The sequence below is a fragment of the Diospyros lotus genome, chromosome 11, assembly GCF_014633365.1.
Source record: "Diospyros lotus cultivar Yz01 chromosome 11, ASM1463336v1, whole genome shotgun sequence".
In the NCBI taxonomy this organism is placed as follows: Eukaryota; Viridiplantae; Streptophyta; class Magnoliopsida; order Ericales; family Ebenaceae; genus Diospyros; species Diospyros lotus.
In genome coordinates, this window is record NC_068348.1 from 27,293,769 (window position 1) to 27,365,857 (window position 72,089).

Genomic DNA, 72,089 nt, shown 5'->3' on the forward strand with positions numbered 1-72,089 from the left:
CCAGATTGGAGTCATCTCTTTTGTAACCCATACTCAAATAATAGATCTATACTCCTCATTCGTCCGTGGATGTAAACAACATTGTGGAATCCCATTAAATCTATATATGTGTCTAAATTAAATCAATATTTGTATTTATTTGTTCTCTTGGTATTAGAGCTACCTAACAAGTCTGCAAAATGCACCTATCTAGGACAGTAATTAAAAAAAACAAAAAACAAAAATGAGAATATGTACATAACATTTCATGCATAAAACACTCACATGCTTATACACGTACAGAACTGCATTACACATTCATATATGTGACATAATTACTTTATTAGTTCCTACAGTAGTTTTTAAATATAACCCGGAATGTGTTTATATCAGTTTGAGCCATTAAGCTTTGACAGAAGATAAAGGCAACCAGAGCAAAGAAGAACTGAAGCTGAGAAGCAAAGCAAATCCACAGGAGTGTTTATAGCTGCCTTCTTGCTCTTGTCAAACAACCCAATAAGCAGCAGCATCACTATTACATGGCCAAGTTTGGTTTTGAGCTCATTAACAGTTTTTATCTCTAACCATTTTGGTCGTTCCTGGAAATTTGGCAAGACAGGCGAAAATAGTAAGTAAAAAAATCAGAAAACTGAGTTAGAATGAAGGCACTTGAAGCCTTTTTTGGTATTTCCAGTCTGAAAATGACAAACATATTAAGCCTTAATACCGTTATGTGGGATCGGTTACATAAATTTGAACTTACCAATTATTTCTATTTATGGTCTTATTCTCTATAAGGCCCTTATAATGCATATCATATCTAAAGTCTAATTCATTTAGATTTTTTAAGAAATTAAAATTCAACTAACAATGAAAAGGAGTCGATGAATACTGGATTCATCAAGGGTACAAATGTCGAAAGATAAGAGAAGAAACGATACCTTCAAACCCTACAAGCTTCAAAATAAAGTCAACAAAAAATTCTGTTTCAGAAGGTTTCTGATTAGCCTTTCTAAAGAATTAACGCTTAAAATGTTTTAGAATGAGAGACTTGGTGATTCTATAGAACTACTGAACTAGAGAATTAAAGTTATCCGTGTTAGCCTGATGACAGTAGCTGTCAAAAAGGATAGGCAAATTTGAAAACTGTCATACCCTTAAAGTGAATAAGCCAAAAAGATTTGATCTGTACGGAAAATTCTCCTCTAACTGCAACTTAGCAATGTCGAGAGTGCTGATGAAGAGCTCATAGAGACCCATGCCAAACACCAACATCACAGTTCCCAGAAGGTAGACATCTGGAAGCAAAACACAATGATAGATTACCAATTCCAGCAAAGATTGAAGTTACCTTAAAGTTACAGAAGGAAACGAAACACAATGATATATTACTAGAGTTCTCTACCTCCTGTGTCAAATGGTTGTAATTAGCATATCCAGTGCCAAAATAAATGAAAAGTCTTGCATCTAGAAGAACATCCGATGAAGTAACAAGACAAGCAGGGGAAAAAATATAGTTCCAGCAAAGTTGCATGTTGCAAGGCACTTGGTCTTGGATCTCAAGATAAGTAATGTTATGCTATCCATGAACCCTGATTTATCTCTTTAAGTATAGAACTAAAGTTTTTAAACTCCTCTGTATCACTGTTTAATTTGATAATAAGCACACTTGATCTCCTGAAATTTCATTCAACAGTCCATCTTTAGGTATCACAAACCCTCCTACTTATGGCTGGCCCCCAGCTGTGGATGTTCTGGCACGTTCTCAGTCCTTATTTTGAAGCCTTTCTGATAGCCACTCAGCTAGTAGGTACACATCAATTGATTTAAGAACCAAAAAGTCAGAGACTGAGACAGTCTGCCTTTTATGGAACCTAGATAGAGCACAGCCATATTTTATCTAGACTGCATCTAACATCCATTTCTCCCTGTTCATTAAAGTTTTCTGAATCTTGCATTCATTTTATGTTTACTCTTTACTTTGCATGTTCTATGTATTATCACAATCAGATAATTTGACTTGTTTTTTATTTCTCCCTGTTCATTAAAATTTTCTGAATCTTTCATTCATTTTATGTTTACTCTTTACCTTGCATGTTCTATGTATTATCACAATCAGATAATTTGACTAGTTTTTTATTTCTTTCTAGTCCAAAACAGGAGTGTTGAACCACAGACACGATGGGTAGTTTGTATGGACTATTTTGTGTCCTCTTCATCTTTCCCCTTTGATCCATTCTTAAGCAGACCTACTTTCTGAGTAACTATATCATACAGACCTATCGCTTTTTGGCACATCTAACCTTAAGACTTCTATTCTTGATTTATTAGCCCATAAATGGATTTGTAACAGTACCATCAGTTCTACAACAAGAATAACAACAACAACAATCACAAGTATTAACAAGTGGTATCGGCTATATTAATTCTAAACCTCCAAACATCTCTATCTATGGTCATGTCATTTCTAAAGCCATCATTTCCTATGTCATGTTTAAAAGTTTTCCATCATGGTCTTCCTCCCCCTCTTCAGCTACAGACTTCCTAGTTCCTCCATTTCATTTGCTCACCTCACAAATGTGTCCATTGGTCTTCTTCTTGCATATCTAAACCATTTTAATCATGATTCCCACCTCTCATTGTGAGAATCCCACATCGCCTCAGTAAATGAAACCTGGGCTATATATAAGGAGGAAGATCCCTCCACTTGCTAAACTGGTTTTTCATGTTGGAGTTCTACCTCTAACTTCTCACATGGTATCAGAGCTAACCCTTGGCTGGGAGACTACCCTCGGTCGTGGTCATGGACCAATACTCTGCCCGATCACCTAGGCATGTATCAGTTACTGGAGAAGCTTTGACATTGGGGGGGGGGAGGATGTGTGAGAAAATCCCACATTGCCTCAGCAAGGGAGACCTGGGCTATATATAAGGAGGAGGATCCCTCCACCTGTTAAGCTGGCTTTTCAGGTTGGAGTTCTACCTCTGACTTCTCACATGGTTTCAAAGTCAACCCTTGGTTGGGGGATACCTTTGGTCGTGGTCATGGACTAGTATCCTGCCCAGTCACTTGGGCATGTATCAGTTACTAGAGAAGTTTCGATTTTTTTTTTTTTTTTTTTGGGGGGGGGGGGACACATCGCCTCAACAAGGAAGACCTGGGCTATATATAAAGAGAAGGATCCCTCCACCTGTTAAACTAGCATTTCAAGTTGGAGTTCTACCTCTGACTTCTCACACTCATCATAATAAGCTGCCATAATTTCTCAATGTCCAATCCTCTTTGAACTAGCTTAGCTCCATCATTTCCTTTAAGTGTCTCGTGTTTATTTCCTCAATCTTCCATCTATATCAGCACTTAAATATGGTACTTTCAAGTAAATGTCAAATCTCTAGGATTTCCACCTCTAATAGAACCACCTTGAGTTTGAGATTGTAGCTCTGATATTTGCTAAGAAGGGCATTTGTAGTTCTGTAAATTGTTGTAAAAGTATCTTGCTGACCGTGTGTCCATCCATTCATTAATGCCATACGTCTATGCAATGCATTCCTAGCATGTCAGTGATAGGCATCTACACGTGCTTCTGGTGTTCTTTAGAACTGAGCAAACCTTCGAAGCACATCAGACACATGCCTATTACTTGGACAAAGGCGAAACACTTCAAAAGTTGCAGTGCAAGCTAGAGGCTAAAACACATACTAAAAATTAGAATAGAAAGGGAAAAAAAAAGGCATGGGTTTATATAAATTAAGCCCTCCCCTTTAGGCTTTTCAATACTTAAATTTTGAAACACTAGGTCTTTACAACTTCTGATTTCCTTTATTTGTACAGATACCAAAGGCGAAAACATTATAAGTTCACTCAGACAAATGAAAATAGTCCCCCAATACCACCTTCACTTTTAAGTGTGCATAGGCACCTATACACTTTAATGCTTAGCCATCTTCAGTCATAAAATCTGTCTAAACAATTTAATTTCTTGAATATGCTCATTTTCAGTAGCTTAAGTTTGCTAGAGGTAAAGGTGGAAAATAGTATATGAAAAGAGAAAAAGTCGTGAACAGAGTGATCTGAGATATGAAACCCCCCAATCAATAGTATATTGCTAGTGAAGCCTTTATAAATCACCTATCCTTTACTTCTTGGTCAAGAATGATAAAACCAATAAATGTGTCTCCTCATTGGAGATTTTCTTTTGATAAGGATATAGGCATATGATTACATTGTCACTTGATAGGCACAAAACGTAGAACTGGTTCAGGTATTATCCAAACAAGCTGTGCGAATACTCGGGTGGCCAACAACCCTCCCTCCAGTTAGCATTTCCTAGGTTGTGGTTTTATAGGTACTGTCCCCATCGCCATTTTATTTAGCACCTCTCTCTTGATAGATTCTACTTTTACTCTTTCATGGGTAAAAGTAAATCTGGTAGTTTAGGGGCAAGCAATTTTGTTGTTGGTCGCTTGCTTCACAACATGAAAGGAAACGCAACAATATATCAAGATCACTTTGATTTTCTCCATGAATGCAACTAAAAAATTAAAGCAATTAGAACTCAAATTCTTAAAGAAAAATAAAAACTCAAAGAAACCAGCAAAAAACCCACCGATGGCCTCAACCAGCAAGAAAATCACCTTCCCCCGGGTCAGAAAGTATTGTCTGAAAGACTCCAGAACATAAGTGCAACCCTGCATGCCACAAAGAATACTTCTAATCAATCTTGTACATGCTATAGATTCTTCAACAATCAAGGGATTCCCTCCCATCAATCCATGGGAAATTTTCCATGGTTTCTTGAAATCTATATTTGCAAAAAATCTCGTAGTTAGGACTTAAGTCCTTGTCATCTAGAGTTATGATCTAGTACTTTGTGGCTCTTAAGGATACTTATTTCCCCTTTTTTTTCTTTCTTGAGGGGGCTATAAGTAGCATTTCTAAATGATGAAAAATATCAGAAGAGCTATGTTAATGAATCATGATGCTCGCCTATGCATTTAACCATTTATCAAGCCTGAATCATTACTCCTGAATTTCTTCAAATGTTGGCAATATAACAGACCAAAGGAGCAAATAAGTAGAGAATACTCAGCTTTGTCAAATGTAATTGGTCTCCAAGAATTTCTACTTTCAAGCGTGTCTTTGTTGCAATGTGCCAAGGCACTCAATCTTGCAGTCTGCATAGGAGTTCCTGTGTGTGTTCCTTATCTGTTTTTTTTTTTAATCCTTGCCCTTGTGTTTAGGACATTTCCGTTGTCAGTAGGAACTAGGAAGAATACAAGATGAAATGATGACAGTAAAGAAAGAAAGAATGCTCTGCTTTGTCAAATGTAATTGCTCTCCAAGAATTTCTACTTTCAACCGTGCCTTTGTTGCACTGTGCTAAGGCACTTGACCTTGCCAATTTGCATAAGAGTTCCTATGCCTATGTGCATATTAGAGTTTGTTGTATTGTTGTATTTCTGTATTTTTTTTTGTTATATTGATATTTTGTATGCTTTGTATTGTTGCTGTATTGTTTAGTTTGTTATATTGATAAACCAATGGCATTCTTGTAATTAGACTATGTATTAGTTCTAGGTATTTAAAGGGTCGAGATCTATGAATGAAAGATTGATGAGGCATTCTTTACGTCTTCCTTGTCTCCGTTGTAATGTGTTATGAACAAAGAAGTAAAACTCTAGAAAAAAACAAAACAAGTTCAATCGCAGAGAACATACTTTATAGCCGGAAGCATACACAAACACACACAGAAAAATATAAATCGTAAACTGAAAAGAATAAAAGAGATGTCAAGATTTTACCGTTGTTCACTCCAAAATAGAGTTACGTCCACGTTGAGCTCTGGTGAGCAGAACTCACCGCACTATGAATGAAGAACAGAGATTACACCCTCAGAGACTCACAAACACTCTCTGTACATCAATGGTTCTCTATCAAAATGCCCCAATAATCACAAATACAGATTAGAGGCTAATCCTATAGAACTAGAGAACGAGAAGAAAAACTATACAAAGCATTTACAGAGCAAACGAAGAAACCCAAAAAACAGTAGCCCGACGACAACAACCTCTCATTTTCTCCCTCTTTCTTCTTTTCACTCGTCTTACGCTCCATATCCCGAGGAGAGAGCTAAATAGCAATTCTTGACGGTTGGGATGGAGCCTCATAAAGCTTGGATGAGTGGTTAAGATCAAATTGTGTAACACGATTACTTATTCCAACACGATTATTTATTCCAACAGAAAGGTAATCAGGCGCCTCATGGACAGAGTGGATGGTTGCTGTGTGTGACCATCCTGCAGGTGCCGCATGGCAGCCTGCGGTTGCTGCAGGTGGTTGTCCTATCCGCTAGACCACACGACACCGTTTGGTGCTTCAATTAAAATTACATCAATTTCCACCTTGAAGCATCAAACCACAAGTGAACTCACATTCTCATAAAAATGCAATATGCTTCAATTTTCACCTTCACAACTCTTGTTAGTTGTTTAATCAACCAACTCCTACATGCAGCAAGTCCAAGCAATGCTTGAACTTGGTTGCAGTTAACACCTTTGTACCCATATCTGCTAGGTTATCCACTATGGTCATCCAAATTTTAAACTTTTCTAAAGTCTGATCTTTAGTTTTTAATAGAAATACCTAGACCTTCCTAGCAAAATCATCTACAATAGATAGAAAATACATGTTACCACCGTGAGTAGGAACCTAAGAAGGCCCCCACAGGTCTGCATGTAGGTATTCTAGGCATGCCTTCGCCATGTGAGTTCCTTTATGGAAGCTTAGAATGTGTTGCTTACCCAAAACACATGGCTCACAAAAATCAAGGAACCCAACAGACACTGATCCAAGGTAGCCTTGGTTTGACAGTGCCTGAAGACCTTTCAGGCTCATATGACCGAGCCTCAAGTGTCATAGTTCCATCTTGTCAATATTAGCAATGCAGGCATAACGCATGTTAACAGAGAGAAAATAACAACCATTCAAAACATATAAACCATTTTTCTTAGAACCGGTTAGGATTAAATCATTTCCTATAAACACATGCATAGAACCATTTTCTGCTCTATAAGAAAATCCTAGCTCATCTAAGGTACCAAGTGATATCAAGTTTCTTTTTAAACCAGGTACATATCTTACATCAGTGAGGGTTCTTGTTTTGTTAAGTGATATGTTACCTATGCCTTTAACACTACAAGAATGGTTGTTGCCCATGTAAACAGTTCGAGTTTCTTTGTTGTTAAAATTTTGAAACCAATTAATGTTAGGACACATATGAAATGTGCAACCAGAGTCCATAATCCATTCATTATCAACAGAGAAATCAGATACAGTAAGCACTTCAGCCAAACAATTTGAGTTATTAGCAGTTGTGGTCACATTTACCCCTTGTTTTTGTTTTCTGATAAAATCATAGCAATACTTTTAATATGTCCCTCCTTTCCACAGCGATAACATTTCCATTTTTGTTTTCCCTTCTTTTCTTTCTTTTTACCCTTTTGCCCTAACCCACTAGATTGATTTGTGTTTCCTATAGTATGTCTTTTCTCATTTTTATCCTTTACAAATAGATTATTTTATGATTTCTTAGATGTGCTTAATTCCAATTCCTTAGCCTTAATGCTAGAAATTACGAGATCCAAACTAGGTACAATACCAATATATCTTAAAGCATGCTTAACAACATCATAGTCATCAAGTAAGGAATTCAATAGAATCATAGTTTCACTAGTGTCACCTAATGCTTGATCAATACCTCTTAATAACAATGCAAGCCTAGTAAATTCATCTATGTTTTCATCCATACACTTAGAGGTATTCATCTTAAAATTAAACAGCATGCCTTTCAAATAAACTAAATTAAGTGCAGTCATAACAGAAAACAGAGAATCAAGTTTATTCCAAAGGTCAAGAGGATTAGTTATACTGTCTACCTTTCAGATTACACTGTCACCCAAATGGAGGAATATCAAATTAAAAGCCTCCTCTCTGATCTTATTGGTTCTCGCAAGTTGATATGCGGACCATTTTCAATCGTCCGGTTCAAATGCTATCAGCACTTTATGATGAGAGAGAAACACTCATTTTCTTTTTCCAGCTTCCGAAATCACCTTTGCCATCAAATGTTCCAATTTCAAATCGGGTAGATGCCATATTCGCCTTGCACGAAGGAAACCTAAGGGGCTCTAGACATTGACTAAGACCCACACATCAAACACCCACTGACAAGGACTCTCAAAAAAAACCCTAGACCTCACAGACAAACAAAACCCTAGATTTGAATAAAATTTCATATTGAACTTCGCAACCCTAAGAGACGATCTTAACAACCGTGCTCTGATACCACTGTTACGAATAGACAAGTAAAACTCTAGGGAAAAACAGAACAAGTTCAATCACAGAGAACATACCTTCATGGCCAGAAGCATACACAAACATACACACAGAAAAATATAAATCGTAAACTAAAAAGAATAAAGGAGAGGCTAAGGTTTTACCATGGTTCACCCCAAAATAGGACTACGTCCATGTTGAGCTCTGGTGAGCAGAGCTCAGTGCACTATGAATGAAGAATGGAGACTACACCCTCAGAGACTCAAACACTCTTTGTACATCAATAGTTCTCTATCAAAATGCCCCAATAATCACAAATACAGATTAGAGGCTAATCCTATGGAACCAGAGAACAAGAAGAAAAACTATACAGAGCATTTACAAAGCAAACGAAGGAACCCCAAAAAACCCTAGCCCAAAGACCTTTTCTCCCTCTTTCTTCTTTTCACTCGTCTAACGCTCCATATCCCGAGGAGAGAGCTAAATAGCAATTCTTAACGGCTGGGATGGAGCCTCATAAAGCTTGGATGAGTGGCTAAGATCAGATCGTGCAACATAATCACTTATTCCAACAGAAAGGTGATCGGGCGCCTCATGGACAAAGCGGATGGTTGCCACGTGTGACCATCCAGCAGGTGCCACATGGCAGCCTGCAGTTGCCGCACATAGCCATCCTATTCGCTAGACCACACAACACCGTTTGGTGGTTTAATTAAAATTACATCAATATGGTATCGGAGCAAAATTAGGGCTTCCATTTTTCCCCTTCCTTTGGGTCGATTACTCTCGTCATCGATTCTCTGGCGATTTGTGTTCAGCGGTTTGTGTCTTGTCTTCAACCTCTTCTTCGACAATTCCATTTTAGTCTCGTCATGGTATTTGGTTCTCTCGTTCTTGTCGTTTTTCCTGTTGATCTTCTGTTGTCTATTCAAAATACCTCTTCCTTTATGGCGTCTGTCATGCCCGATACATCTCCCTCGTCGAAGAGCAATTCCACCATCGACGACGATTCTAATTCTTTCTTCATCCATCATTTGAATAGTCCCAGTCTTATTCTTGTTCTCAACCGTTGACTAGAGAGAACTATGCCTCTTGGAGCCGTTGATGACAATTGCCTAGTCTATGAAGAACAAAATATAGAAATAAAACAAACTCTAATAGTGCATTCATTATTCTATCTTTCTGATCCTTGCCCCCATGTTTCAACCATGTCCTTTGCTGGAAGGAAGAAGTTAAGATGAAGTGATGGGCACCCTACAAAAGTGTTGATTTTGTCTTTATGTTTTGTATTGTATTTACACATTGATGTTGTTGTTTGTTAGTTTCTTATCATTTGTATTTTTGTTGCTGTAAGGGCATTTTTGTAATTTGCATGTATTAGTTCTAAGTTATATTTAAGGCCGAGATCTCAATGAGTAAGGAAGATCGATGAGGCTTTTCTATCCCCTTCATGTATTTCCTCTTTGTTATGGTATTAGAGTAAACCCTCAAACCTCAAACTCGATTCTCGTTCTCTGTCGATCTCCAATGTCGTGAGTTCTAGGTATGCTTCCTTCCTTCTTGGATTGACACCGTGTGTTATTTTTTTTTCCAGTGTCGTTGTGAATCTCCATTGTTTGGAGTTCTGCAAATCGATATTACCGTTGGTATTACCATCTTCCTTCTTCTTCACTTTTAGAGATCGTGAATCTTGTGATCTTATTCCATTATTGTTTTCCTTTCCTTTGAATCTAATCAATCGCTCATACTTGTTCTATGGTGACTTCATTTATGGAAATTTGTTCTCTGTCAATAAGCACCTCTGCTATTGATGATGCCTCAAGTCCTTATTTCCTACATCATTCTGATAGTCCTGGCTTGCTGCTAGTTTCTCAACCACTGCCCGAAGACAACTATGCGTCATGGAGCTGCACAATGCTAATTGCTCTCTCGGTAACGAACAAATTAGGTTTTGTTAATGGCTTAATTTCTCAGTCACCAGGTGATGATCCTCTTTTCAATTCTTGGATCATAAACAACAAAAATTACAACTCTATTAAAGGGCATCCCTGTTACTACAAGCTGCCCCCACCCCCCAAACACCCCGGCAAAGGTTGGGGGAGACTTGTTTTCGTACCCAGCCTTCCAAATTCCCTGGAAGGGCGCTTTCAACTCTTTACATTGTTCTAGATAAACAAAATCAAGAACAAGCCCCTTCCAGCACAAATTATTTTACTTCCATTCTTCCCAAAAAAAAAAGTAGCATATCATTATAGTTTTAGTAAGAATACTACCTTGATGAAGCATAGGAGAGAGCCCACCAAAGATCCCCAAACTGCAAAAATTGCCAAGAATCTGCACCTGTAAATATACTGCACAAGCAACATAAGTTCCCTCTCAGAAAAAAGCATCACATCTGCCATCTTGAAATTCTGAAATAATATTACCTTCCCAACCCAGGCTTGGCCTTGTGTAAGAGGCGACAGTAGCCTCCTCTGCTGTTTAGGGTTTCGAACCTCTCTAAGGCGAGCTCACACAAATTTCTATAAACCTAACTGTGCATGTAATTTGTGGACTATTATAACATGTATTCAGTGAGTTCACCCGTGCATACCTAAATGATAGTGGCTATCGGTTCTCGTCGATATAATATATATATACATATAGTGATATAGATAGATAGATAGATAGATAGATTACCTTCTCTATTTCCTCCTCAAAATCCTGTAACTTCCCTGGTAAACCCCGGCCTGGCCCCGACCCAGTGTTCGATGCAACGGCCGGCGACAAAGAGTGCACGGAAGAAGACGTGTCCATCCTCGATCTAGTCGACATGGCGACCGGAAATCTGGCACCGGATGGCCGGAAATCACGAACCCTTTTCACATTTGGAGCCAATTCTGGAGTGGCAGTGAAGATTGTGTTGGTTGCCCTTGTAGTCAAGGCATTGGGGGGCTTCATGGCTCTGAAAAATGCGGTGAAGGAATATTCCGGCTGAATATTTCAAATAGCTGTGTGGAGAGAGGGCTGGCGGAAGAGCGCGCTGCAAGTAGCAGTTGTTTTTGTCTGAAAGATAACAGCCACACACGTATATGTGTTCTGTACGTGTGGGGCGGGGGCCTGATTCATTGAACCCGAGTGGGATGCAGTTTTTCTTCTTTCTAAATTCTACCACCTGTTCCGGACGGAAACTTGACCTGAGTTGATTGGAGTATGAATGATAATAGACCGGTAGGTGGATTGGAGGTATCTTCTCTTATGTTTGTATCCGGATTCTCGCTTCTTTTTTTTTTTTCTTTTTTTAATAATTTATCATGCTCAAATTTTGACCGATTAATCTTAAAAAACAGGTGACTTTCCTCCCAATGCATCCCTAAGTAAATGCAGGTGACTTTTCTCCCGATGAAGCCCGGAGTAAATGTGGATGTAATCACTGTCTATACACACTTAAAACTGAACATTTGGTACAGTTCATATAAAATTTATCTTCCAACCTTACAGTTGCCTTTTAATAATAATTTTGTCTTTTAAATCACCATACTAATTCGAATCTCGATATTTCATGTGAGATTTTAAGTACTCTACCATTATATTATGTCGGCGGGGGCTTCTATTTGAATTCTCTTATTAGTATTTTTTTTAAATACATTTATTAATATTAAGTCATTTTTATGTCAATCTTAAGTTCTAACTTTTTCACTAATTAAGTTTCAACTTTATCACTAATGACATTTTAATAAAGTGAGTTAAGGGAAAAAGAGTTTGAATAAAGAGAATAGAACTTATAAGAATTATAATGATTAATTACGTTTTACACTTAAATTTGTGAAGAGAATTATTTTTTAGTTTTAGATATATTGGAGGATATTTTTGGAATAACCAAAGTGTCATAGAGCTTCAATCTTAGTAACATCAAATGGCTGATTTGCTTATATAAAATTAAGGGTGTGATCCTTGCGATCCATGTGTATGAAAATGAGTTTGAATGTAGTTATATAATTGATTTCATATTATATATGAAAAAGTTTGTTTTAAATAAAATATTCAAATGATGCCATTGGAATTCAGAAAATTTGACACCAAAATGCACTTAAATAATAAAATAGATATTGAAAGAATGAAATTTCAAATAAAGATTTATTTGATGGTGATTGAAATTTGCAAGTTATTTAGTTTTATAAGCAAAATTTAAATAAAGATAAGATTTATTATAATGGTAAAATTTTCTTAAACAATAAAATAGATAGGCATTGAATGAGTAACATTTTAACTAAAATTTATTTTATTGTGATTGGAAGTTGCAAGTTATTTAGTTTTTGTAGGCATACTTTAAATAAAAATCAAATTAGTATGGTGATAAATAAGTTTATTTTAAATTGGAAGACGTAACACCCTAAAATGTTTTAAAATATTTTGAGATTTAAGCAAATAAATTTGTCTTTAATTTGGAGAAATGTTTAGTCGGTGGAGTATGTAAGACCCCCAAATTATTTTAAAATATTTGGAGCTTTGAGAAAAATAAATTCATATTTAATTTTGAGAAACATTTATTTAGGCACGTGAGTGGGTAAAATAGTTTAAATATATATGTGCGATATGTGTATGTATATATACATATATATAAAGTTTTGATTTTTTAAATAATGTTATTTAGTTTATACTAAACAATACTCATATGATAATTCAAATATAATAATTATGTAAGGTTCATCCATTTAATTCTTTCAATACAACAACTTAATAAGGTGAACCCTGCATCATTATATTTGAATTACGATGTTAATATTGTTTAGGAGATCAATACTATATATATATATATGTATGCAAGTATAAGAAGGGAACCCAGTGGGCTGGCAATTGAGCCAGCATCTGAGGCACTTCGATTGGCAGCTAGCAATGCCCGCTACTTGCAACAAGGAGTTGTTACCGTCCACTTGCCTACTCCTTGTGCGGGGCTACCTTGGGCAACTCCCTGCACCAAGGGGTTGCCTTAGGGAGTCCTCTTCCATCATTAAGGATGATTTGCAAGTCATTCTTATTGACTCTTTTTCTCTTTCTCTATTGTCACATGTATTTGTAAGAATATTTTTCAAAAAGACAAAATTTCAAAAACAAAAATAAAACAAAAAATCTCTTTTATTAATTTGCTTCTTGATATAGAAGATAAGAGGCTCTATAAATTGATATAGAAGATAAGAGGCTCTATAAATTGGGGAAGGACCTCTCATTTGAGAGGTTTGAAGTAAGTGTAAGAGAAAAAAAAAATAGAGAAAATGAGAATAAGTTTGCCATCAAGGTGAAAATAAGTAAAGGGAAAAAGAAACTTGCATCAAGGTGATCAAGGAGAAGTCAAGAGGATAGGAAAAAAACGAGAGAGACCCCAAGGTAAGGTTCTCTACTCACAAACTCTTATTTTGTAGTTTTTTTGTATTGCATGAAAAACAATCAATTTTGGAAATGTACTTTTTTTTTACTTATCATTTACGTCTATGATCGTGTATGGTTATGTTATTTTGCTCTATATTGCTTAAACCTGAGGTGACATGATTGGAAATCTTCCAAGAAATGCTTTTATCACAAGGTGAAAAAGCTCTTATAAATAAGCTAACATAGTCATAAGTGGCACCACAAAGGGGAAACTTGCATTTTTCTTACTACTTATGCCCAAGGTGATGTGGTTAGAGACCTTCCAATAGGAGTTTCTGGCACTAGTTAAGAAAACTCTTGTAAGGAGGCTGACGCGATTACAAATATTGTTGCAAAGTAGAAACTTGTGTTCTCTTTCATGCACACTTTTTATAAAAATGCTTTATTTTTGGGAGTTTCTCATTTAGAAAGTTTATCTTCTAACTTGAGTTCATCCTTTAAAATATACAAATGTTCCAATAAAGGGAAATAAATAGTTCAAACATAGATTTTTGGAATCTTAATTAATTTTGTGGCATGTAATGATATTTAGATGCTATACGTGTTTTTTTATGAGATGCACTATAAGCATGTATAGACTATTGTTTGGTAATATTAAGTGTATTAAACATGTTAAATTGGTTGTATGAACTTGGTTTTTGTCTAAAATCTATTGTTTTATTTGTGTGGAAATAAACAATTTTTATGTTCATATCTTGAGTTATAGTGATTTAAAAATTTACAATAAGGATTTCTAAAGATTTTTTTCCTGAGACACTTGAAAAATCTTTCTTTCTCTTTCAAACTCATTATTTTAGAATGATTTGAAATTTGAATTTTTTAATACAAGTTATGACTTAATCTATGTTCGATTTGTTAAAATGAGAGCACTCACAAAAATATCACCTTTGTCATAACTTAGCCTTCGACACAATTCTCATAAAAAAGTCTCAGAGGAAAACTCTGAAAGAGGTAATCATTCCTAGAAAGATGTTTCTCCTAAAAGATGTCTTTAAGGCCAGCTCTTAGAACTTGTCCTGCATATGTCAACCTAGTCAAGCAATTCTTTTGGGTAAACCTTCAAGGAGACCCATCTCTCACACTGTTTACCCCATATTGTCCTACACAACATGGCCTGCCTCTCTTTGGGTCTTCTTTCTTTGGGAGATCATTCCTCTATAGGGGTTTTTCAACAGGATCCTTCCGAGCTTAAATTTGGGACAATTGCATGTGGTCGGGAAAGTTGTGTGACCCAAAATTTGATGAGTCACACTTTTCCCGCATGTGTCATGTGTCCCAGTCACTATATAATGCCTATAAATACTTTTCGATCCCTTATGGTTGAGACCTCTAAGGCCAATCCCCTACTTCTAATCCAAATCTAGACTTCCCACCCTTAATTTCGATTCTCAACTTGTAACCAGAATCTGCTTAGCTCTTCAAGTAACTCAGATTAGTCTTCCATGTAATTATTCGGGATAGACTTCACATAATTGGACCACAACAACATACACATTATATCTGCACACTTTTTCTACCTTAATAGTGTCTAACTTAAGTATTGGAGAGCTCATGCAGGAGAAATCTTTGTGTGTCTTCTAATTACTTTCTACCTTGCAAACCATTACTTTTTGAAACAATCTCTTTGGGCAACCTCTTCGGGGACATTCATATGCTCTCTCGGACAGCTAATCGAGCACCCCCTTTAACTGTATTGGTCTCTCATTTTGTACCTGCACCTGACTCTACCGATTATTTGTTGAATTTTTTCAAAATAAATGTTAATTGTTATAGTCCAACAACAAAAATATTAATGAATTAAACTGAATACCAAAGTTTTGACAAAAAATGCAAGCCACTAGAGATAAACCTCCTTAAATATTGCTTAAGAGAATAATGTCTAATGAATTTGGGAAAAAATAAATGATGAAAAGTTAATCAAATGAAGGTTTTGAAAAAGATAAGATGTAATTATAAGAGTTGGCGAAGATCCTTCATGGTAAATGTTTTTAAAGAAAATCTCAAATTATGACATGAAAAATACTCTAAAGAGATGGATGTTTCAGAGGGCATGGATTTGAAATTTGTTGATACATTTATTTTTAATTTTTAAAAGTAGTGAATCGTAAATTTGAAATTATCAAAGTTTGACCAAGCTTCAAAAATGATAACACCAAATGTGGTGTTTACTTGTATAATCGAATAGATGTTAAATAAATGAAATTTTAAAGGAATATTTATCCGTTGGGATTGTATGTAGCAAATTACTTAATTTTGTAAATAAAATTTAAATAAATATAAGATTTAGCGTAGTGGTAAAATAAGTTTATCTTAAATTGAAGGTGATGGGTTTGAAACATTTTGAAAGAATTATTTTCGGTTTTTAGAATTATTGAAGGGTATTTAATAATAGAATAAAAGATATTGAATGAATAAGATGTCAAAAGAAAATCTATTTGACTGTTATTGGAAATTACAAGTCATTTAATTTTGTAGGTAAAATTTAAAGAAAAATTAGATTTAATGTACGATAAAATAAGGTTAATTCAAATTGGAGGGAAAGGGTTTAAAACATGTTGATATGGTTATTTTTTATTTCTAGAATTATCAAAGAGTATTTTTTAATTACCAAATAGTAGCACGTGTTTACTTGCATAATAGAATCGATAGATATATTTCTTTATATTTGTTGAATATCTATACTCCATCAATTTAAATTTAAATTATTTATTTATTTAATTCTTATTTCGATACCAAATACTAATGGACCGTCCAAGCCCAATCTCAGCCCTTTCCTTAAGCTTGACCTCGGCTTAATCTGATCTCCTTTTTGGACCCAGCTTTGATTTTGGTTTCCAATTAAAAAGTAACATATTTGACAACTTTGTGTTCTTTCAACTTTCTCCTTAGGGTATAGGCATAAATTTTGTACTTTATGAAAAAAGTCTTGTGATATTTGAAAATTTTAAAACGTCCTATCAAACACTTGTATTTTAGAAAAATGAAACTATTAAGCACCTCAACAATGAAAGTGAGAACATGTGCTAGTGAATGTGTAAAACATGACTATTGTTTCAAGAGAATGGAGATATATATAACTGCAACAAGAGAAATAGATTGCATGAGAGAGAAACAAATCGAAGGTCGATGCCTCCAATAGGGATGCAAAATGTTGGGTTTATATATATGTAAACCTAAAATCAATCGATCGGAGCAACAGTTGATTTATATATATATATATATATATATATAAATATACAATTGATTCGACCAACAATACATATATACTTGTAATCGATCAGAGTAACAATACCTATATATATATGTACTTATATACATAAAGATATATAAACTCAGTGTTATAGTGGGTTTATATATACATAAATCTACTACAACAGTAATATATATATAAACTTGCAATCAATTCGATGCTCTAGTACAAGAACCACAACGGGCTCAACAATGTCGGGAACGACGATGGGTTTGACAATGGGTTAGATGGTCTGCAAAGTACAAGAAAATAATAGAAAAAAGATAAAAAAAAAAACCCTAAAACCTTGGTGTGTGAATTTCACTTTCACCCTTCATCCTATTTATTATTTTTTGAGCTGTTTAATAATTTTATTTTTTTAAATACATGTATCTAATGAGACGTTGTACAAATTTGAGGTGGCACAATACTTTTTTATGCCTCAAATCTTCTCCTCAATTGCCCACAACTTCCTCCATAGTTGTTGACTAGGAGCCAAGACTCTTGAAACCTTCAATTGGGTCAAACTCTCAAATTTGGGAGTTTTGCCAATTTTCTCTTTTATCAAGACTTGCTAGTGAACAATGACACTTTACAACAATATCAAATCAAGTAAAAATATTATCCCCAGATAGGTGTTGGTAAAGATTAATTTGGATTTTATATAAAATTGAATAATTAATTATTATAGATTCCAAATTTATTTATTCAAACCCAACTCAACTTAATTATAAAGCAAAATCAAACCTCACTAATATTAATGAAAAAATACTTTTGTAAGGTTATTATATTTTATGGTCCCATCAAACACTAATCGACCATTATATTTTATTTGTAATAGCGCTAACAAATTCTTTTCTTGCAGCACCCCTACCCTTAAACAGTTGAAGGAAGGGACCAACATTCTCTTTGGACGCTAAACATAAAGTAAAAATCATATGAATTGAACATTTTGAAAATAATATACTTTGAATACCATCCTCTAAGTGGAAGGCTAGCCCTTAGCACTAAGAATTCATGGTATTTCACATTTTTCCCACCTAAACTCACAACACCCTTGTTGTGCATGACATCTTAGTTGTTGTTGCCCTTTGCCTAAGCCCCCACCAAGTCAATTTTGGGCGACCTTTGCCTACTCCATCTCAAAGCACCTTGGTACAAAGTATCTCTAATTTATTCCATCTTCTCTTATGCAATCTTTGAAGAAATATATCTTAGTGCTTGTGATTGCCCCGGCAACCACCCAATGTGCACCCTTGCGTCGTCATTGAGCTAGTTTTGATATCATTTGTCATGATATCAATAGAATTTTTTGTATGACAATTCTTATCTTTATCACTTTTATTAATAAGCTATTTCATGATATGATGGATTTATTCTCGTCACTTTATCTTTTTTATTTTATCTATAATTGTTTTTCTCTATTTACACTACTTTTTTATAAATTGACAACGTGGAACTCCATTTGGGTTGAACCATTCTTTACTTGTTTTCTTAATTTTTAATTTTAATATATATAATTTTATATTATATAGTTTAAAAAAAAAATGAGAAAGGAAGAGAAAGACAGAAAGAGAGTTAGAGAACGGGGATATAGTAAAATAATAAATTTATTATATTTTTTAATAATTGGAATGATTTTCATTAATTTTAATAAATGAGAAGTATTATATTAGATTTTTATATTTAAATAATTTTATTGTCTAATAAAATATTTTAAATTAATAAAAATAAAATATATTAAATGTATAACGAGATTTTTCTTTAAAGTAGTATTTGTCAACTAAGATATAAATATAAAAAAGTAAGATATGAAAAATATTTTAGATAAAAGTATTTTTCATTATATTTGTTAAATTAATATAACGATTTTTAAAAAATAAGTCACGTAACTTTTTATATATATTTTTTAAGATAAATTTATCTCTTATCTTTAAATAAATTTATTTTATTTTTTATAAATAAAAAAAATAATACATGTGTTATCTAATATATTTTAAAAAATTAAAAAATAATTTAATAAAAATTTTAAAATATTATTTAATTTTATCTTAATTATTCATATCAAATATTTAAATTTTACTTTAATATAAACTTATCATATTTATTTTATCAAACGTTAAATAATTCTCGTCTCCTTTTTAAGTCCATTAAATGCGTCCCAAATTACAAAAGAGCCCACCGCCGTTCGTACCCTCAAGAAGCGCCCTTTTCTTTCACGCATTCGCGTACAGTCCCAGGAAGAAGATGTATGCGAACTGCAGCGAAATGTCAGTATCTCTCTCTCTCTCTCTGTGTGTGTGTGTGTGTATATGTAAATTAATGTATGTATGTGTGAAGGCGGAGTTGTATATTTCTTGATTTTTGGTATTTTGTTTCAGAGCTTAGTTTTGAGTTTCACTTCTCGATCAGCAATAACGGGTTTTCGCAATTTCTGATTCTGTGTAGCTAACTACGCTAGCTCCATATAACGCAAGATTGTGAAGTTTGTGATAGTGTATAAATGTATAACTTTGCTTAGGGTTTCAACTCTCATCTCCCTCAAAATGGAGGCGCTGGTTGAAAACCCTAGAGCTAGACTCTCTGTGGTTCCCCTCAAGCAGGGCGTCCCTTCATCATCACAAACTCCAGGACAAGAATCTCAACAACCACAGCAGTTACCTACACATCTTGAGAACCAAGATGTGTCTCCACCTGCCAAAATTCTCTATGAAATCCTGATCAAGGCCTCACCTCAGGAGGTTGAGGCCGCCCTAACAGCCACCAGAATCAAACCCATACCTGAAATTGTTGGAGAGGTGCTCAAGCTCTTGCATGAATCGCCCCAGGCTGCTATCAAGTTCTTCCGGTGGGCTGGGATTGCTCAGAAGCACGCAGCCCATTCATGGAACCTGATGGTGGATATGCTTGGCAAGAACAGGATGTTTGAACCAATGTGGGATGCAATCAGGTCGATGAAGCAAGAAGGTGTGCTGTCGGTGGCAACATTTGTGTTGGTGTTTGGGAGCTATTGTGCTGCAGGTAGGTTCAATGAAGCTGTCATGACCTTTGACGTGATGGAGAAATATGGAGTTCAACCTGATATTGTGGCCGTGAACTCCCTCTTGAGTGCAATTTGTCGTGAGGATAAGCAAACCTCAAGAGCGCTTGAGTTCTTTGAGCGGATTAAGACTAAAATTGCCCCAGATGCAGATTCTTTCACCATTTTATTGGAAGGATGGCAGAAGGAAGGGAATGTGGCAAAGGCAAAGACCACTTTTGGGGAGATGGTGATTCGGGTCGGTTGGAGCCCACAATACAGGGATGCTTATGATGCATTCTTGACCACTCTTGTCAATGGTTCACAGGTGGACGAGACAACCAAGTTTCTTCAAGTTATGAAGGGGAAAAACTGTTTGCCAGGTTTGAAATTCTTCTCTAGTGCTATTGATATTCTTGTTAAAAAGAAGGATTCAGCTCACGCTGCCCTTCTGTGGGATATAATGGTTGGAAGCGGATTGGCACCCAATTTGATAATGTACAATGCGATGATTGGATTGCTTTGCAACAACAATGACATTGATAATGCCTTCCGTTTCCTTGATGAGATGGTCTTCTATGGTGCCTTCCCAGATAGTTTGTCTTATAACATGATTTTCCAATGCTTGATTAAGAACAAAAGGGTCCGAGAAGCAGGCAGGTTTTTCTTCGAGATGATCAAGAATGAATGGCCTCCAACTCATACAAATTGTGCTGCTGCTATCTCGATGTTCTATGACCGTGATGATCCTGAGATGGCTATTGAAGTCTGGGAGTACATGATTAAGAATTGCATTCAGCCTCTTGAAGAGAGTGCAAATGAGTTGCTTATTGGGCTCTCAAAAATGGACAGGTTGACAGAGACAAAAAGGATCATGGAAACTATACTTGATATGAGAATCAATATCCATGAATCAACTATGGAGAAGCTGAAAACTGCTTTCTATAGGAAGGGTAAAAGTGCACATGACACTTATGATAGTCTTGAAAGGAAGTGGAAATCTTCCTAGATCCCGTGATTGGGATTTCTTCCAGTGGCATTTACATATTTTTTTTCATCTTTTTTTGTTTGTTTGCTTTATTTTGATAATGAATGAGACTTCTTATGACAGTTATAAGTGGAAACTCTATGAAGCAAGTTGGTTGTACCATTTTTGGGTAATGAACTGCTTCTCTCTCCTGTATATTTGCATTGAGATATGCTATCTTGCTAGCTACCTTGTTTGCTGAGCATGTGCTTCTTGATCTGTTGACTTGATTAATTTCTACTTTGATACCCATTTTTACATGCCCATTTCAGGATGTAAGATGTGGCTTACTTTTCGGGGGTGTGTCAGTGCTTTTCTCTGCTTTATAGAGAACGGCAATATCTATGTGTGTTGCTTTGTTAGCAAATCTCTTTATCTCATGGTTATGATGGGGAATGGACGCATCATTCCTCTATTTTTTTGTCATTGTGTGTTTGCACATGTGCTCTCGTATGTCATTTCTCTTTAGCTTTTATGTTTCAACTCTTTCTCTCTCTTTTTTTCCCCCTATTATTCTCTGATTTTTGGATCTTTATAGAAAGTTATGCTACATGACTGTTTATCATTAACTTCCTACCATGGCATATTGGTGACTTAATTTTGGAATACTTTGTTTCCTGTTTTGCTGGTATTTTGTTTCACATTCATATTTGTAACACCAACAGCATTCATATTTGTAACACCAACAGAATATTTTGTGAGAGAACTGAAGAATAGCATTAACTAGGATTAGATTCTATTTTCTTTATTCTATATAGTTTATGCTTTTGCTAACTGGGCTCCATATTTGTCTCTTATTGTGAGCAAAATGTTCACTACTATTTCTAAATTTAACAAGGCAGTCTCAAGTTGGCCAAACTGCTTATTACTCTCAGGTTTATGAACCTGACTTAGGGTTTCTGAAGAAATTAGGAAGAAATTGGGAGAGAGAGAATCAAGTAAGAGAGAGAGAGATCAGAAAGAACAGAGAGAGAGAGAGAGAAGATAGAGAGAATTTGAGAGAATGAATTCTGTCATTTCACATCATAATCTCCCCTCCTCTAAGTAGTAACCTATTTATAGACCTTCTACCTTTCAGTTGTAACTGTTAACTAAAAGATGCAAGTTGCTTTTAGGCAGTTACAACTATTAACTGAAAGGTACAATTTTAGCAGCAGCCACAAAGTACAATACAGTAATTGCAACAAGCTGCAATTACTGTTACAGCCCTAGGGTCTTGACAACCCCCCTCCTTAAAAGATTTCTTGTCTCCAAGAAATCACAGTAACTGGCCAATATTTCTTCCTTCTTAGACCTTTCCTTCGCCTTCTCTTTTTCCTTTGTCTTTTTCTTTTTCCTCTCTTTCTTTCTCCTTCTTGTCTTTTTCTTCTTCTCTCTTATGTTCCTTTTTTTTGCTTTTCCTGCAATTGCAAGATGTGGTTCTCAAATATCTCCTTGTCAAAGCTTTCTTTTCCAATTTATCTGTATTCTGAAACAGAAGTTTTAGTGATTTCCTTGACCTTCATGCAGTAATCACTCCAGTGAGTCTTAGCGATAAGTATTCTGGCAGCAACATGCTCTTCCATCATCTTCCAAAGCGCATCACGGTTCTTCTGTTCAGCCCCTTTCAATTGTTCCTTCTGCATCCTCCTCTACGCCTCTTGAGCTTTTTCCTTCTCCTTTTTCTGAAGATCCACCAAGTAGCTTTTGAACAAATCTTCATGCTCTACAGGTCGCTCTATCGCCTTGAACTGTTCATCTTCCTTAAACATAATGGTAGCTTTACTCCATCTTGTGGATGAAGTGAGTTCCTTACACTCTTCCAACATTTTTGTGAATTCCTTACAAGCTTTTTTCATTCTCATTCGCCTTTCCTCAGCCTCCAGCTTCTTCCTTTGGCCCAAGTACTTGTTGAATGCCTGTTTATGCTCACCAGGAGCTCTTAAAGCCCCATATCTCTTGTCATCGATGATTACTCGCATTGCCTGCTCTGGGGTCCAGTTGGATTCAACATTTACATACTCCGACAGTGCTTTAAAGCATCTTTTACTTCCTTGCTAGTGTACACCAAAGGTTCATCTTCAGCTGATTTCTCCTCTAATGTTGTCACATTGACTTTTTTGGTAACTGCCATTCCTTGCTTGGCATCCTGAATTGCTTGATCCAATACAGGTAATTCATCAGCTTCTTGCAAACCGGAGGTATAAGGTAGTATTTCAGCTCCTGCTAGAATCGGTTCTGCAGTGGATCTTGGAGGAAAATCCACTAGTAGGCTGGCCTAAGTCACCTTTGAAAACATTTTCAGGAATCCATCCAGCCTTTGGCTGAGACTAGAGAATTCTTCCTTAACTCCTTTCTCCAATTTCTGTACAATTTCTCTTGTTACAGCATTTTCTGCTCGGCAGTGACTCACCTCCTCTTGAGTCTGTCATAAGCCTAGTTCCATTGTATCCAATCTCACTTCCAATTGCCTCATGCGAGTGTCTTCTGCTATCTCTACAGTTCAATTCTTTGGAATTTCGCCTCTGACACAGCCTCCAAGAATCGCTGCTCTGATGCCAAGTGTCAGGTTTCTGAACCTGACTTAGGGTTTCTGAAGTAATTAGGAATAAATGGGAGAGAGAATTGAGAGAGAGAGAGAGAGAGAGAGAGATCAGAAAGAACGGAGAGAAAGAGCCGAGAAAGAGAGAAAAGACACAGAGAATTAGAGAGAATGAATTCTGTTATTTCACATCATAATCTCCCCACTCTATGTAGTAACCTATTTATATACCTTCTAGGGTTCAGTTATAACTGTTAACTGAAAGATGCAAGTTGCCTTCAGGCAGTTACAACTGTTAACTGAAAGGTACAATTTTAGCAGCAGCCACAAAGTACAATACTGTAATTGCAACAACCTGCAATTACTGTTACAGCCCCAGGGTCTTGACATACTCTTGGGGAGATTTTTCCAATATTGAAGTCCTTGAATGGTGACAGAGCATATCACCTATACAATAGGGCTTCAACTTCCCTCTCTCATCGTTGGGGTATGAATGATTAAGAATGGCATTATGGGTCTTCTAGGCCAGTTAATGAAACATTTTAGATGCTACTTGTGGCTATAATTCTTAGGAAGGGGAAACCATTAATTTGGTGATGTTTTTGTCTAAAGTTTACCAAATGTATTGATCAACTAGTTTCAATGTCTCAAAATGCTTTCACATATAGATAGCAGATCTTGATTTAGTCTAAAGGTGCTCTAGGGTTATTCAAGCTAGATGTCAAGATAGATTATGATCATGGCATTTGAGATTTTCTTATGTACTTAGCAGGGAATGGGAAACGTGGATTTTATGTGTTGCCTGACAAGATTCCAAGCAAGTTTGATGGGGTTGGAGATTGGGAGATGTAGTGGCTCATCCTCTATTTACATTGGTTATAGAGGTAGATGATTTGGAGTTAAAAAACAGAGGATTTATATTAGGTTTGTGGTGGGCCAATAGATACAAAATTAATGCCTTCTTATTGAGAGTTACCAAACAAGACTTTTGGAAATATTATAAAAATTAAGCCTAACAAAGCTTGTAAGAATGCCCTTCTTCATCCAAGATATCTCAAATTAATGCTTGGACCTTAGAACCAATTTTAAAACACTTCTTATATGTCTTAGAGGTTGCTTAACGGCCTCCATCAAGCAATCACCATATTTGCACCCTTGAAGCTGTTTAAGGAAGTAAAATCTCACATGTTGGATGTAGTCCAAGTAGATGAGGTCATGATTATTGAAACCAGACCAGTTTGACCAGTTGGACCTGAACCGATCACCTAGTCAGTTTGGTTCAAAAAAGTCTGAAAATGTATATAAACTGATCAAAACCATTTAAAACTGGCGAGTTTTATCATTCCACAAGAATGTGTCATATTATTTTCTATCCAAAGTACTGAATATCTACCAATGTTTAATGGTCTTTTTTCATTAATAGATGGGTAAATTAGTTTATGAAAAAAAGAAAAGAAAAAGAAAACAAAAAGTGAAGATATAAACTGACTTCTTCATTTTCTTAAAGCCCACTATCTCTATTAAGTGCAAATTCTTTGCTTCAAGTCCCTAGTCTCTTTCCTAATAAAGTCCATCTCCATCCGGCGATAAATTTGCATCCATCGCTGATAGTGGGTTGGTGCAAGTCCAGAGGATTGACTAACTATGACCCCAACTTCCTTTAATATTTCGTCACCATCTAGTAAAATTAAGGACGATGGACCCGTATCCTTAAAGGCAATTAATGGATTTGAGACAGACCAATTGCTATTCTCATATGCAAAAATATTTTCAATCACCTTTGAATGCAGCAATGTAGAATTGTTCGATCTAGAAGTTGTTGCAACATCAATTCTAGTCATCATTCCATCCTTCATTACAGTAGATAAAAATCCTAATCGGCCAGCTGTAGCAAGAACGCACAAAGCAACAGTAGCTTTGTTCTCCACAACCAAACTTTTGACTTCTTCAACTATGTTCCTTAACTTTCCTCCAGCTACAATCGGTCTCCAAAATTCCTCACAACTTTGAATCTGCTGCTTAAGGAGAGAACTCCTATCAGGGTCATAACTCTTAGAAGACTTCCCTTGGCTGCTACTAGGGCATGTCTTGATTAATCGTTATTCTGGAGGTTGGGCTATCAAAGTTCTAATATTCCAAATCCTGGCATGTGGAACAAGCATAGTGTCCAACTCTCTTCTGGTCTCCATCCTATGACTGAAAGACAAATCAACATCTCTCTTTTTAGCGAATATGTCCTACTCCCCTAAAACACCTGCTTTAGTTACCTCTATTACAGCTAGCATCAAAAACTGGTTTGCACCTTCTAAAATAACCGCGATTCTGTTATATTGTTCAGGGTTAAGATCTTCTATGTCGGCAGTAAGATACCCTCCTGCTGAAGCTGTCTTAACATTCTTATTGCCTGTTTTAACCCCAGCCAAGGAATCCTCAGCTTTTCCCAAAACGAAATCCCACACATTAGCTGATTCTCCATATATTGGACTAGGCACCCGGGGTAATGCAAGGGACTTTGTTTCCTCTTTCAATCCCTTCAATAATCCTTCATTTTTCTCCTGCCAGCTGTCATTAAACACATCCTGATTTATTAGCCCTTCTTCTATTTGCGTAACAATTGTGCCCAAATTTATGTCAATAGAATTCTCCTTCAATGGAGTTTCAATAGTAGTTGTAATAGGCAAACTGCCTTCCTCTGCAGCGTCAATGGCCAATATATCTCCTTCTACAACAACTCCATCTTCTGAATCAACCTTCTTCGATGGTGTCACAGTGATTATTCCTACCACTGCCATCCCTGTCCGAACATCGAATGCAAGAAAACTATCCTCCTCGCAGTTCTCACCTCTAATTTGATTTATAGCCTGCATACCCACTGAATCACCAGCTTCTTGCTATTGTAAAATGTGATTCACACGAATTTCCTTGACAATTGTAACATTATTCATTTCAACATCTTTTTCCTCCGTTGGAGCCTCAATAATTCTTCCAATAGTTGCCATTTCTCCTTTGTCATCGTGAATAACCTGCCCCATCTCAGGTTTATCCTCACTTCTTGCAACAATCAATCTGAATCTTAGGGTCTTAGTAGTCTTAGGAATATCTCTAATTTGCTAGCTGCTCTTAGCATAACTATTTGGTTGCTGCATGTGCTTTCTAGACATGGCTTCCAATGCTGTTTCATGAAGCCTCGCCCTTTCTGTTGCTTGTTCTACTGTGGCAGGAAATGTCATTCTCACAATAGGTCTCAACGCATCGTTAAGACCATCAATGAATTTCATCACAAAGTAAGATTCCTTCAAGGTCGGTTGAGAATTAAGTATCAGTTCTTTCAATTCCTCAAATTTGACCTTTTAATCCATTACTGACCCTTCTTGCGTTAGGTTATTGAATTCATTTCTAAGTTGATTTAAGGAAGTAGAGTACTCCTTCGAAAAGCATTCAACATGAACACTAATATGAAATTTCGATAAGAATAGAATCATCAAGTTGTCCAACTTTCGTTTGAAGTTATCAATTTCATTTCTTATTGTGATCGATTCCTCCTCGAGTGTTTTCTCCCTTGACTGTGCACTTCCACTAAGTCCAACGACCATCTCATTAGTTCAATTACTTGAAAATTCACTGCTGTAGCAACCTCTTGCCTAGCTTTTGAGGACCTCTTCGAAAATTCATTCCGGTACTAAAATTCAACAACCTTAATCACATAAACCTAATTTAACAAACCCAAGCCATTGCAATTATTGCTCCCACTTCCACAACCCTAATTTGCTTTCGGAATGGCCGCTAACAGTCGCCTAGATTTGAATCAGCTTTTAAATTCTAATTGGAATTACGGGTAGGCTATTGAACTGATTCAACCTCCTGAATCACCTGTCACTAGTCAGGTACTTGCCTACAATTTCCAATCGAATTGATCTGCTAGGCGATAGATCTGTTTTTTCCTTCAATGTGGGACCTCGAACAATTGGAGCAGGAGAAGTCGAAGCCACGGAACTGCTCTATTGCAATCCCCAAAGGAATTGACTCGAATAGCGCCTCATGAATCGCTTGCTGCTGCACCCGTTTTTGGTACTCGCTTTCAAATTCCAAGCTTGTTTCAAGGGATTGTTTTGTAAATTTTAGTGGTTTTAGTAGGATAGATCTGTCCCTTATACCTTCAAGTTGACTCGCCTCAATCGCAATTTAGTGGTCGAGGATCACTGACTCTTCATTGCCTTTAAGTTGAACCAAGAATCACCATCAAGGATCATATTTGTCACCGTCAAGAATCACCGTCGAACCAAGAATCATTGTTGTCTCTTTGTTGCCTTAAGTAGTCGAGGATCACCAACTTAGCGACCCAGATCCAATCGCTCTAGAATCACCATCAAAGTTGCTTGGGTTTGTTTCGCCTTCACTTGCTTTCATAACCTAAACCTTAATCACTGCTGGAAACTTCCAGATTTCTAAGTTGATGATCGTTGGCTTGTTTTGTCTTTAAAAATCGAACAAGACTGCTAGGGTTCATAGCTGTGGATGATCGACTCAATTCACCTTCAATTGCGAGCTGAGAACTGCTATGAATTGCAAGAATCACAACCGAGAATTGATTGGCTTTGATACCATTTGTCACATTCCTAGGGTTACCTAGGATTGTGAATGGAATTAGGGGAGAAATCAGAATGATAGAATTGAAGGAGGGAGAGAAAACAACAGAAAGGGATGGAGAATTAGAGAGAACCGAGAGAGGGATAAAGAGAATTAGAAGGAAAGGGAATTCCGTCTCATTTCACATGATATCCATCCTCTTACAAGTAGCCTTTTAATAGGCCTAACTAGCTGCTAACTGAATTCCTAACAGCACCCATGTGCTCCTAACAAATTACAAAATATCTCATAACAAACTATTATAACCCTATTACAATAATGTCCCTCTATTGCTCCTAGAGTCATGACAAACCCTTGTATAGCTTTGGTCGGTTGTTCATCTTCTTCCCATGGACCCTCATTGTCTTCCATAACTTATTGCTTTTTCTCTGACAAAAAATCCTCCTGCAAGTCGACTTGCGGAGTTCTAAGAATCAAGTCATTTCCCAGCTGGAGTGGCTCACCTACTGTCACAGGAATTGGACTATTTTGTTGAATACTAAAATTAGTATACTCCCTAGAAAGTAATTATGCTGGAGGACTAAGTCGATACCTTTTTGCCATCAAGATCACGAGTTCATCCAATTTCCTTTCAAATCTATCCATAGAAGCTTTGAGCATCTGGTAACCTTTAGTCATGGAGAAAATCCAAAAGGAGCTAGATTTGAGGCCAAGAAACTGCTATTCTGATACCAAATGTCATGACTTTAGTCCTAACTGATGTTTTCTTTGAAGGTAAAATTGGAAATTGAGGGAGAAATAGGCAAAATTGGGGGGGGGGGGGGAGACTGAAATTAGGGAGACTGATATAAAGCAGAGGGAAAACTGGGAGAAAAAGGGGAAATCGAAGGGACCAATAGGGGGAAGTGAGATAATTCAATAAATTCTTGATAACTCATAACATGATCTATACTGTTGGGTTATAGGTTTATATAGAAGGCTAACCAACATTTATTTTTGACAATTACCATATCCTCCACTACTAATAATTGCTCCTAAATCACTCCACTACCTCCCTGTTACTCCATAATTGTAATTTATAGAACCTAACTATAAATAAACACTAAATAAATATATATAACAATTGAAAATAAAAATAAGAAAATATCTTTCTAATTCTTGGGGTCATGACACTTGGAAATTTGATTAGTGAGGGTGGTAGTCAATTGGGGGTCAATTGATGGAGATAGAGAATTCATTGTCTTGATTGAGGGAAGGAACAATCAACTTTGAGGTTGATTGGTTATGGGAAAGTCAATTGTTGGGGTTAATTGAAGAGACCAAAAGGGTTAAGGTGGAGAAATGAGTAAGACCTAGATAACGAACATGACCTTGACTCAATTAGAGTGGTGATACTTAGGTAATGACGCACTAAACAAATAATTCTTCTAATAAGGAGAACTCACCCTATGTACACTATTCACAAGTAGATGGATTACTGGTCTAAACTTGTTTTGTCTACACAGTGATGGCTGAATGGCTAGGATTGTGGATTCCTTATGAATGCTATCCACTATGGCATTGTCCATTGGTTGGACATTTGTGTCACGGCCTAATTCTCTTCCTTCCAATCCGATGAGAATTAGAAGGATTAAACACTCGAATAGAGAGAAATAAGAAAGAATGAGGGAGAACAGAGATAAAAGCAGGAGATGATGTAGAATTCTAATATTCTCATTAACCAAAATCCATCCCAAGGATGGGGAGAATTTATACAAGGCGTTTGGCAGGAGAAGATTCTTCTTCCAGGGTGGGCCCTATACCCCTACAGCTATAACAAAGTTGATACTCTCCTAACCTCCTTGCACATGGTGGTAACTGAGCTCTACATTAGTGATTACAACAATAAAAAGTAAATAAAAATGAAATAAGCTATGGTAACGGTCCCTTCTCATGACATTTCCCCCCTCAACCAATTTCTTGTCCTCAAGAAATGCTAAGAAGGCTGACAGTTCTTCTGAATTGCTTGAGGAGATCTGGGATGTACTCCCAAGTGCTATCATCAAACGAGTTGCCCTGCCATTTAACCAAGACTTGAATAAGAGGAGCCCATGCCTGTACACTACCTTTCTCTCCAAAATAACTTCAGGTTCCATTGTTTGGCTAGCCTCTTTAGGAAGAGTAGGCAATGCAAAACTTGCTGGTTGTGCCCCAACTGACCTCTTTAGGAGCGATACATGAAACACATGGTGAATTTGTGACCCTGCAGGTAGTTGCAAGCGATATGCCACCTTCCCTACCTTAGCTTCTATGGAAAAATAACCCATATTACTTTGGACTGAGCTTGGTTACTTTCCCTTGAGTGATAGACTTCAGGTGAGGATACCTCATCCTCAAATACACCTCATCCCCTTTTTCAAATTCTCTCTCACTTCTTCTTCGGTCATCAAACAGTTTCATTTGATTTTGGGCTAAAGCTAACTCTTGCTTCAGCTGTTGTGTCACTATCCTTTTTTGCTGGCAATAATCTTCTACTGTGGCCACATTGGATCCTCCCCCCACTACAGGCAAAATAGGTGGTTTGTACCCAAACAAGGCTTCAAATGTGAACATTTTAATTGATGAATGGTGGTTAGTATTATACCACCATTGGGCCAAAGACAACCATTTGTGCCACTCCTTAGGTTGTAAGAGGCAAATGCACCTTAGTTAAGTTTCAAGGTTTTGGTTCACCCTCTTGGGTTGCCCATCAGACTGAGAGTGATAGGTTGTGGACATGCTTAGTTTTGTTCCCAGAGACCTTATTAGCACCTGCCACATCAAGCTGGTGAAGATCCTATCTCTATAAAAAACTATGGACTTAGGAGTCCCATGTAACTTAATCACCTGGTCCAAGAAAGCCCTAGCCACCTCCTGAGCTATGTAGGGGTGAGTTAACCCTATGAAATGGGCAAACTTGGTCAGCCGGTCCACCACTACCTGAATATTATCCTTACCCTCTGACTTGGGTAGTCCTTCCACGAAGTCCATAGACACACTCAACTAAGCTTGGTCAGGGATAGATAGGGGTTGTAGTAGCCCTGGGTAGGCCACTGCTTCTAATTTACATCTCTTACAGGTGTCACATGCCTGTACAAACCCCTTAACCTCCGATTTCATCCTCGACCAATGGAATATCTATTTAACTCACAAGTATTATGTTCCCCTGAATGCCCCCCCAATGGAGACTCATGCAGAGCCTGTAAGATCTCCTCCTTAAGTTCTGCACTATCCCCAATCACTATTCTTCCTTGGTACCTCAACATTCCCTCACTCAATATGCCCGTCAGCCTCATTGGCCCCATTAGACAATTTCTCTAGTAATGCTTTAATTTTCCCATCCCCTTCATAGCTGTCAATAACCTTGCAGTGCCATTCAGGTACCGCCAATGTCATTGCTGCAAAACTCCCTTCTTCATGGCATCTTGAAAGTGCATCAGCGACTACATTTTCTTTCCTATTTTTGTACTGTATTATGTAATCCAAACCCATTAGTTTGGCCATACCCTTCCTTTGCAGCTGTGTTTGAAGCTTTTGTTGCAATAGATACTTCAAACTTTCATGGTTCGTTTTGATGATAAATCTGCCTCTTTCCAAGTAGCGCCTCAACTTGTCAACAACCATCAATACAACTAGGAATTTCTTTTCATAAATACTGAGCCCCAAGTGTTTAGGGCCCAATACCTGACTTAGGAATGCTAGTGGCCTCCCTTCCCGCACCAAAACTGCCCCTACGCTTGTTCCACTTGCATCTGTTTCCAGAATAAATGGCTTATTGAAATTAGGAAGCCCTAACATTGGCACCCTACTCATGGCCCCTTTTAAATTCTCAAATGCCTCTTCTACTTTTGGCCCCTAGCTGAAACTTCATTTCTTCAACAAATCAGTTAAGGGCTTACTAATGATCCCACAGTTCTTTACAAACTGACGGTAGTATCTGGTTAGTCCTAAAAATCCCCTTAAGGCCCTCACCAAAGTAGGCCTTGGCCAGGACACCATGGCCTCTACCTTTCTTGAATCTATACTCACGCCCCCCTTTGATATGATGTGTCCCAAATATTCCACCTGCCCTTGACCAAATGCACACTTTGATTTCTTAATAAAAAGCTAGTGGGATATGAGGATATTAAGGGTAGTTCTAAGAGGATATTAAGGGTAGTTCTAAGGTGAGTTAAATGTTGTTCAAAAGTAGGGTTGTAAATGAGTATATCATCAAAGAACACTAGTATAAACTTTCGAAGATGGGGTTCAAAAATTTTGTTCATGAGAGATTGAAAAGTGGCAGGGGCATTGGTGAGCCCAAATGGCATCACTAAGAATTCAAAGTGTCCATGGTGAGTCCTAAAGGCAGTTTTGGGAATATCCTTAGGTTTTATTCTAATTTGATGATACCCCGAGTGTAGGTCAAGTTTAGGAAAGAATTGGGCATGGTGAAGCTCATCCGAAAGATCTTCCACCAAGGGTATAGGAAATTTATCCTTGATGGTCATGGCATTTATGGCGGTAATTCATACAAAATTGCCATGATCCATCATTCTTTTTGACCAATAGGACAGGGGAAACAAAAGGGTTTTGGATAGGTCTAATGATGGATTGGAGTATATCGGAGTATATCCTTAACCATTTTCTCAATCTCATTCTTTTGAATTGGAGGGTAACGATAAGTTCTAATGTTAACAGGCTCAGTGTTTAGTTTTAGATTGATAGAGTGGTCAAGCATTCTGGTAGGGGGAAGGGATTGGGGTTTAATGAAAAGATCCTCATACTCTACTAGGAGTTTATTAAGGAGATCCAAGTGGTATACCTGATCCGACATCCCCTAAGGTGTGCTAACTGTCAGGTAGATATGCCCTTGCATTCCCTGATCTTCTTGTACCTCCTCTGTTGCTACAATTGAGAAAAGATGTGCCAGCTGATTCCATTTTCCCTTAATTACCCTATGTAATCTTTTCTCATATATCATCTTGCAGGTTCTAGCCTCTTTTCCCCTTGATAATGTCATCTTCCTTCCCTCCTCAAAGGACACCTCCATCTGGTTAAAATCAAAACTAATGGGGCTTACCCCCCCTTCATCCAATCCACTTTTAGAACCACATTACATCCCCCCAACTGTAACAACCTCAAATCTACTTCAAATTTTTCCCCTTGCATCTCCCAGCAAAAGCCATTTTAGGCTGATTTGCTCAACGCCCTTTTGCCATTGGCTATTGTCACACTCAAGGGTGGAGTCCCTATGAGTTGACACTTCGCCTTTTGGCTATGCTTTCATCAAGAAAGTTGTGGGTACTCTCGCTATCTATTAGAATCATGAGGTTGCAGCCCTTAACTTGTCCCTTCACCTTAATGATTTCGTTGGTGGCTACTCCCTTTAAGGCGTGAATGGAGATCTCTCCATTATCCTCTTCCCCAATACCCTCGCAATCCTCTTTCTTTGCCTCCTCTTGTTCATCCTCTTCGTCCCCTTCTAGCAATAGGATTTGCCTCTCGCATTGATGTTCGGGCCGGTACTTGTCCCCACATCGAAAGCAAAGGCCATCTAACCTCCTTTGCTCCCTTAGTTGCTCCCCAAAGGGAATTGAACTTGTCCCTACCACATTTTTCACCCCACTACCCCCTGTCACCTGCTCTCGATTATAGCCCTTTCCTCTCATGTTAGATGTTCCTGCAACCACCCTCCTTGGTTGCTGCCTCTATTTTTTCATTAGGGCCTCTACTAGCATCTCTTGTACGCGGGCACTCTCAGATGCCTGTTCAACTATTTGGGGCTTCATCATTTTGACCATTGGCCATAGCTCTTCACTCAGGCCACTCATAAAGCTTGACCCGAAGTAAGCTTCCGAAAGGTGAGGATTATGGCCGATCATGTAAGACCTGAGTTCCTCAAACCTTCGTAGATAGGCACCCATACTCCCTGCTTGCCTGACTTTATTGAAGTGCTCAATGGTGTCCACCATACTTCTTTCCCTAAAGCGCTCACAGAGTTTTTTAGAGAGCTCTTCCCGGGTATACTCTCTTCTCACCCTTAAACACCCTTGAAACCAAGCGTCCACTACTTCGTTGAAATATGCAGTGGCCAAGCTCACCCTCTGCACTCTCGGTATGTTGTACCACTCAAACAGTCTCTCACACTTCCTCAACCACCGAGGATTAGCTCTCTCAAATACCAGAATCTCCATCAAAGGCATAGGAAACCTCGGATGATGATGGTTGTGTGGGTCTTCTCTGTCCCTACCCATCATCCTTTCCAACTCCTCCTTTGGGTCTACCTTAATCTTGGAGGTCCTATTTCCTCGGTTCATTCTATTCCCTTGCATAATTGGCTCATTCTTTTCTCTAAGAGGAAAGTCGGGAGATACCCTTACCGAGTTCTGGCGAGTGAACATCACCATGAACTGCTGCATTTGAGCTCCCAACTCTTCTTGTACTCACGTGATCGACCCTTCCAACCTCCGCTCTAGTCCCTCCGTGGAACTCTCCAATTTGCGATCAATGGCCACGATTGCCTCATGGTTTCGAGTAGCCCTAAACTCTAGTTGATCTACTCGGTTTTGGAAGTCGTTCATCGTCGAGCTGACTTGCTGTAGCTGCGACTCCAGGTTCTTCATGCAAGTTCCTTCCGCCATCACACCTCTGAACAGGGCACCGATCGAGAATCCTGGCTCTGATACCAAGATTGTCACGGTCTAAGGCCGACAATTCCCTTCCTTCCAATCCGATGAGAATTAGAAGGATCAAACACCCGAACAGAGAGTAGAAAACAGAGATAAAATAGAGAGGAGAGAAAGAATGAGGGAGAACAAAGAGAAAAGAGGGAGATGATGCAAAATTCTAATATTCTCGTTAACCAAAATCCTTCCCAAGGATGGGGAGAATACATACAAGGCGTTTGAGAGGAGAAGATTCTGATAAAACCTTTACACAATTGATTGAATTTATGTTCTAAAACAATAGTAGCCTCAGCAATGGATATAAATGAATACAATGAAAGAAGACAAAAATTGGCCTATTTGAGAGGGCCTCTTTCTCCCATGACTTCTCCAACAAATTTTCCAGATCCCTCTCTTTTTGTCCTCCCTTTTATACCTTCTCCTTTGCTCGTTCCAGCCACATGCCCGATTATTCCCTTTTAAATAACTTGTTGACTCTTTTACCCTTGAGTCATTTTACTTGGTTGCCCTTTGGTCCCCACCACTTTGCCCCTCCTTCTTTCTTCTCTGATAATTTTGTTTAATGGGGGTTCTAACAACACTCCTGCCCATAAGTCTCACCATGTCCTCAAGGTGGAATTCTGGAAATTGAAGTAGAATATGATGGTAAGGCTCCCATGTTACTTCCAATGAGGGCAACCCCTTCCATTGAATAAGGACATCAAGGTTCCTTACATTTTCCCTTGTGCCTGGCCTTATTCCCAACAGAAATTTCGGTGACACATTTATTTCCAGCTCAACTAAAAGTTGATCAGGAATTTGTAGGGTTTCCCTAATTGCTCCTTCCTCCTTGCGTAGCTGCGACATATGGAACACGGGGTGGATAGCACTAGAAGGTGGTAAGGTCATCTTGTAGGCCACACTTTCGATCCTCCTCTCCACTAGAAAAGGCCCATAGAACCTTCGTGATAACTTCTCATTTAGTCTCTTCGCCAGCATCTTTTGCTGATTGGGCTGAATTTTTACATAAACCATATCACCCACGTTAAACTGCGCATCTCGCTGCTTCTTATCTGCTATTTCTTTCATCCGAACTTGAGCCTTTAACAGTTGGGACTGCAATTAATTGAGAGTTGAGTCCCGCTCCAACAGTTGTTGTTCCATTGCAGAAACTGCTGTAGTACCCCTCTCAAATCTCAATAATGGGGGAGGTTCACGCCCATGGACAATCTGGAACGGAGTTAATTTTGAGGATGCATGAAAGGAAGTATTGTACCAATATTTGGCCCATGGCAACCAGCTGCACCACGCCTTAGGTTTGGATGTACAAAAACTACGAAGATAGGTCTCCAAGGTGCAGTTTAAGACCTCCGTTTGTCCATCAAATTGTGAGTGGTAGGAGCTGCTCCTGTTCAATTGAGTGCCCTGCAATCGGATTAGCTCCTCCCAAAAATGACTAACAAAAATTTTATCTCTACTGGAGACGATAGAGTTTGGAACCCCATGTAGCTCGACAACCTCCTTCACAAATATCTGCTGCTGTGAATGGGTGTTTTACAACAATGAAATGTTTGTATTTGCTTAACCGATCAACCACCACCAATATTGTATCCCTCCCCCCGATCTTGGCAGCCCTTCAATGAAATCCATAGACACGTCCTCCCAAATTTGGCGCGGAATTAGAAGCGGCTGCAGCAACCCACCAGGTGATAACGCTTCATACTTATTCTGTTGGCACACAGGGCAATTACGAACATATTGTTGAATATCCCTCTTCATCCCCACCCAATACACGTTCAAGGAGATCCTTTTATAGGTCTTGAGAACCTCGGAATAGCCTCCAATCCACCCATCATGCCCCTTTTTTAGCATTAAAGGAATCAAGGTGGAGCCTTTAGGTAGATATAACTTCCCTTTGAACAGTAATTGACCATCTACCAGGGTAAACCCAAGTTTTTTTAGTGGGATCAACCTTCACCTCCTTAACTATGAGTTGAAGCGTCGCATCCTCCTTCACCTCTTTCTTAAGTTGATCAAGTTGCACCACCCAGGGAATGATGAGAGTCAATAATGAAACGGGAGATTAGAGGCGTGAGAGGGCATCCACTGCCCGGTTCTCCAACCCGAGTCGATATTGAATCTCACAATCATATCCCATTAACTTCATGACCCATTTTTGACACTTCGGATTGAACATCCTTTGTTCTATTAAAAACTTTAAGCTTCGTTGGTCTGTCCAAATAACAAATTTCCACCCAATCAAATAGTGTCTCCACTTCCCCATTGCAAATACCATGGCCATTAGCTCTCTCTCATACACCGACCCCTGTCGATCTTTAGGATTTAGGGAATGGTTGAAAAAAGCGATAGCTCGCTGCTCCTGCATCAAAACAACTCCCAAATCGTGCTCGGATGCGTCAGTCTTCACAACGAATTCCTTGGAAAAATATGGTAAGGCCAACACTGGAAGTTCTGTCATGACTCTCTTAAGAGATTGGAAGGCCTATTTTGCCAACTCATCCCATAAAAAATTCCCCTTCCTAAGGCAATCTGTTAATGGCCAAGCTAGTTTCCCATAATTCTTCACAAACCTCCGATAATACCCCATAAGACCCAAGAACCCCTGAAGCTCCCGTAAGGATTTAGGACTAGGCCATTCCATGACTGCCTTAATTTTGGAGTTATTCGCAGCCACCCCTTCGTCAGAAATGATGTGTCCTGAGTACTCAACCTCTCGTTGCCCAAACTGACATTTCTTCGCATTAGAATACAGTCGATGCACTACTAGCAGCCCCAAAACACACCTTAAATGTTCCTTATGCTTAGCCATATCCCTATTGTAAACCAGAATGTCCATAAAAAAATACCAAAACAAATTGCCTTAACTGCTCCTTAAAGATCTCATTCATCAATGATTGAAATGTGGTGGGGCATTGGTTAACCCAAACGGCATAACCAATAATTCATGATGTCCCTCATGTCTGCGAAAGACAGTCTTAGGAATGTCCTTAAGATTGATTCGTATTTGATGATACCTCGATTTTAAGTCCAACTTAGAAAAAATAGTAGCCCCATTCAATTCATCCAATAATTCTTCAATAATTTGAATGGGAAATCTATCGAGAATGGTTACCTTGTTTAACGTTCTGTAGTCAACTCAAAATCTCCAGCCTCCGTCTTTCTTCTTGACTAAACAATACCGAGCTGGAAAATGGACTTACACTCGGCCTGATAAACTCGGCTGCCAACATCTCCCTAACCAGCCTTTCAATCTCATTTTTCTGAAAGTGGGGATACCGATGAGGCCGAACATTCATTGGTGGCACCCCCAGTTGCAGTGTAATCGCATGGTCCCGCTTTTGGTGCGGGGGAAGACTCCCCCCCCCCCCCCCCCCCCCCCCACACACACACACACACACACCTGTTTGAACTTTGCGAGCAACTCCTGTAAGCTGTTTGGAACAGCCCCTCCAACTTTGTTTTCCGCAGTAGTCAAACTCCTCAATTCAAGTAGCACCCCTTCTCCATTTTCTCTAAATGCCCTCATCATCGATTTCAATGTTACCAAGGTCTTATTAAGGTTGGGATCTCCGTGTAGTGTCACGGTGCCCCCCCCCCCCCCCCCCACCTTAAAATCTCATTATCAATGAGCCCCAATCAACTTGGGTCTCCCCTAGGGAAGCCAACTATTTCATTCCGAGGATCACATTTGAACTCCCCAGCTCCAATGGCAGAAAATCCTCCTTTATTTCCATATTTTGCAGCGTTAAGACTACCCCCTTACACACTCCCGCCCCTTGAATAGCCATGCCCGACCCCATGATCACCCCATATCCCCTTGTTTGTGTCCATGTCAGCCCTAATTTCTACACCAATTTAGCTGCTATAAAATTATGGGAATCCCCGCTATCAATTAAGACCACCTCTTGTCCCCCCACTTTCCCTTTTACGTTCATGGTTTGTGGAGGAGTTAATCTCATTACCGAGTTGAGGGATAGCTCCACCACTTCCCTTAATTTGACTGGGTCTCTCCTTTTCCCTAAATCATCCCCTGTTTAGACCTCCTCTACATCTTCTTCCTCATCCCTTTCCTCCTCATAAATCACCATTACTTGCAGCTCCCTATTCTTGCATTTATGGCCCACCGAACACTTCTCGTCATAATGGAAACATAACCCCTTCGCTCGTTTGGCCTGCAACTCACTCTCACTCAACTTCTTGAAAGGGGGAGTGCTCCACTTACCTACGGCTGGTGGCTGATGTGAGGAGGCAGGGCTGGTTGTCGCCGACTTCGGCGGTGCTAGTAGAGGGGGTCGAAGCACCACCAACTGAGGGTTTGTTGTTGGGGTGGAAGGGGTCGATACCCGAGTTGGGCTTGATAAAAAATAACCTCCACGGAAGACCCGATTCCTCTCCTCGATCCATTGGGCTAGCTCCATCATCTGTTCTAGTTCGTTTGGCCGTAGTACCCTCATCTTCGCCGGGATATTCGGCCTCAGGTCATTTATAAAATGACCCTCTAGGAACGCTTCTGGCAACTCTTCAAGGATGAGGCTAGAGTCTCAAAACAGAGGCAGTAGTCCTTGATGGACCTCGATTGCCTAAGCGTGAGGAACCTCTCCTTCGCGATGCCTTCTTGAGTCGATCGGAATCGACTTACTAGCATTGCCTTGAGCTCTTCCCAACTCCTTACTCGACGTCGCCTTTGCTCCCATTAAAACCAGGCGAGAGTAGCCCCTTCAAAACCAGTGTTCTAAAAGGCGCTAGTCGAGCGCCAAACCAAGGCCTAGCGCCTAGGCAGGGCTTAGGCGGAGCTTAGGAAAATTGCTATTTTCAGCACATAAACCTGAATTATTTTGTAACATTTGTTGCTTCCCTACATTATTTTGTGCTTTCATCTAATAGTAATTCACACACAAATTAAATTATATATTAACAATAATTTAACCCATGAAATGTACTTTTCTTGACTTTTTTCCCACAAATTTCTCCCAAATTTCCTAGTTGTTGCCCATTCAACATGTGCTTTTTGACCACTGCTTTGGTTTACTTTGGTGTTTGGTCTCTCTCCCCCCCCCCCCCCCCCCCCCCCCTTAAATCTGTTGTCTCCCAGATGAGTTTCATTCTTCTCTGCTCCCTCTGTTCAATGACTACTACTATAAGAGGTAAAGAGCCTGCCCCCTCCTCTTCCGCATCTCTGAGTAGCGATAGTTATGGTGTGTTCTTGAGCTTCAAAGGCGTGGACACTTCGTCCACCATCTCTACACTGCTCTTACAAATCACAATGGCCAGGCCGCCGACCCAGGTAGGTAGGTACCTTCATCCACCATCTCTACACGGCTCTTACAAATTGTAACGGCCAGGCCGCGTGCGAACTAGGTAGGTAGGCACCTTCGTCCACCATCTCTACACGGCTCTTAAAAATCGTAGCGGCCAGACCGCGTGCGACCTAGATAGGTAGGCACCTTCGTCCACCATCTCTACGCGGCTCTTACAAATCGCAGCGGCCAGGCTGCGTGTGACCCAGGTAGGTAGGCACCTTCGTCCATCTCTACGCGGCTCTTACAAATCGCAGCGTCCAGGCCGCGCGACCCAGGTAGGTAGGCTGCCCATGCCTCGCTTGACCCAGGCGGCTAGGCGCCAATCGGGCTGGATTAATCGGCCTGGCGCCTAGGGTGTTGGTTAAGGCTTAATCGTGGCGGCTAAGGGCCGCCTAGCGCCTGGGCAGTGCCTAGGTGGCTGCCTTGGTCGCATTTTAGAACACTGTTCAAAACAGAGCGTTGCCGAGTCCAGTTTCTCTGCGTCGGTCAATCAGTTTACGGCGAAGTAACTCTCCGCCTTAAAGACCCACTCATCAAGGTCATCTCCCTCAAATAGGGGCATCTCCAAGCGTCGACCCCTCGTCTCCAGTCTTCTGAAGCCTTCGGTCACTCCGCCTTTGTCTCTTGCCCGTTCTCCCACCCCCATCATCTCATCCACTGTAAAAGAAGAACACCAGGGTATGTTGTCCTCACCTTGTTTCCCCTTCCTATCCTTCTCCTGTGCCTCCCAATTCTCTATCAGTAAGTTGAATTGGTCCAACATCATTGTCATGTTCTTCTCTATGTTATGCACCTTTTGGAATTCATTCCTCATAAAATCCAACCCGACTTTGCAATCTCTCCATTCGTCCTTCTATCTGTTGTTGATATGTAACGGCCCGCCTCCCAGAGCCTCCTCGTGCACAAAGAGGATCCGTAAGAGGGTCATTATTAAAATGATATCGAACAATGACGCACCTACAACACACATAATTCTTTATAAAATCTCATAAACATTTTTACAAACCTTTCATTACTTGGGCCCACCTGGGCTTACATAACATGCCTCCATCTCACAAACATAAATCATTACTTTCATCCAACGTAAGCATTAACAATAACCTTAACAGAAGTACGACACCCAGGATCTAGTTTCGGGAGAGCTCTGCACATGCTACCATGACTTGACGGCCTGGACCCAAACCCTGCTGCACGTACCTGTTATCACAGGCGTTTCTCTTACCTGGAATGATGGAAAACAACATGAGTCGTGAGACCCAGCAAGCTCTAGAAAGAAAGGCTGAGGGCTTAGGATAGGACTCTTTCCATGACACCCCATGCAATTCATGCCAATGTAATCACGCCATGTCATGATCCATGCATATCTTACTTCTACATGCATAACATAAAGTTAACTGCACATAAGGAACCAGGGGCCCACATAAGTCACACATTGGCACCCAGGTCCCGCATACAAACCTGTTGTAGCCTAACATAGGCCACCATTTCATTTCCCTTCCACCTCAGTTTCCTTGTCTTTGTCGTCTTATCCTTCCGTTGCTGTGGGACTCTAACCCCCCGGTCTTGTTATTGCCGTGGGACTCTAACCCCCGGTCTTGTTGTTGCCGTGGGACTCTAACCCCCGGTCTTTTCCTGATACTCGTTACATCCTGACATAAGTCGGTACTCCCGACGCCTAGCATGGTACTCTCGTCCAGAGAAACAATAATAATAAAATCATGCAATGCAACACGTAAGAAATGCAATGGCCGTTGTAGCATAAACGTGATGACAAGTCCCCCATAAACCAAGCATCAGGCCCTGCTACGCCTCACATAGGAATACACACATGCAACATGCTCTAAATGCATATGCTCACCTAGGGTACCCAAATTGGCTCTTAGACCAACCGGGTCATGCAAATGCTCATACATCCCATCACACACAAAGCATGTCCCCACGTGAATGCAACCCAGCCCCTTGTTGCACACACATCATGAAATGCACAAACCAAGGCGAGAATCTAGAGTACCAGCTCTTCTGGCCGTCTAGCGCTTATCGTAACAACCGATGACTGACGCCCATACATTCAGCCATCAACTGTCACGACCCACGGTCAACAGTCAGTGGCTTTGTACCCATACCCTTAGACACGCTTACTGACACTATTGACTTTATATCTTCCTAGCTTAACTTTACATAACATTTTTCCATAACTCATAACTCTTCATATACATAACCACATAACATCGTAATACCATTCTCATTACTTTTCATTCACATAAAACCATCTCAACATACATAATAGACTCTTTAGCACATTCTCCTAATTCTGACCATAACCAATTTCTCTAAGAAACTAACCCCAACGGGTTCGGCATCATTCCCAAGAGAGGCGGAGCGATACGAAGCTCTGTGACGGTCGATATAAAAGACGCCATGACATCCTTACTTAGCTTATCCCATTAACAATAAACTCATTAATAAAATAAAAGTCATAAAATGGTTACTACGCGGATTATTATTATTTGTGCGTAGAACCGAGTCATGGTGAGGGAGGGGTTAGAGTATAAGAAACCTCGAAGACTTTCGTGGGAAATAAATAATGCGAGAGGAGGGTTAGGAGCTTGCCTTATTTTGTAGATTTCTAGCCTTAAATGCCCGCGCATTGCAAAATAATATTAACACTAAAATAAACCAAAATACAGTCTAAAAGTACGATTTAATCCGTAGAAAATGTTTAATACACGCTAGCTAACTTACCTCGCTCTTCGGATCTTCAATTGCACGGCATAAAATTAATTTTTGAATATTTTCTTCTAATTTTCCTCTTCTTCGCCGCTGCCTCGCCCCTAGTTTCTCTCCCAATTGCTTTCTGTTTTTAACCCTCAATTAAGCTTCAATTGAAGCTTTAATAGCAGCAGAATTCGGCCCAAAAATATGGCTAATTTAACCTTAAATTTCGTGCAAAAATGAAAGGCAAAGGAGCGGCCGTGCGGTCGCACCAGCGCGCGCCACGTGGTCGCGCAATGGAGCCCCAAAACGGCGCCATTTCAGCGCCCCCTTGCTGCCCAAAACAATTAATTCCTTCCCCAGCGCGCGCGCGTCCCTCCCTTGGCTCGATCCCGCGCCTCACGCCAGCACCCACGCGCACGCGGCCACTGGGCTGGCTGCTTCCTTGGTAACATAGACACACTTAATTAATTTTATAGTGACTTCCTGCCACTTCCGAAAATCTACACTTAAACCCACAACTTCCAAAAACCTACACATACACCCCTAACTCTTATTTCCTTTATTACACTTATACATCAAACATTCCAGAAATTCTCCCAACTTACTTTATTTTAATCTTTTCCTAAATATTCTCCAATAAATAATTATTTCCTCAAAATAACATAAATAAGCATTTTACTTAATTCTCCAAATACCCAAACAATTTAATATTGCCTTTTTAACCCACAAATATTCAATAATCTCCACAAACACCATAATTAATAATTAATAATTCTCTTAAACCCAAAAATATTTAACAATTATTAATTGCTCCGACCAAATTAATAATCTTTTATTTAATTCCCAAATTTCGGGATATTACATGATAAGTCTCCAGTCTTCCTTCCAGCTCCCCCACTCTCTTAGAAATGGATATTCTCATGGATCAATGCTCTGATACCAGAATGATAAAACTTTTACACAATTGATTGAATTTTTGTTCTAAAACAGTAGGAATTCCTCAATTTCAGTAGCCTTAGCAATGGATATAAACGAATACAATGAAAGAAGACAAAAATAGGCCTATTCGAGAGGGCCTCTCTCCCATAACTTCTCCAACAAATTTTCTAGATCCCCCTCTCTCTTTCTCTCCTCCCTTTTATACCTTCTTTGCTCGTTCCAACCACATGCCCAATTATTCCCTTCTAACTAACTTGTGACTCTTTTACCCTTGTGTCATTTTACTTGGTTGCCCCTCTAGTCCCCACCACTTTCCCCCTCCTTTCTTCTCTGATAAGTTTGTTTAATGGGGGTCCTAATAGATTCTCTTGCCAGGGTGGGACCTACACCCTTACAGCTATAACAAACTTGATACTCTCCTAACCCATAGTTGTTAAAGGCGCGCCTAGGTGCACGCCTAGGCGCAAGGCACCTTAAGGCGCTAGTTTGGCGCCTCGCCTGGGCCGAGGCGAGGCGATTTCAGCGAGGCCCTCGCCTCGCACGGTGAGGTGCGCCTCATAAAACCTACCCAATTCGCTCCTCACTCCATCTTCCTCCCGACTCCAACTGCGCCTACATCCTCTCTTCCTCTCCTCTCCAGTCTCCCCTCTTCTCAGTTCCAGCATGTATACATTACAACATAACATATTTACATTTCTTTAGTTTAAGTAAATGTCCACATTTTTTTTTAATTTATGTTTTACCTTCCATTTACTTTAATATATAAATATAAATAAGAAAGTACCCCCCATTTGGATTCAATAAAAATATCTAAAAAAATAAAAATTCATAACAATAAGAAAATAGAATTTTGATTTTAGTACAAATTCAGGATTTAGGGATTTTACCACCCCCAAAATACATACCAACTATTTTTTAAAAAATTCATTAAAAATTATTTTAATAACAATGAATATTAGCTATCAAAATACTGGGAGATAGTTTTTCAAAATGAAAACATTTTCTTATATGTCTCCTTATAATGCACTAATCTTCCAAACTTAGAAAAATACGCTAATCTTCCAGACTTAAAAAAAAATAATATTTTTCAAAATGAAAACATTTTTTTGATTGTGGACTTGTAGTGTTTATTGATTGAGGAGAGTACTAAAGCTTGTCCAAAATGTCCTCTATCAGTAAAATAAGAGATTAGAGAGTACATGCAAAAGAAGAAGAATAACAAGGATGAGCGAAATATGACATCATTAGATGATGATTTTCAATTTGGTGAAGGGTATGATGATGATGATGATGAGTTGCCTCAAAGTAGAAAAAGACCTAATGTATCTATCTAATGTATTAAACAAACTCGATCACAATCGGGTTCAACTTCGACTTCGACTTCAAAGCGGCGAGTAACTTAGGTGATTGAAGAGGAGGAGGAAAGTGAGACAGAGACCGAAGATGATGGAGACTTGCAAGAGGGAGAAGAATTGTGATAGGAAGAAGAAGATGAAGGGGTGATTGAAGGGGATGATGAAGATATTGACCTTGATGTTGATGATCTCCTTGAAGATGATTGATTAAAACCTCTTTATTGATTGTGGACTTGTAGTGTTTATATGTTTGTTTAGAATTTTGCATGATGATTGGTACTTGTTTGAGTTTGAGACTTTAAGTTTGAACTTTGGTGATGTTTCTAGTTTAGAATTTGCATGATGAATGAATCAACTTTGATGTTGTTAGTTTAGAATTTGAAGATAATGATTCATTAATGGTATGCATGTGTTATTATTGATAATTTGATAGTTTTTTATGATTTTACAAGATTGAGTTTTTTTCTAAAAGGTGGGCCTTGTTTCGCAAAGACATGCATTGCCTCTTGTGCCTCGCGCCTCGCTGCGCTTCATGGCTTTCAAAACTATGTCCTAACCTCCTTGCTCATGGTGGGAACTAACCTCTACATTAGTAATTACAGTAGTAAAAGTTAAATAAAAGTGAAATGAGATATGGTAACGGGTCCCTTCTCGTGACAATTTGGCATGAGAATAAGAGGATTCAACAACATTTTATTTAAACTTTCCCCCCATTTTTTATATTGGGAACCTTGTTTACAATTTTTGACTCTTTTTAGGGTATTTGTATTCTTTTAAGTTCATTCATGGGTGGTGTTGTGATGCCTATTCACCCCTTCCTTGAGTTTACTCTCATAAGAATTCTCTCTGTGACATTGTACATTGCTTGGGTTGTTGAATCATTACATTAGTAGAAGTTTGAGTCTTTTTCCCATGACGACCCCAATTATTCGACCTTTGTTTTAACCAGAAAGTTGTGGGATGTATTATTGTTAACAAGTGCATTTAGGCTGCTTGTTCAAATGTAACCACTTGAGGGAGCTCTTCCCATTTCTTCTTCGTGAGCTTCCCCAACTTCCCTTCCAAATGGAGTGGCTTGGAATCAAAATCCATGCCTTCTTGGCTTTGGAGATTAAGACCTACTTGATAACATTAACTATGTTGAAGGTCCTACCTTAGGTTGGAGTCCTATCTCTTGAGTTTCCCTAGATTAAGTGTGTTCTATGTCTTTGCTATTGCTCTTTGTATGCGTATTCAATCTCTTGTGTTGGGGACACTCCCCCCCCTATGGATCTTGCCACATAGAAAGCATGAAATATTACCCATTGGCTTTTTACGTCTGTAGGATCCCTTCCCTTAACTTTTAGTTCTTATTTCTGTCATCAAATTGTCCCTTTATAGAAGACCTTGCACAAGTGTCTACTCTTCGGTTTGGTATATTCTTAAAGCTTTTCACCACATGCCATACTTTTGTCTGGGACCAAAGACTAATGTGTTTTTAAGTAGCATACATCGTTCACAAGAAAATTGAATTGTGTCCTTTTTTCTTTTGGCATGTTGTGGATGTCAAGTGTTAGTGTTGGGAATTGCAGGATGTTGTCTCAGTTTGTGCTTGCACGAGTCAAGCTCATGCCAAGTGGTATACTTCATATTTTTGAGGAAGAAGTAGCTTGAGCTCTTGCTTAAGCACCTGCCATGTTCTAATTTGAAATTTCTCTTGTAATTGCTGTACTTGATGTGCCACAAATTGTCATCAAGTGTCAAGCGCATGGTTTTCATTGATACATTCTGCCCCTTCCTGGCATGAACTATCCTAAATAATTGGTCATTGTGAAAGGGGAAGTTTTCTGGCTTATTGGTATCTCAAGCACCACATAGGCACAAGATATGGCTCCCTCACATGGCACTTCAGTCACCATCGACATAATTGGCTATATTTGGCTACCTTCTCCTTGCTTACCACAAGCCGTGTCAAGGCATAGGCACAATTGTTGGCAAATTAAAGGTCTTGTTGAAGGCTGGTCACCTCAACTCAAAATTCTTCTGCATCCAAGGCTCCCCTAGGCTAATACTAGTTGCTGATGTGCTAGCCAATATATGCGTAGTCAATAGACTTCAATCTTTCTTCTTATTGTTGTGCCATGCTTGTAAATTTGTTCATACTACCGTCTTGAGGCCTTGAACTGCAGAGCCTAAGATAACCAGCTTAACTTAACAAGGTGTTGCTTCTTGTTGAAAGTGCACCATCCAGTTGCTAAACAATCTACAACAGTCTCTGAGCAAATTTATGTCATAACCTCTAATGTCAAGGGTGATCCGTATTTGGCCAAAAAACATGCCAAACATGTTGCGTTTGGTGCCTGCCTAACCCATTTGATAACTTGAAGGCATAACCGTAGCAAAGCAATTTTATTCACAACTGAAATTCTTGATCTCTGTTTTTGGTGGTCTGGTGATATCTCAGTGCCTGCATCACTTTGGAAGGGGCTGTGCTGACTTGCTGACACTAGCATTCTCCATAGGCGCAATCAGACATGAAGCTCATAGTACCAGTGGAACAATCAGTAATCTTTCTCATGAATCTGTGTGCTTGTGTAGATACTTGTATAATCTGATGATGGAATGTTTTGGAGGGTCCATTGCCACAGAAGTTTTCATGGATGTTGTGGTTATTTCCTTGAAGGGTTTTTGTCATTTTGTGTTGTTTTTGTTTGTTTTCCCATGGGTACTAGTGGCCCTATTGCTGGCTGTTGACCTTTTGAATCTGAATTAAGAGGTTCATTTCTGGATAGCCTTTATACAAAATCTGAGTTACTATTGAAATTTGTTATGAGTTATGGTTGCAATAAAATTTTATGCATTATGGTTGTAGCAGACAACATATCTGTTGTGATCTTACCCAAAATACAGGGATTTGAGGGGGATGCGGTTTGGGGTATTGTGTTTCTGAAGGCAAGGTGTAGACTCTTAAATTGGCAGTTCAACCACCAGTGAACTAAATTACAGGCAACATGTTATGTGACATATTCTGATTTGCTTTACGTTATTCAGCATGAAATCTTTACTCATAGATTGGATTTGCATGTTGAAAGGGTTTTACCCTCTGCATTTCAAATTCATTCATTCCATAGTGTAGAACTTTGCCAGCCATGAGGCAGCTATAGAACACTTCACACAACCATAAAGACTCCTGGTTCTCAGAAAGCTCATGGAAACTGGTAGCTACAAACCTATACTGACAATCCCTTGAGTTAGCTTTGCAGGCTTCACGCTGGGACTGCAGTCAAAGCGAGAATGGTAAAATTGAGTTGGGGGAATGCCCCCCTTTACTAAAGCAAAGGTTAAGGCTGTGTATGAAAATATCCTCCGTGCCCCTCATAAAACAAAGTGTAGTGCATTTAGGAGGCCTTTTCAAACCGTGGCATTCGTATCGTTTTCTACAAACTCGAGCAGTTGTGTGCTTATTTCACAAACCTAGGGAAGGCATCTTATTGAAGGCTCTCGTTGCTCAACCATATCTAGGAACACGGGCAAGTTTTAGTAAATGGTGTGAATGGTGCCATTGCCATTGGCAACAAACGATTTCAACCATGCCCAGTAAATTCACAGAATTGTCTGGGTTCACAAAATTAAGTTTAAAACAACCGAGTTGGGGAAAACAGTTAAGAATTGGCACGTATTTGGTTGAAAACCGGAGGTTGCCGAAAACATGGTGGTTCTAGCATGCTAGTTTCATGGACAGGCTTACTATAGGCCTTCAAATCACATGTTATGTGCAAGGGATGCACATTCAAATTCTGATGTTCTGATGTTCTGATGATTCTAGAGTTTGTGGATTTGATCTTCCCTGCTCCAACATTCTATGCAGATCATGTAATCTTCCTTTCCGAGCTTCGGATGAACGCAACATGTATTTGAATTGAACTGCGACTGGCCAGCTTGTGCCTAGAGAATTGTGAAATCAATTTTATTTCCTCTAATTATGTAACTAATGTGATGTTTTTAAAAAACCGATCACAGAAGACCGTGGATTTAAGAGACAGTTGCGCAAAACTGCAGAGCAAAAATCTGAATAAATTAGCATCCAGAGACGAAAGAGAAGACTGCATTTGGTAAGTTTCTCAGATGCTCGGGTCTGGAAAGTTCACCTCTGAGAATAGACGAGCTTCTGCACTGAAGTGTAAGATCCTTTGGTTCTGTTACTGTGATTATATTCTACTGGGCTGGTATTGATTCACCAAAGCTATGTATAAAAATGGTGTTTTTCTTTTTTTGTTATCTTTGGGCTTTGGTACATCCTGCAATCTGATGTATTGAGAATGGAAAAGGGAAGGGTGGAATTGTATGCATCACTGCAAGTTTGGTATTTCCTTTTGAAGGGTGAACAGGCTTTAGATTCCATAATAATAGATATGCAGAGGCAACAAGCTTATTGTTGGTGGCTTTGCCTCTAGGAAAGGAAGATGCCAAACCTTTCCTGCAAATTACAGCCAAGAACCTTGGTATTTTTGTCTCTTTACCCAGCCAAGGCAGACATAGAAGGAGGAAATCTGCCCCCTTCCGCCGGATGTTGTCGCCACCATGCCTCAGCAGCACCCGTTTAAACGAGTGCGGCACACCAACATTTTCGTGTGGTGTGTTGCCGTCGTCTGCACTGTCTTAACGATCCTGGTGATCATCGGCGGCATCGCGGTGTTCATCGGCTATCTCATCGAGCGGCCGAGGGTGCCGTTCATCAGCATCACATACACGCGACTCGATGTGTTCAATTATGACGGGGCCGGAATACTCACCGCCAAATTGACCATTCGCATGAAGTGGGAGAACGACAATGCCCGGGCGCATGCTAGCTTCTACAATGCAGGGTTCCTCCTTAGCCTGCACGGCCTGGAGATAGCGCAGCTGGTCGCAGATTCGTTCGAGATACCCAAGAACAGCTCGGTCGAGTTCGACTACTCGGTCGAGTCGTCCCCGATACCGCTGGACCCAGAGCAGATGAGGCAGGTGGACTCGTCGATAAAGCAAGATTTAGTGGTGTTCGAGCTGAAGGGGAAAGCCAGAACCCGGTGGAGAGTGGGGATTGTTGGCTCGGTGAAGTTCCGGTTGCGGTTGAACTGTGAACTCCGTTTCATTCTGTCAAATAGGAATAGTACAGGCTCTCGTTGCAGCTCCAAAACAAAGTGAAATCTTATCTCAAATGGGGTTTTATGAGTCTTCTTCTTCTTCTTCTTCTTCTTCTGCCTCTTCTTCTTCTGCCTCTGCTCTCTCTGCTCTCTCCCCGCCTCAACTTCAAAGCTGCTTGGTCTGGTGGAATAAATTCTGCAAAAGTCATGCTAGATCCAAGCACCCAGCTGTATCTGTAATTGCAAACAACTTAGAACTTTTATGGGTCCTATACGTACAGCTCGAAAGTAAATGAAAGATCAATTCTGCAAATTGTTCATATATTTAAGAAGAAACTATAGTCTTAGCTATCTCAATACTTATCCTCCATGGTGACAAAATAGATTATGTATGCACTTTTTCTTCTCTTGGATCTTGGTATAAATTGAGGGATTGTTGTTCTAAACTTAAAAGAGAGTATTTGTTCTCTTTGATATTGTGATCACTTATTAATTACCATATTATTTAAAAGCTTAAGTATAAGGTTGAACAGTTCAGTCTCTAAAATACTGCAATTTAAGTCTTTTTATGTCCTACTTGCAAGAATTTTTTTCCCATTGGTTATTTGGATTTGGTTGTGATTTGATAGAGAAATTTCAAATGATGTTATAATTTAAAATATTTATGATATCATTTTTTATCCTAAATTACTTTCATTTAAAATTTAATAAATATAATAAATTTGTAGTCAATCGTTTTAAATTTGTTACATTAATATTTTGTAATAAATAAATAAATAAATATATATATTATATCTATGTTTATACTTACTATTATAAAAGTAAATACTATGTTTTGGTGTTATAAAATTATGCTAATAAAATATGTTTTTTAAATATTCTGTCTATTTTGTTTTAAAAATGTAAATAAATAACATTAACAAAATTTGCACTTTTAACATCTAAATAATAGCCGATTTCTAAAACAACTTTATCACTATGTCAAGATTTAATTTATTATAAATTTTAATTAAAAAATAAAAAATAAAAAATAAATTATAATTATTAAACATCATTCAATGATTTTTTTATTTTTTTTAATGTGGGTAACACAAATCAGCCCTCTAGTTTATAATTATAATTATGGATTCTATATTACAATTATGTTAATACCATATTTATTTATAATAAATGTTAAGGTATATATAATATTTAATAATACATAAAGTTTGAATTCTGAAAACATAATTACACACATATATGTATACAATCCTAAATACATATTGTGTATAGATATATATATATATTGTAATCGATGTAATGTATGTATTAAAATAGTTTAGTATGAATTCCTTTCATCTTTTTAATTGTAAATTATACTAGAACCCCTACATATGTATGTCATTTTCAAACAATAGAAGTGATATTCAAATGCTATCTTAATATTTTGGGGGGCCCAAATCCAATAAAATATTTTTAAAGTCAATTTTATTTTTATCTTTTCTTTTTTTATTTTTAAATTAGACTTAAACCCAAATCTAAATACAAATGACATCTAAATAAAAGTTTGAAATTTGAAATGCGAAATTGTGATGCATGTGCAAGGTTGAAGTTGGAGTTGAGCCATGTGGAATTATTGGTGGCGCAGGCAAGACAAAATGGGTGGGGAAAACCTTTGGATTTATGTACCATATTATTGGTACTCTTTGACTTACATCTTAAACTACATAATGGATCACAAATAATAAGAATACCCATTGCGCATCACCGTCTCACTTCATCGCGTCTTACCGTCTCGCAATGTCTTAGGTGAAGGGTATTTTAGTTATGCGTTTCACCATCTTAAATGAGAAGTATTTTAGACATTATAGTTATATTGTATAACTCGATATGTAAGTCATGATATATCAATAATATTTTTCTTAAATTTAGTCTCCCCAATCATAGCGTGTTGTCAACTTCTAGCCAACCTTCTGGTTATGAGTGGCTTGATTGTCTCTCTCACTTCGTATGTCTCTGCCTAGTACAGGAGCTTGGATAAGGCTGGTTGGATGGGCATTGCCAATGCCCATCCATGTGTTAGAGAGAGCTTCTTTTGTTCTTTTGTCGGCAATTCATGTCTCTGTCCTCGGCCTGCCGTCTTGCAACAAAACTGTGTGTGCATAGGTGAACCAATTTTCTTGAATTGGTTTGGGGTTATTGAGGTTATGATTGTCGAATGTTGATTGTTTGATTCCATTGTTAATTATCATTTTATCTAAAATTCTCAAGTTTCAGGGTATTTTTGCAAAGGGAGAGAGACAGCTCCATCTATGTCGGCTTGCTTTTTTTTTTTTTTTCAAACCATTGCAATAATTTGTTTGACAATTGCTTGATCATTTATGGCTCATGACCTTCATTAATTGAATTTATATGATTTAGATAAGAGTTTGATTATGTGCCACCTTGATTTGGCACATAATCACGAACAAAAGACAAGAATGATTGTTTAAGTCTTGACAGAGAGGATGTCATTTGATGGTTAAGTTGACAAAAATTCTTATAAAACTAAAAGTTATGAGAGTAGCGTTAAATTTTGTAACTTCGACTTATTACTTAGAATCTTTTTATACATTTTAGGTTGAGATTTACTACGAAAATGATGACAAGCATAGTTGGCCTCACCCGTATAACACAAAGAATTTCGTTTTACGAATTTGGAATTGAATTGAATTGATATTATTAAATAAGTGTGATTTATCTTGACTTAAGTTTATGAAAGTTTAGACTTAAAATGTCTATCTTTAATTCTTGGTATTATATTTGAATTTATGTCTCTTAAATCTTAGAAATTGCCTTGAGTTTAAGGGTTTAATAGATAGAAATTATCTTAGAGTCAGAACTTAATAGATAAGTTTTGGAGATCGTTTTTTCCTCAAGCTATATTTGTAATGATTATCTTTCTTTCTTTTCTTTTAGAAATATTTTAGTGTTTATCTTTTACTCAGATTAGGCTCATTTATCTTGTTTATCCTCAATAAATTTGAAAATATACTTTATTCAGAATATTAGGCTATGTTCTTTTTATTGTTTTTAGGTCATTTTTAGTTTTCAATTTTCTAAAACAATAAAAATGTATTTACTTTGTCATTTTTAAATATGCATTTTCGAAAACAAGAAAAAAATTTATAAAGAAAACTCAAAATAACAAAATATTATTTTGATTGTTTTCAGCCAAAACAATCTCTAAGTTCAAAACATAGAAAACACAATTCATTTTTCATGTTTTGGCTCTAAAAAGGAAAAAAAAATATTCTTAAATTTCAAACATAAAATTATATATTTATTTAAAATTGATAAAATATAATATATTTATATTATAATTAAAAACATAGGATAACATATAGTATATTATTAAGTATATTACACATACTATGTATAATAATATTTAATATAAATTATCACTCAAATGTTAGTAATTTATTAAATAAATTTATTATTTTATTTAATAATAAAATTTTATTAAAAATAGTTAATTTTATCATTTAATAATCAAATTTATTGAATAAAATATCATAAAATATTTTTTCTCAAAATTTAAAAACAAACGTTTTTTATAATTTTCTGTTTTAAAAAATATTTTTTTAAAATGACAAAAAGAATACATTTTTAATTTTTAGAAACTAGACTATCAAAATAAAAAATTAAAAATTAAATATGCAAAGAGAACGCAGTGTTACCTTTTGTAATCATTTGAAGCATTATCTAACCATTTGGTCTAGATCAAATTATAAGCTAATAGACTTCCAACATGGCCATTTATGTGATATGAACTTTCCTATTTCTTCAACATTGTCAATTATAGTAAATGTTAATACTATATATCTTTAGTAAAAGATTCTTTTATATATAAAAGGTAGCATTTTTCCAGACAAGAAAAGTCAAGCAGCGACAGCACATGCATAGGGTCCAACTAATTGACCATCGATGTCTATAATTGGTTCCATAACTGACTTCAAGAGGATCCATCAACCCTAAAGTCAATGAACCCATAACTCCTTGTGTGTGAATGGCATCCATTCTTTTGATGCCCTCCCCATCTTTTCACATATGCCATACCATAAACATTCTCCTACACAATTGCTCTAACCCTTTAAGGGAAATAAAGTTTGGTGTGGGACTATTTTGGGAGAAAATTTTGCTTTTATTTTTATTTTTTTCATCTACGTCTTAAATATAAATAAATTTTACCATAATTTTTATTTTTTTTATTATAGTTTAAACTAATTAGGAGTCCAAACACAAGGACATTAGTAAAAATTCATCATCTTGACCGGTATCCGCCAAACTCACTCTAAATATTGAGTTTAATCCTATAATCGTAGATTTCGTACTCAAATGGTCAATTTTGAAGTAAATGGAATAATTTTATTTAAAAACTTAAATGTGTGCATTTCTAAAGTCACATGTGTTTCTATTGTGTAGTATATTTAAAATGATTATTTGTTAAAAGAATATTTGATGTGGTTGTATAATATTGTCATCATACATTAGACATTAGAAATTGTATTATAATTATATATCTCTTCATAATATGTATTATTAGTTTATTATATCATATTTAAGATGATATTAAATATCATTTAACGTGAGTCAAATTCTTAAGTTTAAAGTGTTATTACAAACACAATTAATATACGAGCTTTCGACGACACTTGTTTGTTATTTATTTTGGCAATATTTGTTAAAATGAGTAAGATAAAATTGTATTAAGATAAGTTTGAATTGCTTTTCAGACTAAGATATGGAATAACCAAGATAAAGTTGAGAAATATTTTAAATTTTTTATTACATTATTTGTTATAAATTTTTAGAATGTACTAACGAATACATATATTATTTTTTCTTATTTATAAAATCCAAAATATACTTATTTGGAGAGAAGAGACAAGTATATAGGAAAAATGTCAGATAAGAAGTTACGTAATTTATTTTTCAAAGTCGTCGTATAAGTTTAACAAAAATATTAAAAAAAATAAAAGTCTAGAATATTTTTTATATCCTATCTTTTTTTTATCTATATTTTGATTCACGAACAGTACCTTAATAATATATTTGCACTTAATTGTCTAAAGATGACATCCACAATTAAGTTTTTTCTTTTCGCAACCGTTGGGCATAATGAGCAACCTCATTGAATGTGATAGTTATGCCATTAACATCTGCTACACTCCAAAACAAAATAAAAGCTCAAGTATGACTACAACATATTGGTTAACTCTGGTTCTTGTTAAGCATTGGTACATAGCCTTAGGCTAAGTATTAAACGGTTTGTTTCAAAAATAAAATGGATCTATATCTTTCTAATGGAAGAGGTATAAATGGATCATGCATCCATTAAAAAACAAAATAAATTTATGAAATGGTTAACAATATTCTAGAAGTAGAAAATAAATAAAGTGTTATTATTAAAATACAACAATAAATTTATTTGATTAAAAAAGTCATCATCAAACTGGTTGAATCTGGAAAAAGGAAAATAGTCAAAGGGTGTAGGGAGGTCCCCGCTCAAATACTTCGATACTTAAATTTGATATTGAAGATGATGAAAACCGTATTGAATCAGTATTAGAGATGTATATTTTCTAAAATAAGTGTCTATTTATTTATAGAGGAGTATGAAGTAATATGAAGTAGTCTAGAGTTAAGATTCTTACAGATAATGTCTATCATAACTTTGCTAAGATTAGTATTTCTACAGATAACATTTATCTTGACTTTTCTTAACCCTATTAAGATTAAAATTATTTTGGATAATATTTATATCTTATAGATGACGTTTATCTTTTTGAAAAAAAATTCAGATGTCAAAATTATCTAATTTGCAGGTTGTGTGGGACTCCTCTTACGTACGAAAAAATTTACATCTTTTAACTTAAAAAGTTATTTTAAACTTAAAATTTTTTTGATCTTTTAATAAAATTTTGCTTATAACACAACACAAAGCAATGGAACAAATGAAAGTCTAACGGGACTTAGAAAAAAAAAAAAAAAACACAGAAAGTCTATGGGCTTATTTGTTTGACTGTTTGTGGAAACTAAGATTGCAAGAAACCTATGTGTTTATTAATAATATAACTAGGAAGAGGAAAGACACACCCTAAACTAAAGGCATTTTAATAACTTTAGCCTTCCGACCTTAGACAAAAGACTTTGTCATCTATAAAATACTAGTTAACAAATACCAACCCACTGATTCTAGAAGACTCAGGAATCCTCCATATAATCTTAGTCTAATCTTGAGAAGAATGACAACTTACGTATGAGAGAAGATGGAGATCTGTTGGCTATTTTATTACGTTTGTCAAGTTTACGTCAAGGTATAGACTTATTGAGTTTGTTTTAATTTTATATAATTAACTCGATTGTAATTTATTAAAATAAGACTTCCTATGTCTTCAACTAAATTAGAGAGTGACCTAAGCATCGATGTATACTAATGATATTCCAGCTACAGAACTAATTCTAAAATATACATGATTTATATAATGGGATATATATGTGATATATTAATACAGATGCTTATTCTTTACTTGCTAATTGAAAAAGTAAAAAATTAACCCTAAATCACTTTAGTTGAGTTAACAAATACGAAAATCTTATTTACATGCTTAAGTTTGACACTTGTTGTAACATTCTATATTAATATCTTGTATATTTGTCATTGTTTTTGTTTAGATATAATAATAAATTTGTTTGTTAGTGGGAGAGTGTCTCGATTAGAGTCTGCAGGTGATCTACAAGGAAGAAATCAATTAGAGGCACGGGTGAGCCTTCTGCATGAGTCATCTGATGCTTAAGTCAGTATCTTGATTTGAGAGTAGAATAAAGAGTGAGTAGAACTGTGGTCAATGTGGAGTTCTAAGCATTCCTCAACCAAAGAGGGGTTTTCCTATTTATAGAAAGGAGGATACTAGAAATGTCATATTCTTCGACAAGCATATTGGAGGTCTTTTCGAATTTATAAACAAGCACATTAAAGGTAGGTTTGACTCTTTTTTCATGATCTCGTGTGAGTAATATCGAGAGATCTTGTCTCTTGGGATCTATAGTCTTCTGAAATAGTCTCTCGCATTGTCTAGAAAGAACCTCTAGGTCTAGAGATGTCCCACAAGAGTATTTTGAATAGGGATTTTCTTGTGATTGAGTGACCTACGAATCTCTCCGAAAATGGTTCCTCGGTGACGTTGAGAGAGGCTTCCAGGAAAGGTCACTTGGGTCTCTCAATATGAAGTCAATCAATCTCTCTAGTCTATTAGCCACACTAGTCTCTCGACCACTCAGTCTATCAGCAACTTAGTCTCTCGGCCATTTAATCTCTCAATCACTAAGTCTCTCGGCCACTTAATTTCTCCCCTCGATATGACATGAATAACATGGTGAGTATGCTCATTATTCAAACTAGGAGTTCTCTTATCATCTCTTCTTCTCTCATCCTACCTATGATCCTGTTGTTCTTGCCTTTCAAGCCTCCATTCCTCCTTTGAGGCTCTTTGTCTCTCTTTCCTCTGCCAGCACATATCTGCATAATTGGCCTTTTTGAATAAAGGCCTCAATCTGATTTTTCAACTCCTAGCACTAATATGTTGTGTGACTGTATGTCCCATGGTACCTATAATATGCCTTCTTGTTCTTTTTCATGGATCAGTCAGTCTTCTTTGGGAGAGTGATTAGGTTAATCCCTTTTATTGCAACTAGGCTTGTAGACTTTTTTGGCTCAATAAGCCTAGTATAATGGTGGAGTTGCAATCTGTACTATGTCCTAGAAGATATCTCCGGTTTCCTAGCCTTATCTTGCCTCTGGCATGTTCATTCATCTTTGTCTCTTTCTTCAACTTTCTATCTTTCTCCACATTTATCCCAACAATTCTCCTTACTTCAGATTACAACATATATTTGTTGGTTGATATAAATAGATTTGTCAGGGTCGTTACTTGATCCAAAGCTAAAGATTCTTGTAGAGGAGTGGATTGTGTCCCTTAGAGCACGACTACCACATCTATCCCTAGTTATAGGTCTCTTATTTCTAAGGTTGCATTATGGAACCTGTCCACGTATTGTTGAAGGGTCTCCTTACCGCTTTAACGAATATTGAGAGGTAAGTTATGTCCTTCTTCCTCTAGTTGTTGATTATGAATGCTTTGATGAACTCAGATCTCAGAACTCAGATCTCAGTTGTTCAAAACAAGATATTGATTATTCAGGAAAGCCATTAAACCATGTCGAATGATATTGTTTTGTCAATGTCAAGTGGAAGACTCAGCACATAATTTCATCTTCCCAGCCATGGAATAGCATAAGGGATTCATAATTTCATCCCTTTACCTGAATATGTAGCCAGCTGGGCCATTTTGAACTTCCTGGGTAAGGACTTCTCCATTATAGTTGGGGCAAAGAGAATCATTCTCTTGGGTTGATCCTTAGATGTAGGTAGCAACCTTTTTTGTTCTAAAACTTCTTCAATCATTCTCCTCTTGCCAGTTGTTTCTTAGACATTAAACATCAAATGATTTTCAACCTAATGAGTCCTCCTCAGTAATACTCTTGGGGGAACTCAATCTTCTTCTGTAGACATACTTTTCACAATCTTAGGGTACTTTTATTTATGAGGACTCATTCGATTTACCCTAAGTTGGCCACGGGCTTATCTTTTCTCTCGGTATTGGGCAACCATTGGGTAAGTTTGGCGAGGAGAGGAAGTCCGTGAGTAAGTCTTATGAGGAAGGGGATATCACGAGTGAGTCCTTTGCGGCTTTGAGTGAGTGGCCTCTAGGAAATGGCTATCTTCTTGTATTCCTAAGAGAGGGATAGAGTTTGGCACCAGCTTCTTCAATGTCACTGGTAGTGCATCGTGAAGGATAATGTTTTGTAGCAACATTTCCATCTCTTGAGTGCTTGCATGGCCTTTTCATGTCGTCGTTGGAGGGTTTCGTATTTTACACGGGAAACCATTAGTGGAACTGGTTCGGACGTGCTTGGGAGACTAGTAGGATGAGTCTTTTGCAAGATCTGGGAATGAGTCTCTTATTAATATTCGAAGGGGTGAAAGAGAGTCTCTCGTTATGATTTGGTGAAGCGAGAGAGGGTTTTCCATTGAGGTCTAATAAAGTGAGGGAGGGTCGCCTGTTGAGGTTTGGTATGACAAGAGAGGGTCTCTCGTGGCCTTAACTAATTCTCGTGAGATTGAACCCCTGCTTCCCTTGACTCTGTCAATTAGTTATGCTTTTTGTTTAGGCCATCATAGACTGACTTTTGGCTTTTCAATCAATTTCCCACAGACTGCATCAATAGTTGTTGTCCAGATACAACAATAAATTTGTTTGTTAGTGGGCCCTTCGATACTTAAGTCAGTATCTTATTTTGAAAATAAAATATAGAGTAAGTAGAACTGTAGTTAGTGTAGAGTTTTGAACATATCTTAATCGAATGAAGAATCTTCTATTTATAGTTATGAGGATACCAAAAATGCCACATTTTTTAGCGAGCATATTGAAGATCCTTTTGGATTTATAAGCAAGCACATCAGACGTAGGTTTAACTCTTTTTTCATGATCTCGTGTGAGTAATATCTGGAAAACATGTCTCTTGAGATCTATAATCTCTTAGAAGGGTCTCTCACATTATTTGGAGAGAGGCGGCTTCTAGGTCAGAATGTCCTCCGAGAGTCTCCTAAATAGGGGTTTTCTTGTGTTCAAGTGACCTACAAAGCTCTCTTGGAAGAGTCCCTTAGTGACGTTGAAAAAAATTTCCAAAAAAAATCACTCAAATTTCTTGGTACGAGATTAATCGGTCTTCTCAGTCTCTTTACCACTCTTGATGAGCCAGTCAGCCTCCTCCTTAGGCATAACATTTGTATAAAATATAAATGTATAAAAATTAAATATTTAAATAATATTTTAATAATAAAATATTCTATTCTCACCCTTGTAATATATTATACTTTGTGAAAATCTCGGCAACAGTATCATCAAGTTTTTATTTGTGGGAATGCTAATTAATTACTATACTAATTAGCAAGCGTCCTTGAACTTTCTTCTCACTAAAATATATGCCAACCTTTTATTTTTCTATGGAAAAGTCAAAAAGTGATTTGAAAAATATGTACCCACAACAGGGCCCACCTCTCAAAAAGGCCAAAAATTGAGAAAAAAAAAATATATATATTTAATCTTGCTGTACCAAATGGCACGTTTGTAGCTTGCACTTTCGGTTTCATTATTTGGGCCAAAGATGATCCTCATCTTGGCTGTGTCAATAATATATGACTATTTCTTTCTTTTTGTATAATAATAAAAAGAATATTAATCTAACAAAATGCTGCATCTAGCTGTACTTCTATTACTATAATGCAATGGGTCTTGGTCTCGTAAGCCAGGACGGCCGTTTGGTTGGATAACCGGCACCTCTCCAAACAAACAAACAGCTTAATTAATGGAATAATAATTAATTACACTATAAATCTTGTGGTATACGGTGACAATTTAGGGTGTTCGCGGTGCAGTTTGGTCGGTTTGAATCATTTTCAGCACGTCAAACTGTTAGTACGATTTTTCAACCAAACTAGACCACGGTCTGGTTTGGGTTTGGCCGGTCTGAATCATTTGCGGTCTGGTTTGGTGCGGTTTACCGCGATTTGAAATGATACTTAAAATCACTAAAAAAGATATTTAAAAATGGTAAATAAAGACACAAATATTGATAAATAAAGACAATTAAATGTAAATAAATAAGAGCAAAAAATAAAAATAAAATAGTATAAAAAATAAATAGGATGAGCCGCCAATTATTAGATTTTTATAATAATAATTTTTTTTTATAATTTTTTTTATTATTTTCTTGGACGGTTCGATTTAAAATCGAACCGCAAACTGTCCAAACCGCAAACCGCGCGGTTTGGACATAATCCAAACTGTTTTCGACTGTCAAAAAAAAAAACTTCGATCAGTCCAGTTTGGTTTGGTTCGGTTTGGTCGATTTTCACGATACACCAATTTTTTTGAACACCTCTAGTGATAGTAATGTTTGTATGTAATAATTAATTAAATTCAACCTTACATGTAAATTGTAAATTTAGAAAAGTGATCGAGCAATTGATTGAGTTTCGGATGAAGTGTCAAATTTTAATTGACTTACTAAATATTAAAAATTTACTAAAACGCACGGTAGGTTTGGGACCCCAGTGGGATCTACCAACTTTGTCCCTAAATTTATGTGCGCTTGACTAGTTAGTGGATTCTTACGCGCACTTGATGTGTCACTATATATACCTTCAAAGATAGGGTAAATAATAGCGTAGATTAATGGAAAAAAAAAATGTTGAGATATTATTTTTTGGGTCTTTAGATTCTGTGTTCGACCCCTGTTCAGGAGATAATTCAGCAGACCATGAGCGATCTTGAAAAATGAAAAATACTTACCGCCCTCACGTTTGCAGTTGTGTTAGGGGTCAAAATCTGCCTGCTAGATTTCCTGATTTACCTCTTTTGTTGAAATCATCGGGCCGAACAGTGGGGGACACTCGTAATAGTGTATTAACAAAAAAAAAAAAAGATAGGGTAAATAGTAAAAAAATTTAAAATTTTTCATTAATTCATAAATTTATCTAAATATTTTAATTTTGATAATTTATCTCAATTAACTCAATTAATTTTAATTTTATCTAACTCATAAAATTAATTTGAGAAATATGTATCATTACTAATATGACACACCACATGTTATAAAATATATATGAGTGGGAGCCACATGCATATCTATAAAAAAATAAAAAATAAAATTATACATGTAATTCTCATTTATATGTGTATATGTAGGTTACATTCTTATATTTTTTTTTTTATGACAAGTGGATTGTCACTTATGTAATGACACATGTCTTTTAAATTGATTTTAGGTGTTAGATAAAAATGTATCTAATTGAGCCAATTAGAATATAATTGATAAAATTAAAATATTTGGATAAATTTATAAATTTGTAAAAAATATTTTGAGTTTTTTTTACTATTTACCCTAAAAAATAATTGATTAGCAAGACTTTCAACATGTTAAAGTCTAGTTGCACTGTAGAATCGAGTACATAAATTCTAATTTATTAATCATATCAATTTATTTGGTCATATTTTTCTTCAACCCTATTAAAACTTTATGTCATAGCGAAGTCCCCAAAAAGTCTTTGGTGATTTTTCTACATTTTTTTTACCTAAAATATTGTTTGATTTTATTTATTTTCTCATATATATATATATAAGGGTTTAGTTGTCTTTTTCACATGCAACCAAACAACCTTAACCATGCCTTAAATATCTTATCTTTAATAACTTAATTTTAAATTTCATCTTTCCTTATACATCATGAAATTTTTATATCCACTATATTTATTATTACGAACAACTTAATTTTAAATTTCATCTTTCCTTATACATCATGACATTTTTATATCCACTATATTTATTATACATGTCACATATGATCTTTCCTTACTAACCTATATTTTGTACCATACAATGTGGTTTTATAATCGTTTACAAAGTTGTTTCTTTTTATTATAACAAAGGTTAGTATTTTGTATAATACAAAGTGGTTTTATAATTGTTTATAAAGTTATTTTTTTATTATATATGTCAGCGTTTAGAATTAGTCCACCGTGCATGATTCTTAAACCCGCAATGAGATATTAAGTGCAAATGCAAAGAGGAGGAAACGAAATAGAACGGATATAGAGAGTTTTTTACGTGGTTCGATTAGAACGATGCCTACTCCACGACTGTTCTTTGGTTATTTCGGGAGAATAATAATATCTCATTCTTCTTGTTCTCTCTTTACGATGGTGTTTTTGACCCCTATTTATAATGATGGGTGTTTATAATTGCATAAAATATAAAAGTATAAAGATGATATTAGGGGGGGACAATGTGTCCTTATCATCTCCATAAAATCGGGAGTGGACTCCACATTATCAGGGATTTTGGGGTGCCTCAGATAAAGTAGGTGGGTCCTTGCCTCTGGTTGGTCCGCAATCTTGTTGTTATGTGATGTGAGTAGTTTGATCGGCGAGCTAGAAGTATCGTTGGGAGTATTGTTGAGAGCTCACTTAGTTCCGCGATCTAAGTTCGAGTTTTAATGATGTGTGACTTTGTTCTGATGAACTCGGGCTTATTAGGCTTCAAACGATTGGGCCGACCTGTTGGATCGATTTCAGCCCATAAAAAATAGTCCAAAAAATATCCATAACAATATATAACAAAATCTTACACTTATAAAAAATACTAAATATAATTTTTTAAATAAAGTCGAGGTGTTTAGGACCATGAGTCATGAAAAAAACTATTTAGGTTACTTCTTAAATTTAAATTAGATAAAAATTTATGCTACCTCATCTTTCCAATAATTATGAGTATATGTGAGCAACTAATCCAAATCAAATTACATTGAATCAAGAAGCTTTTCATTTGAAAAATGAAGATTGACCCACCCATCACTGCTCTTGTCTTGGCCGATTGACCCACCGACCCCATCGCGTCTCTCGACTTAGCCTACCGACCATTAGCCACTCTAGCCAATGGATTGGATGCATATATTTTATGTGCACTTATTTAAGAGATAAGGTGTGTGATTGTAATAAAATTAAAAATTTAAAAATAATTAATTTATTTTAAAATTAAGAGAGTAAAATAAAAAAATTTTGAGGACATATTTATTACTTATGCAAAAGAAAAATGTTGTGGATGGCCGGGTGAGAAGTGAGGACGAACGTCTCATTCTCATTCCCATCTCCATATGATCCGTTCCCATCCTACCCCTGCCACTCCATCCGGTCCTCCGAGTACATCCGCATGTCGCGTAATCCAATGCCCTTCAAAGCACACGCACGTGCATTCCCTGTAGCTCCACGCGCGCGCATGTCACCCACCACCCACCGCCACTAGGGCGCTTTCGTAATTTACCGCCGCTCCCTGGGCCAAGACCTTTCACTTTTGACCAAAACAGGATGGTGAGGTTCGCTATTCATTTTTTCATCTCATAAATCCTAATACTTAATTTTTGAACGTGAAAAACGTTTTCTAATTTAAAATAAAATAATTTTAATTATTTTTTAAGACTAATAATTAAATAATTAATAAATATATTTATTTTTAATAAGATATATTCTTATATTTTATTTTTAATTATAAAATACTTTATTCTGTTAATGAAATTCTACAAATCACAACACATTTATTATTAATTAATAAAAATATTTTATAATAAAAATTAAGATGCAACAAGTGCGCAATCAATACATATTAGCATTATTGAAAAAAGTTTGGTGAATGATTGGACTCCCAAATTCAATTAGGGTAAATGATTTGTAAAATATTTCAAAATATGTGTATTTAATACTAATAAATGAAAATCTATAGATGTTTGAATAAAGTGTAATTAATATATATTGTCTAAAAAATAAATATATTTACTACACCTTAACGAGTGTTTTTTTAACTTGACCCAATGTATTATTAATTAAATTATGTGGATGTGTAATTAAATAAAAAATAAAATAAGAAATGCAATTATATATAATAAAACGTTAAAAGAGTAATATTAAAAGTCATGTCTCCTCATTAGAGAAAATATAATTTAGAGAAAATAATAACACATGATTTTCTTAATCTTCTTTAACGAGGAGACGTCACATAATTAGTGACACTATTATTGGTCATGACTCCTAACATTATTTAAAATTAAAAGCCATGATTGTTAAAATAGAGTGAAGAAAATTATTATTAAAAAATTTAAATAAATGAGAATAAGAGTAATAGGGCAGTTGTGATGTGGGTTGATTAAATGAGAGAAATTTATACTAAAAGAAGATAGAAAAATAAAAAGAAATTTAAAAAAAGATAGTGTTAATTGTTATATATTATTTTTAATTTTTAAATATTTTATTAATTAATTATATATTTTAAAATATAATCTATTTATTATTAACTATTTTAAAAATAAAGTACAAAGAGATATACTTATCATATTATTTTAATTAATATTACTTGGGATGTTTGCATTTGTGTAACCTTCGATATTCATGTTTTTGATTAAATTAGGAAAATAAAATCGTAGATTGGACTTTTGGCTGTTGTGCAGAATAAGAATCGAACTCTCAATCCATTAAATTGACATTAATATATTATTCATCCGTTCGATCTACGTCCTAGGGCTAATTCTTTTAAACATAAAATGAGTGATCACAATTTCTATATTCAATAAAATTAAGATCCATGGTTGTTATTTATGGTATCAGATGCATTTAGAAAGGAAGAGAAATTGCAACTGCCCTAACCACATCTTCGCTCTATTAATTAATAAGGATGGTTGCAGCAAATGCGTGTGAACCGCTTGCGTGTCAGTGTCACGTTCATCTGTGTCCTCTATAAATAACCACTCACAGCCCATTGTATTTCTCCCACAAGCTCCCTCTAGGGATCTCTAAGCTCAATTCAATATTTAGATAGGGTTTCTCCTCGCTCGCTCGCTCTCTCTCTCTCTCTCTCTCTCTCTCTACATGTGCATATAAAATATGTGTGTGTGTAGAGGCGATATTGTTGCGGCGGTCTCTAATTCGCTTGGTGCAGGTCGGGAACTGCTTCGCCGTCGACGGCGCGTGATTTGTGCACGAGGTGGGACGAATTGGATCCCGCCTTGCATCAACTGAATCGGAGACCGCGGTGAATGTGACAGCCGGCGGGCATGAGAGACGAGCATCTGTCAGATCTCGGATTCATTCATTTCTAGGTTTGGATTTGCTTGATTCGTATTCAAATTTGGATCTCTAGCTGTAGATTTGAGCACATCTGGTGTGTTACCGGTTTGTTCTTCAATTTTATGTGACGAGGAATGGGAGTTGCAATTTGAGTTCTTGTTATGTTAGCGGAGAGTATGTTGGTGCTGATCTGGTCTTTCCCTTCTTGGCTGTGTGGCTAATTGGCTAAAACGGAGTTTTTAGTTGTGGTTTCCTAAAAAGTTCCGTCTTTACAACTGTGTATATTCTTTTTCTATGAATTCTTAAGTTGATCCATTTATGGTACGTTCCTTGCAATAATTTATGGTGACGCTTAGAGTATAGGTTGATTTTGAGGTGATTAGTTGCATTTGTTGTCTGGTTGCCTAGAAACTCAGCTATTGTCCTTTTTTTTCCTTTAATTTAATCTAGGATTTATAAGCTAGCATAACTAAAGGTTGAAAATCATGGCTAGCTGCATTCGTTTCGATATAGGTTTATTCATTACTTTCGTGATTCTCTGCTTAGACTGTTGGTTGAGGTTGCTCTCTTGATCTATGTTTCCTTGGGTCATTTTTGAGCACACTTGGAAGTATACCTTCCTAACTGTGGTATTTTCCGGATGGGGAAACATGTTGGAACTTACATGGAAATTGGGGGGGGAAGACTGAAGTTGGAAGGTACTGGCTTGTAAATGATGTGCCAAGTACAAAAGTGCAAATTGCTTTGTTATACAATCTCGTAGTTTCACTGTACTCATAGGATGTCTGTTCAATTGGGATGATTATGTTTTTATTTTCTGGTGTTATGATGTTTTTATCGAAGGAAAAATTGTTCTCTCGTCCAATCTTGTACAAAATGTTTTACTATTCCCAGGTTCAACACTTTGGGGTCCTAACCCCTGTTCCTTTGACTATGATGTGGGTATTCTAATCTTCATGATTCTGAACTTCATTACCAGAAGTCAATTGTCCTAAAATCGCAAGAAGTATGAGCAGGGTGGGGAGCTGAATTGATTTTGGTACAGTCCTTGGTTACCTTCTCAGCAAATTCATAAACGCTGCAATAGATTAGCAACTGAATTTAAATACATGGTTTAGTTCCTGAAGTGATTTTCTTGTATGAGAAATTAATGCAATGCATTGTGCACTTGATAAGTGATCAGGCACAAGGGTTATTTATACGGATTGAATATGCAAACATGTGTGCTTCATATGATATGACCAAGGATAAAAGCTTTCAACATGGGAAATCAAGTTGTACGTAAACATGAGCAACACAGTTATGGATCTCAATTATTTGATAGAAGAATTAAACAAGAAACAATGCCAATGCTTAAAATGTCATTGTTTTGTGACTGAGGCACAATATTGATGAATGATTGAATCAATACTAAATTCCAATCAAACTACAATGATCACTTCATCTGATAAGTTGATTAGACCTTAATTCTCAATGATCATGTGTATATATAAACACACACAATATTAAGTCTTGCAATGAAGATGGTGATGATATGTTATAGTTATAAAATTTATATAAAAGGGGCATCCCAACTGCTAGAGGTTCCCAACTTTTCAAGGGTTGAGAAGGGTTGTTTTTGTTTGTAGCCTTAACTTTGTTGTGCAAAGAGGTTGTTTCCACAACTCAAACGTGTAACCCACAATAGAGCAACCTTACTGTTGCTACTAAAGCTTCCCCTTAGCTACAAAATTTAAAATTTTTTAATTACTTTATTATATGTTTCCATTGATGATATTGACTTCTTATGATGCTGATCCCGATCCACCATCTCCCTTGATAAAGTTTTGCACTCAAAGCTTACTTAGTCTGTCACTATTGGCCAAGAAAGCTTTTACGGTCTTCTCATTCTCAGTCAAGTAATCAAAGACAGAGACAAGAGTAACTTTATCAAAACCTTCTACTTTCATCACCATTTCAAATAGAACATCAACATTAAATTGTTATTTGCTTAGCTCTCGAATTGCCATAGCTATTTTTTTTAACTTCCACAGCTAGGATTGAAGCAGTTGTATCCTCAAAGTTGCAACATTTCTTTCTGTGAATTCTATTTGCAAAAGGTACATTAGATGATGATGTTTCTTTTGTTTTTTTGTATCTCTTGGATGCCAACATCATCATAATGTTATTTGCTATAAAATTTAAGATTTTATAATTACTTTATTATATGTTTATTTTTAGGTATAATGTTGTAACATTTACTTTGTGTATGATTATGCTTTAGTTATGCAATAATATACTTTTATAATGTGTATTTTTTATTAAAATGCAAGTATACCAATTGTTCCCTACAATGTTTAATTATTTAAAGGATGAGCCTTGGTTGTAATGATAAGTTGTTTCCTTGTGATTGGAAGGGCATGGGTTCAAGTTGTGGAAATAGCTTTTTTGGAAAACAATACGGAGAATACCGTGTACAAATACGACCATCCCCAACCATCCAAAGCTAGGAGTTTCATGCAGTGGGGCCACCCTTAATTTTTTACTTATTTATATTGTGTGCATGATTATATCCTTAGATAAAAGCACTTTCTGCTTCATTGTAACTTGGAGCTCGCAGGTTCAAGTGAGGAAAACAGCCTCTTTGTTAGGCAACGGTAAGGCTGTGTATGATTGTCATTCCCCAGAGCTCACAATCCAGGAGCCTCATGTACTGGCTTCACCTTTTCTTTTTTAAAAATAAAAATACTTATAATTATATAACAATATTAATATGTTGTATTATCATGAACCTTTTCATATCAAGATGGTGTTGGAACTTTATCTCATCATTCTCTCATTAAAGGGTTCCAAGAAAGCATCCGGCTTAAAATTTTGCCGTATTATTTTTTTGCATTGAAATGTATTGCCAATGTGACTTTTAGAAGTCAATTGACATTACGAATGTCGTACCACACCCTAACTTGGTTTAGGATTAAGTGCAGTTGATCATGACCATCATATATTTTTGAGGTAGGACAGAAGAATAAATTATAGGACTTAATATTGTTTATTTTATAAGAACAATATTAATAGACCTTAGCTGACTCCACACATAAGAACTCTCACTCATGACTTTAGCTGAAGTGATTCTCTTGGCTTTCACGTGTTGGGCATGCTGTTAAGGGAGTGCTAGGTGGTTTTTGGTAGGTACCAACCAACATGTGGCTGACATGTCGCAGTGCATGTTGTGTATAGCTTAAGTTTTGTTTTGGCCAGATATGGTGTAAGGGCAGCTGAAAGGCCATTGCAACTCTAGGTGAGGGGACTGGTTAAACCAATTTAACTTGGGCACGTTATGGTATCGGAGCCGTAGACCTCTTTTGCAGTAGAGGCATCGCACACATAAGAACTCTCACTCATGACTTTAACTGAAGTGAGGTTCTCTATTTGTGTGTATTGGACATCCTATTAAGAGGGTGCTTGGTGGTTTCCAATAGGTATCAACATGTGGTTGACATGCCATAGCACATGCTGAGTATGTCATAAATCCCATTTTGGCTAGATATGGCGGGAGGACAGATGAAAAGCCACTGTGATTCTAGGTGAGGTAACTAGTTAAACTGGGTTAATGTGAACTCGTTATGATTTAAATGAAATTCTTGCTCCAGAATCATCATACAGTATATCATTCTTATAAATTCTCCTAAGAGCTTTGGAACTCAACAATTTTAGCAATAACCTTTGAGAGTGCACTAGACATATCTTTATGAAAAGGAAAAGGTTATTCCTGGGTCAAGGATGGTAAATAAAATCAAAACAAAATAGTGTCAAATCAAACGACGTCTGGCATTGGTAGAGGGATAAACACATTTGCTGTCAAAATTTTTCTGCTTAAGAAAGGATACTATAGAGTAAAAAATCCATTGAAAATTACACACTTGATTTTCATTCTAGATAACAATCTCTGGGGGATTCAGAGAAGGAGATAAGGATTATTCTTCAGGGCCGGAGGAAAAAAACTACATCCTTTCACTTTGCTGGCCTAAGTTGGTAATCCAGACCACATGTGGATGACTAGCATGCTTGTGTACCTATTATGGCAGGTGCTATTTGCTCTTTGTGCTTCATGTCATTTTTGTAATGATCTTGTAAAACCTTGCACTTGTTTTTGATTTTTGCTTCTATAAATAACTAGCTATAATCTTACTTGAGACTAGTAATACTTGTAAAAGAATTGTTTGTGATTTAATTGATAATAACGATGATGGCATACTTTTCTGTTTCTTATAGTTTCTTTATTCTAATTGGTAATAATTCTTATACCCCTTTGCCTTTTGCAATAAGTACTTTGTACATAACATTATATAGATATATATTTTGTCTATTACTATGATTGACACTGGTACTCCTTAATCCATTCTGTTTTCTAGTGTTATTTTGGTTTATCTACTTTCTCGTTATAGACTCTGAATAAAATATCTTGACTGTATCATAAATCCTCTTTCAATTATAAATTGAGGTGAGCATTGAACGAGCCTGAAACTGTCTGACCATGTTATTCAGTCATCCAAATTTATGAGAACTTACCTTTTATGGAAATCATGATCTGTTGAACATGTGCATTTAAAGTTACTATCTGTAAACATAATAACCAAAGGTAGGTGGCCGATGGCCAGCACACAAATGTTTGGATCTTTTTATCATGGACTAACTAAAACTCGTGCTAAAATTCAGCACTTGACCTCATCTCTGAATGCAACAAATTACATTGTCCAAGTGTCATCATTGAGGATCTTTTATGCTGCCCATGAATAGCTCCTGATCTGAGTGCTCTAGAACAAACTTTAATGCTCCTGAACGGTGGAGAGGGTTCTTCTTTCGCTGTCAGATTCATTTACTACTTTTAGCTCCTCACAGCAGAGATGGTGATAGAATTACCTTGTCCTGAAGACTTTCTTGCAGCAGTCACTTACTCGCTTGATGCAGCTCGGGTGCCTCCTTTTGGGTGACATCATTTAGGGCTCTGCCTTTAATCTGGGCACCCGGTTTGCATCAAGCAAGTTGGAGGCTGCAGTGCATGTAGTAGTAGCTGGGCCTGAAAATTCAAGATCTCCAATTGTTGAATTGAACTTTTATTGTCTTTTGGTAGAAGATTGAGTAGATGACTCAATCTTTGGCTATTGTTTCTGCGCAAAAAAAATGAATTTCTTCTGATCTGCTACTGGAAAATCAGGGAAACCTGCAGTTCTGTTGCCTACTTGATGCAAAGTTTCCTTTTGTCTTTCAGTTCTATATGTGCGAATGATTGCCTTCCGTTTTCAAAATTTCTTCCCTAATCTGATAATATCAAGGTGTTCTCTCTCTCTCTCTCTCTCTCGTTTCTTTACTTTCTTGATTTGATTATTCCACTATTTGTTTTCCATTTTCAATTTTGGAATAGGTTTCGTATTGTAGGTTCTGGCATGGTATCTTTGGGATCTCCAACATTTTGCAGGGAGCTTGCGTTTCATTTAAGCAGATCTGGAAGATTTTTGTTTTCTTTGGTTAAATATACAATAGAATTTTAAGCCTAAAGAATGAGAGTTCAGTATGCACGGAAACTGAAAAAATTCCCAGTAGACTGTTGTAGAGAAGTTGTGCAGACTCGTGTGCTGGCCAGAGTTGATGGATTTTGGATCTTTGTGAAGTTAGTGAGCAACATGTGGACATCGGGTTTGTCCTGTCTTATATACCAAATATCAACATCAGGTTTGTCGTACTTAAAAAAAAAAAAAAATCAGGTTTGTCGCATCTTGTATACCGTTATGCTGTCCCTCGTAGCTATAGTTGACTGGATGAGACAGCTGGTTAATGTTCTGCTGAAGTAAACCATGCGATTACCAACTGATTGCAACAAGGCTTGTTGCTGTTGAGATTTTAGTAGATTAGATCTCTCTCATCCAGATTTAAATTGAGTTGACGATTCTGATATAGTGGTCTCTAATCAGTCAATAAAGTTCTGGGTCCACATTCCTTACCACTTTTAAGTTATTATATCAGTTAATTTGGTTAATAAATGACTTGGGTATAGTGTTTGCATCAATTAAAATCCACATGGAAGTTAAGGATGCATGTTTGGGTTGCATGTGAATAATCTTGCTTGCCTTGTGGTGTGAAGATCATTCAATTGCTTCA

The 72,089-nt window shown here is 37.0% G+C and overlaps 3 protein-coding genes and 1 long non-coding RNA gene across 6 annotated transcripts in view; 3 read left to right on the forward strand and 1 right to left on the reverse strand.

Annotated features, from left to right (window-relative positions):
- Window positions 1–224: 224 nt before the first annotated feature.
- LOC127813189 (uncharacterized) lies at window positions 225–11,506 on the reverse strand. The gene is made up of 5 exons (XM_052354006.1): window positions 10,994–11,506; window positions 10,588–10,665; window positions 4,587–4,668; window positions 1,135–1,277; window positions 225–578 (listed from the first exon to the last, which is right to left on the reverse strand). The coding sequence occupies exons 1-5, from the start codon at window positions 11,252–11,254 to the stop codon at window positions 369–371; spliced, it is 774 nt and encodes a 257-aa protein (XP_052209966.1). The 5' UTR covers window positions 11,255–11,506; the 3' UTR covers window positions 225–368.
- A 7,610-nt stretch (window positions 11,507–19,116) lies between these two features.
- On the forward strand, window positions 19,117–49,658 carry LOC127812675 (pentatricopeptide repeat-containing protein At1g77360, mitochondrial-like). 3 transcript variants are annotated; one of them, XM_052353176.1, is made up of 2 exons: window positions 19,117–19,219; window positions 19,331–27,854. In XM_052353176.1, the coding sequence occupies exon 2, from the start codon at window positions 19,496–19,498 to the stop codon at window positions 20,975–20,977; it is 1,482 nt and encodes a 493-aa protein (XP_052209136.1). In that variant the 5' UTR covers window positions 19,117–19,219; window positions 19,331–19,495; the 3' UTR covers window positions 20,978–27,854. The 3 variants fall into 3 exon arrangements, 2 of the variants coding, with proteins under 2 accessions (XP_052209136.1, XP_052209137.1); XM_052353177.1 differs by having other exon boundaries at window positions 19,119–19,219; window positions 19,398–27,854; XR_008025979.1 differs by lacking the exon at window positions 19,117–19,219 and adding an exon at window positions 47,542–49,658 and having other exon boundaries at window positions 19,226–21,125.
- Window positions 49,659–50,261, forward strand: LOC127812809 (uncharacterized). Its single transcript, XM_052353338.1, has one exon. It carries the CDS (start codon window positions 49,659–49,661, stop codon window positions 50,259–50,261), a length of 603 nt encoding a protein of 200 aa, XP_052209298.1.
- Window positions 50,262–65,638: 15,377 nt separating this feature from the next.
- Window positions 65,639–72,089, forward strand: part of LOC127813154 (uncharacterized) — a 10,014-nt gene continuing 3,563 nt past the window's right edge. The window contains exon 1 of the long non-coding RNA XR_008026077.1: window positions 65,639–65,986. This is a non-coding gene — a long non-coding RNA (uncharacterized LOC127813154). The remainder of the gene's footprint in view (window positions 65,987–72,089) is intronic.

What these genes read in the sequence shown, in the direction of transcription:
- LOC127813189 (XM_052354006.1), bottom strand. Translation starts at nt 11,254, where the DNA reads ATGAAGCCCCCCAATGCCTTGACTACAAGGGCAACCAACACAATCTTC. An exon ending in CTTGCTGGTTGAGGCCATCG is followed by an intron (nt 1,278 to 4,586) that starts GTGGGTTTTTTG and finishes TTTTGCTTCCAG; the next exon opens with ATGTCTACCTTCTGGGAACT. An exon ending in TTGGCTTATTCACTTTAAGG is followed by an intron (nt 579 to 1,134) that starts GTATGACAGTTT and finishes CCAAATTTCCAG; the next exon opens with GAACGACCAAAATGGTTAGA.
- LOC127812675 (XM_052353176.1), top strand. Translation starts at nt 19,496, where the DNA reads ATGGAGGCGCTGGTTGAAAACCCTAGAGCTAGACTCTCTGTGGTTCCC.
- LOC127812809 (XM_052353338.1), top strand. Translation starts at nt 49,659, where the DNA reads ATGCCTCAGCAGCACCCGTTTAAACGAGTGCGGCACACCAACATTTTC.